Source organism: Elephas maximus, chromosome 11 (assembly GCF_024166365.1).
Source record: "Elephas maximus indicus isolate mEleMax1 chromosome 11, mEleMax1 primary haplotype, whole genome shotgun sequence".
In the NCBI taxonomy this organism is placed as follows: domain Eukaryota; kingdom Metazoa; phylum Chordata; class Mammalia; order Proboscidea; family Elephantidae; genus Elephas; species Elephas maximus.
Window position 1 is genome coordinate 107,875,070 of NC_064829.1, and position 72,089 is coordinate 107,947,158.

At 46.6% G+C, this 72,089-nt stretch overlaps 1 protein-coding gene across 1 annotated transcript; it reads left to right on the top strand.

The window, feature by feature from the left end:
- The first annotated feature begins 1,489 nt into the window (after positions 1-1,489).
- On the top strand, positions 1,490-58,958 carry LOC126086293 (carcinoembryonic antigen-related cell adhesion molecule 5-like). Its single transcript, XM_049902446.1, is given in 6 exon segments — positions 1,490-1,501; positions 5,947-6,223; positions 19,788-20,066; positions 20,464-20,632; positions 20,634-20,716; positions 58,735-58,958. Coding segments are annotated over 6 exon segments (1,044 nt in total).
- Positions 58,959-72,089: the final 13,131 nt, after the last annotated feature.

A 72,089-nucleotide genomic window follows, 5' to 3' on the forward strand; every position in this document is an offset into this window, starting at 1 on the left:
GCAGTCACCAGGGTTCTCACTGTCCTTTCCTTATACCCTATTGTCTCTGCCCTGGGACAGCTCTGGTCATCTCCCTCCTGGACATAGCAACAGCCTCCTGTGTGGTCCCTTTGTCTCCAGCTTTTGTCTTTCACCCATTCTCCAGAGTTTTCTTTTTAATGCACAAATATGACCACATCACTGTCCAGCATGGTATCTTAGGCTGGGTTCTCTAGAGGAGCAAAACCAGTAAAGCGCATAAATATATAGAGAGAGAGATTTATGTCAAGGAAACAGCTCATGAAATTTTAGAGGCTGGAATATCCCAAGTCTGTGGATCAGGATAGAGGCTTCTCCTGATTCATGTAGCAGCAGGGGCTGGCGAACCCAAGATCAGTAGGTTGAAGAGCAGGGCTCCAGCTTACAGGCTGTAAAGATCGACGAATCCCAAGATTGGCAGATAAGCTAATAGCTCAAGTCCCCCAAGAACCAGAGGTCTGAAAAACAGGAGGCAGCCGCAGGATCCACGGTAGGCAAAAGCCAGAAAGTCTGCTTATATGCGCATGCAGGCCACATGCCCAAGTAAACTCCTTTCAACTGATTGCCTACTCACAGCAGATCCCATCATGGAGGTGATCACATGTAAACACTGAGAATCATGGCCCAGCCAAGTTGACACATAATCTTAACCATCACAATGAGTTTCCCAAATTTTTCTCCATTACTGGTTTCTAATTTTATTCCATGTGGTTGGAGAACACACATCTTATTATTTTTATCCTGTCAAATTTATGGAGGTTTGTTTTATGGCCTAGCATATAATCCATCCTGGAGAATGCTCCATGTGCACTTGAGAAAAATATATAATTTGCTGTTGTGTGGAGTGTCCTATAGATGTCTGTTAGGTCTAGTAGGTTTACAGTGCTGTTCAAGTCTAATATTTCCTTGCTGATCTTCAGTCTTGTTTTTCTATTCATAATTGAAAATGGAGTACTGAAGGCTCCAACTATTATTGATGAATTATCTATTTCTCCCTTCAATATGTCAGATTTTGCTTCATGTATTACAGTGCTCTTTATTGGGTGCATATATGCTTATCATTGTTATATCTTCCTGATGTGTTGATTCTTTTATCACTATAAAAATCCTCTTCTATCTCTACTAATTTTTTTTGTTTTAAAGTTTATTTTTTCTGACATTAGAATAACCACCCCAGGTTTCCTATCATTCCTGTTTACATGATTTATCTTTTTCTATCCTTTTATTGTCAGCCTCCTCCCACATATCTGTCAGTTTGTCATACGGTAGGGGCTTGCGTATTCCTGTGATGCTGGAAGCTATGCCACCGGTATTCAGATACCAGCAGGGTCACCTATGGAGGATAGGTTTCAGCTGAGCTTCCAGACTAAGACAGACTAGGAAGAAGGACCCTGCAGTCTACTTCTGAAAAGAATTAGCCAGCGAAAGCCTTAGGAATAGCAGCTGAACATTGTTGATATAGTGTGGAAAGATGAACCCTCAGGTAGGTGGGCACTCAAAGATGACTCAGGAAGAGCTGCCTTCTCAAAGTAGAGTCGACCTTAATGACGTGGATGGAGTAAAGCTTTCGGGACCTTCATTTGCTGATGTGTCACTGCTCAAAATGAAAAGAAACAGCTACAAACATCCATTAATAATAGGAACCTGGAATGTATGAAGTATGAATCTAGGAAAATTGGAAATCATCAAAAATGAAATGGAACGCATAAACATCAATATCTTAGGCATTGGTGAGCTGAAATGGACTGGTATTGGCCATTTTGAATGAGACAATCATATAGTCTACTATGCCAGGAATGACAACTTAAAGAGGAATGGTGTTGCATTTATTGTCAAAAAGAACATTTCAAGATCTATCCTAAAGTACAACACTGTAAGTGATAGGATAATACCCATACTCCTATGAGGAAGACCAGTTAATATGACTATTATCCAAATTTATGCACCAACCACTAAGGCCAAAGGTGAAGAAACTGAAGATTTTTATCAGCTTCTGCAGTCTGAAATTGATCTAACATGCAAGCAGGATGCATGGATAATTCCTGGTGATTGGAACGTGAAAGTTGGAAGCAAAGAATAAGGATTGGTAGTTGGAAAATATGATCTTGGTGATAGAAACAATGCCAGAGATCGAATGATAGAATTTTGCAAGACCAAAGACTTCTTCATTGCAAATACCTTTTTTCACCAACATAAAAGGAGAATCTACCAGTCCATACACAGGGACCTCATCAGATGGAACACACAGGAATCAAATCTACTACGTCTGTGGAAAGAGAGGATGGAAAAGCTCAATATCATAAGTCAGAACAGACCATCAATTGATCATATGCAAGTTCAAGCTGAAACTGAAGAAAACCAGAGCAAGTCCACAAGAGCCAAAATACAACCTTGAGTATATCCCACCTGAATTTAGAGACCATCTCAAGAATAGATTTGCTGCATTAAATACTAATGACTGAAGACCAGAGGAGTTGTGAAATGACATCAAGGACATCATAAATGAAGAAAGCAAGAGGTCTTCGAAAAGACAGGAAAGAAATGAAAGACCAAGATGGATGTCAGAGGAGACTCTGAAACTTGTTCTGGAACATCGAGCAGCTAAAGCGAAAGAAAGAAATGATGAAATAAAAGAACTGAACGGAAGATTTCAAAGGGTGGCTTGAGAACACAAAGTAAAGTATTATAATGACATGCACAAAGAGCTGGAGATAGAAAACCAAAAGGGAAGAACACACTCAGCGTTTCTCAAGCCGAAAGAACTGAAGAAAAAAACTCAAGTTGCAATAGTGAAGGATTCTATGGGGAAAATATTAAACGGCACAGGGAGCATCAAAAGAAGATAGAAGGAATACACAGAGTTATTACACCAAAAAGAATTAGTCGATATTCAACCATTTCAAGAAGTAGCATACGATCAGGAACCAATGGTACTGAAGGAAGAAATCCAAGATGCACTAAAGGCATTGGTCAAAAACAAGGCTCCAGGAACTGGCGGAATATCAATCGAGATGTTTCAACAAACGAATGCAGCGCTGGAAGTGCTCACTAGTCTATGCCAAGAAATGTAGAGGACAGCTTCCTGGCCAACTGACTGGAAGAGATCCATATTTATGCCTATTCCCAAGAAATGTGATTCAACTGAATATGGAAATTATTGAACAATATCATTAATATCAAATGCAAGCAAAATTTTGCTGAAGATCATTCAAAAGCAGCTACAGCACTATACTTACAGGGAACTGCCAGAAATTTAGGCAGAATTCACAAGAGGACCCGGAACCAGGGATATTATTGCTGATGTCAGATGGATCCTGGCTGAAAGCAGAGAATACCAGAAGGATGTTTACTTGTGTTTTATTGTCTACGCAAAGGCATTTGACTGTGTGGATGATAACAAATTATGGATAACACTACGAAGAATGGGAATTCCAGAACACTTAATTGTACTCATGAGGAACCTTTACATGGATCAGGAGGCAGTTGTTCAGACAGAACAAGGGGATACTGAGTGCTTTAAAGTCAGGAAAGGTGTGCATCAGGGTTGTACCATTTCACCATTTTTATTCAATCTGTATGCTGCACAAATAATCCGAGAAGATGGGCTATATGAAGAAGAACAGGGCATCAGGATTGGAGGAAGACTCATTAACAACCTGCATTATGCAGCTGAGACAACCTTGCTTGCTGAAAGTGAAGAGGACTTGAAGCACTTACTGATGAAGATCAAAGACCACAGCCTCAGTATGGATTATACCTCAACATAAAGAAAACAAAAATTCTCACAACTGGACCAATAAGCAACATCATGATAAATGAAGATTGAAGTTGTCAAGGATTTCATTTTACTTGGATTCACAATCAACAGCCATGGAAGCAGCAGTCAAGAAATCAAACGATGAATTGCGTTGGGCAAATCTGCAGCAAAAGACCTCTTTAAAGTCTTGAAAAGCAAAGATGTCACCTTGAAGACTAAGGTGAGCCTGACCCAAGCCATGGTATTTTCAATTGCATCATTTTTATGCATGTGAAAGCTGGACAATGAATAAGGAAGGCAGAAGAAGAATTGATGCCTTTGAATTGTGTTGGCGAAGAATATTAAATACACCATGGACTGCCAAAAGAACGAACAAATTTGTCTCAGAGGAAGCACAACCACAATGCTCCTTAGGAAGCAAGGATGGCAAGACTGCATCTCATACTTCAGACATGTTGTCAGGAAGGATCAGTCCCTGGAGAAGGACATCATCCTTGGTAAAGTGCAGGGTTGGTGGAAAAGTGGAAGACCTTCAATGAGGTGGATTGACACAATGGCTGCAACAATGGGCTCAAGCATAGCAATGATTGGGAGGATGGTGCAGGACAGGACAGTGTTTCATTCTGTCGTGCATAGGGTCACTATGAGTCGGAATCGACTCGAGGGCACCTAACAACAACAACAGCATTGGCATTCTCCACCACACGTCTGTCAGTTTGTCATGCTGTAGTAGCTTGCTTGTTGCTGTGATACTGGAAGATTTGCCACCACTATCTCAAATACCAGCAGAGTCACCCTTGGTGGACAGGTTTCAGGGGCGTTTCCAGATTAAGACAGACTAGGAAGAAGGACCTGGCAGTCTACTTCTAAAAAAATTGGCCAGTGAAGCCCTATGAATAGCAGCAGAACATTGTCTGATATAGTGTCAGAAAAAGAGCCTCTCAAGTTTGAAGATGTTCAAAATACAGCTGGGGAAGATCTACCTTCTCAAAATAGAGTTGACCTTAATGACGTGGATGAAGTCAAGCTTTCGGAACCTTCATTTGTTGATGTGGCAAGACTCAAAATGAGAAGAAACAGCTGAAAACATCCATTAGTAATTAGAACATGGATGTACGAGATATGATTCTAGGAAAATTGGAAATTGTCAAAAACGAAATGAAACCCATAAAGATTGATATCTTTGGCATTACCTAGCTGAAATAGACTGGCCGTTTTAAATCAGACAATCATATAGCCTACTAGGCCAGGAAAGACAAATTGAAGATTAATGGTGTCACATTCATCGTCAAAAAGAACACTTCAAGATCTATCCTGAAGTACAACACTGTCAATTATAGAATATCCATAGGCCTACAAACAGCTTTATATACTGTGTGACACTGACGTAGATGATGCACAAAGGAGAACAGTGAATCATGAAGCATAGTTAGAAAACTAGACAGATTTGCCCATGAAATTCCTTCATGGTGGGAAGGACCAAAAGGGTATAGTTTATACAGAGGGTTAAGAGTACCAGCCTTTTGTTAAAACCATAATCACTTCTGTCTAGAGATTTCCGTCACCTGACAGTCAGTCCATAGACCAGGAAGTAAAAGTTTTTTTCAGCTTAACAAATCCTTTAGGTTGGAATCTCTGGAATACCTAAAGTTTTCTTGATTGGGCTTATCCATTCTCACACCCCTGTAAATTATTTAAAAATAAGGAAATCCTTTTCTTCTGCTTGGAAACCTACCCAGACCCAGAGATGGACTGGGCTGGCAGCCTGCCTTCCCCACAGAAAAAGAAGTGTCTACTAGAGAGGGGACTGATCTCATATAAAGTCACAGGAGGCACTAGGAAAGGGCCACACAAAGTTCCAAGGGTCAAAAATTCTACCTGATGATGAGGTTGCTGGAAATGTTGGCTGAGAAAAAATCTCAGCGCTGATACTCCAGAGAGGTTCACGTCCAGTCAGGGGGCTGCACCTATTTCCTAGTGATGGGCGGCTGCTTTGTCCTCAACAGATCAGCAACTGGACAAACACATGGCTGCTGCATAGGGTCAGGACCACCCTCTGGGTCACCCCTCAGAGCTCACTGTGGGGCATGTAAGCTGGCTGGGATCTTGTAGGAAGGAGAGTGCCCCAGCCCCAGGCTCCTCTCACAGTCACCTCCTCTGTTTCTCCACAGTCAGTGACAAAGCCCTCCATCCTAGCCAGCAACATCGCAGTCACAGAAAATGGGGGCCCCATGATCCTGACCTGCATTACCAACCACACTGTAATCACCATTAGGTGGGTCTTTGAAGGGCAGAGCCTACAGCTCATGGAGAAGAAGATGCTGTCCCTGAATAACAGCTGCATCACCATAGACCCTGTCAGAAGGGAGGATGTCGGGGAATATCAGTGTGAGGTCTCCAACATAGTCAGTGACAGTGAAAGTGACTTCCTCATCGAGACTGGGAAACGTGAGTGACTACTCATCCCCACCTATGAGTTATAAAATTATAAATCTCAATTTTCTTTTTTGTAGCATGCTGTAATGATGCACTTTATACAGTACTTGTAAATAGGAAATGGAAGGAAAATGGGAAAACCTTAGACAATTGTATTCTGACACTAAGTGTCCTAAAATGTTACCATTTTCACGTTGTTGGCACAAAATAGCATTCACCTCCTATCCCACCACTGTGATATCAAATGATTCCTCTTCGCGGTAGAAGCAACATGGCTCCCTCCCAGGACAGGCAGTGCACCTGTGCAGTGAGGGGAACTCTGAGCACCACCCAGCACAAGATCAGCTTTCAGAAAACACACCTCTATCACTCCTCCACCAGGAGGTGATGGAGGGAGCCTGGACTTCACCATGGCAAAGGACATAGATGAGGACATTCGTGTGATGATAATACACAGATGAACCGTATTTGACACATTGTAATCCACCCATGAGATCCCTGCTCAGAAGTGGGAAGAGAAGTTGGAAAGCCTAGCAGCTGAGAACCTGGGACAAGGCACAAACACTGAGGGAAAGGGACAGTCTTAGGGGAGATTCCCGTCCCAACCACAGACCCCACCCCACCTCAACTCTCCTGGTTGGCATCTCCCTAAGTGAAGAGTGTGATTCAGGGTTCAGGACCTTGACGTCTCTGCAGACAGATGGCCCCCCATTCCTGACACCCAGCATAGATGAGCATTGGAAAAGGTAAGATCTCTCCCCAAGAGATGTCACCATCACCTGGAAAAGATACACCCAGGGCCACCTGCACATAGGGCCACAGTCCAGGCTGAATCATGATGGGCTGAACCCCAAAGCCACAGATGATGAATCTTGGGCTCCTCTCCACCCTGTCTACTGTAGATGATTTGTCTGAAGGAGGATGGAGCATCTATGCTGGGGCCATCACCAGCGTTGTGACAGCTGTCCTGACTAAGGTGGCTACGATGACTGCTCTGGGGTGTTTCCTCCTCAAGAGGACTAGAGGCTAAGACCACACATCCCCCACCTCATCTCCTGCCCCAGGCTGGCCTCAGGCCAGGAGGAAGAAGGCCCCGTTCTCTGATACTGGACATGGTTCTCCATGCCCCCAACTCCTCTAAGGACCCACAAGCACCACATCCTCTGAGGGATTCTGAGCTTCTTTAACCCCTGAGTGCTAATGCTGTCTCTGATCCCCAGGTCACGGTTAATCTGACAGTTCTGCCTCCCCAGTAAGACCATCCCCTCCCCGCCCTTCTCTAGTGGGTCCCAGCTGTGCAGGCTCTGAGCAGAGGTCTGGTCAACCCCTCACACAGCACAGACCCACTGGTCCTTAAAGAAAAGCCAGGACAGAGTGAGCCCAACCCTGGCCAGGAGCAGGCGTCCATTCAGGAACAGGGACTACCCCACTCCCTGTCCTGAACCCCCCCACCCAGTGTCCACTCAGTTGTCTTCAGAGAGGAACTGGAGTCCAGCAAGGAACACAGAGCAGCTCTTGGGTGCAGCAGTCAATGTTCCTGGGATACCAAGTGTCTTAGTCATATAGTGCTGCTATAACAGAAATACCACAAGTGGATGGCTTTAACAAAGAGAAATTTATTCTCTTACAGTCTAGTAAGTTACAAGTCCAATTTCAGGGCATCAGGTCCAAAGGAAGTCCTTCTCTCTCATTCGACTCTGGAGGAAGGTCCTTATCATCCATTTTCCCCTGGTCTGAGAGCATCCTCAGGTCCGAAGGATGTGCTCTGCTCTGGGCTCTGCTTTCTTGGTGGTATGAGGTCTTCCTGCCTCTCTGCTCTCTCTTTTGTTTTATATCTCAAGAGATTGCCTCAAGACACAATCCAATCTTGTAGGTTGAGTCCTGCCTCACTAACACAATTGCCACCCATCTTCCCTCACTAACATTGTAAAGGCAGGATTTACAACATATAGGAAAATCGCACAATACCGGGAATCATGGCCCAGCCCAACTGACACACACATTTTGGGGGGGAAATAAGTCAATCCATGGTACCACCAGAAGGGGCAGGGTCTTCTGTTACAGGCTGATGGACTGATGCTCAGAAGGCAGAGGTGATCACTCCTGATGAAAAGTGACCTAAAGACCCAGAGGGTTGACCTTTGGGCTGTCAGGGACAATAACATTCCACAACGGGGCCCTGGCATCTGCTCACTTGGACCTCGAACACAACAAACCCTCCCATGCCTGTCCCTGATGTCTTCTCTCTCTATCTCCCACCCAGGCTCCCTGCATGACCCCTGGGCAGCTGTTCCCATCTATGAGGTGAGTGTGGGCCATGAATGTACTGGTCCCACAAGCCCATGGGAGACCAGGACTTGCCCCACCCCACGCCTGGCTGTTATGTGAATTCAGGAAACAGCAGCGAAGAGGGGAGCAGGGGCGATGAGCAGAGGGAGCGTCTGGGTGCACAGATCTTCCTGAGTAAAGCCAGGCCCAGCACAGAGAAGATCTGTGTGTGGCTCAGAGACAGGGAGAGGCTGGAACATGTTCTGAGAAGGTTACAAGAGGGTCAGAGCCCTCTTGTTCTCCTTCCCGGCTCCCCCCCCCCACCCCTTTACAGCAACTATTAAAGCCTGACACAAACATTTACTGCCAGATCTACCCAAAAGCAGAAGTGGCTGCTTAGTTATCTCCTGGAACTTCTCCTTACAGGCTGAGAAAAGGGGCCCACCTCACACCCCAGACCCTGGGGAGGGGGGCTGGAACTGAGCAAGATTATCAGCTCTGAGCCCTGAGGAGACCCAAGAGCTGGGGTGGAGGGGCGGTCCCTTCTAGATTCCAGGATACTCAGAAAGGCTGTCCTGGGCTCAGGCGGGACCAGGACAAAGGGCTCCCGTCCCTCTCCAGCCAGAAAGTGGAGGTTTCCAGGGAAAGCAAACATGTGACCCACCATGGATTATCTGGGAAAGATGTGGATAGAGAGAACCCTTCCCCCTCAATTTCTCTCCTTCTGCTTCTGGGAACTTTCTCTCAGCAAAAATTCACCTGAAACTCCAAATCAATTCACCCCCAAAACATACAGGAAAATATTATCTCTAAGTTACCCCAACCCCTGTTTCCATTTTCTGGCAGGGAAGATTTGGAAGCAGATGGGGTTGCGACCACACCACAAGAAAAGTTGATTTTTACAAGAGCCAGGCTCAGCCAGGAGAGTTCTGCACTGTCCTCACACTGTCCCAGGACAAGGGACCCTGGACAGTTCCTGGCATTTGCCCCTCTGGGAACTCAGGTAGCACAGAAAATGGAGCCATCTGAAGTCCACACAAAGGTGACGATGAAGGAGCAACCACAGACAGTGGACGCAGCAGGGCATGGCTCCTTCTCAGGCCCTGGTGTAATGAGCCCTCCTGCCCTATTCAGCCTAAGCCCTGGTGGCCCCCTTCAGACGCACTGCCCTTCACAAATGAACTCACCTGTCCCCAAACCCAGGATCCAGGATCCCCAGCCAGCAGCAGTGGCTTTCTCCTTTATCCCAAAGGCCAGCCTTCAGAGCATCTTTCTCTCTAGGGAATAGGGAAGACAGAGGTAAGGTCTGTAGGAGAAACCAGCTCAGGGAAGGGGCCACATTCAGGACCCAGCAAGGTCCTTACAGGCACTGCCATTAAGTCTAGACCACACTTCCTGTCAGTTCTGGAAACACACAAACTGGTCCATTTATTAAAGCACAAAGCCCACAGATCACAAGGCTGTTCTGCCATTGCCCAAGTGTTGTCTGTCACAACATGAAGCTGATAAAAACATAAAAAATAACCACATCTTGATTTAACCCTAAGTGACTCTTAACCAACATGCATACATCACTGGATTGGAAAAGTGACCCCTCTCAGGGTCTTTTTATCAGCACTTTCACCACAAATCTCACGCGGTCAGCATGGACTCGGCTGTTGTTACTGTGCTGTCACTGACAGCGCAGTCACTGATCTGAGAGATGGAGACAGAGGCCTGCCATGTTACCTCCTGCCCATTTCATCCTCTTCCTTGCTAATAAAGCTCAGCTGTGAAAAAGAAAGAGAACGCACAAAAATTCAGAAATCCACAATAATTTATGACTGTCAGCACCACGGACAGTGTGTCACTGATGCTCACTCCCAGGTGCTGAAGCAGGGAAGATACACCATGAGAAGTGACTGCTGGAAAGTTTCCCGTCTCTATTTCATGGGAAAAAGATGCAATGGGGGAGAATGTTGCTATAGGGGGACAACCTAATTCTTTCCTAATCTATAAATTAAAAACTCATTGCACATGTCTGGATCTTAGAGTTGTTGGTACATCCTTTGGAACACCCTGGATGGTCAATTGCTGCACTCAGAGTGTTGCCTTGGGGAGGCTGAGAGTCTGCTCTGGCCTCACCGTGAGCCTCCCTGCCCCCGAGGCTTGGGTCTCTCTGCCTGCGACACAGGGAGAACTTTCATGATTAACTTCTGAGCCCTGTGCCTGACCTTAGAACTACAGCCTGTCTCCCAGCCTGGAGCCCCTGAGCACAGAGTTCTGACCCTGCCCCAGGCCTGGCTGTGCCCCTGGGGCTGCTGGGCTGAAATGAGTCCTGGGCTACTTGCCCAGAACCTCCAGGCGGAGTCTCCTGCTGGTTTCTGAAGCCTTTCTACCATCCTTCCCAGAAGAGTAAACAACCCTCCCAAAGGAGGAGTGGAGCCTAAAGACTTATCTCCCAGAATAGAGCCTTGCCTGTGGTGTTCCATCATCCTGCCTGGGACCACAGGGGTAGAGGAGCTGACTGGGGTTGCTCACAGTCACCCCCATCTTCTCATTCCCATCACATCCTACCTACAGAAGCAAATCTAATCCCTAGAACCTCAGCTGAGCCCTTCTCAGGGGCTCAGATCCAGCCTGGCCTGCATCCCTGTGGTCCCCACAACTCACACCACTCAGGATGCCTGGTACAGCAGTCCACCTGCCTCCAACTGCCTTGGATGGGAAAAGATCCCTTCTCACTTCCCACATCTGAGTAGCCACCACGGTCCTCTCTGCCCTGTCCCTGCACCCACTGTCAGCCCTTGCCATCTTTCATGGACACAGCAACAATCTCTTAACAAGTGGGATTAACAACTGTCACCACAGTGTATGGACTTACTTCTGGCCAGTGATGGAAATCAGCACGTACAACATTTACGCAAATCAATTTGTACGTTTCCCTTGTGATAACATGCACACTGTCTGACCAGGATCCATTTCTAAGAAGCCTCCCTGACCTGTGAGCTCTTGGAAGGCAGGACTAAGCCTGTCCTGGTCTCTGCTGAGTCCAGTGACAAGCACACAGCCCAGCACAGGGAGCTTCACAGGTATGTGCTACACAAATGAGAACAACACCCCCACATGTAGTAAAGACACTTGTATGAGGAAGTTCACTGCAGAGCTGCTTGTTTATATGTAAAGTGGGAAACAGTCTCCAAACCACCACAGCGTGTGGGTAAAGCATCACAGTGTAGCCGTGCAATGAAATAATGAGGAACCACTTAAAAAACATGATTGAAACAAATCAACATGAACTAACATGTCACGTGCCCACCACACACACTTCACTCAGAGACAATGTTATAACACAAACAATCTCATTCAGTAATATCTTGGCTGTAAACAAATAAAGGAAACATTATTGAAAGATTTACACTAACTGTCAAAACTGGTTGTTGTTGTCAGATGCTGACTCACAGCAATACTATGTACAACAGAATGAAACACTGCTCGGTCCTGTACCATCCTCATGATCATTATTATGCTTGAGCCCATTGTTGCAGCCACTGTATAAATCCATCTCATTGAGGGTCTTCCTCTTTCTCACTTACCCTCTACTTTACCAAGCATGATTTCCTTTTCCAGGGACTGGGCCCTCCTGACAACACGTCCAGAGTACACGAGACAAAGTCTCACCATCCTTACTTCTAAGGAGCATTCCAGCTGTGCTTCTTCCAAGACAGGCTTGTTCTTTTCTGGCAGTCCATGGTATATTCAATATTCTTCGATAACACCATAGTTCAAAGGACTCCAGTGGACAACAGACAAGGACACAGATGACCTTGATGCAACACCCCAGTGCTGTGAGGGAGGGAAACACAAAGCAGTGGGGCACCAGCCTCCCAGACCACTGCCCTTTCCCACAAGCTCAGACTCCTCACCAGCCCCTTCCTTTTAAACCTTGGGATCACAGAGCTCCTTCTGGGTACCACATCCACCTGGGAGGACAGTCCTCCTGACACTGGAACCAGGGGTCCCCTGGACAACTCACATCCTCTCCCTGGGCTCAACTGCACTTGGGTGAGGTCAGGGCAGCCTGGGGACCCACAGTGAACAGGACCAGGGGCTGACCCTCAGCCAGGAGGTCAGATCCCAGCTCTGTCCAGGGTCACCGCCAGGTCATACCATTTGGAGCCTAGAGAGTATCCCTGGTGCACTAGACATTGGCCACAGGTCTACTTGAGCCCTCCAGAGGGTGACATAACATAGGAAACAGAAATTGTTTCCCCCGAGAAATGAACCTAGCTTTTGGCTGAGGTGAAGATGGAGACTCATTTCCAACCTTTGCTCTAACAGGCCTTTCTGGGTCCTTCTTAGGTGTCAACTCTGTCCTGCTCCTCCTACCTGGGGCTCTGGGGACCTACAGTGTGTAGGGCTCCTGTGCAGCAACCCACTTTCTGCTTGGGCACACTCATGGGGAAAGACAGGGTGTCCACAGGAAAGTCAACTAGGAAGAGGACAGAGGCCACCCAAGAGGGTCAAGGAGAACACAGACAGGCTTTAAGCCACTGCTCAGCCACACAGACCCCAGAGAGACAGGGTGTCCCTGAAACACTCCCCTGAGGACATGGAGCCCACAGCCCCCTGATCTCCCACCACCAGTCCTCTCTCCTCAGGACACCCAGGAAAGCTCCCCCTTCACTCCCCAGGAACTATAACTCCCTCCTGGACACCCACATCCTATGTCTCTGTCCCTGGAAGCAGAAGCCAGGTTGGTCACACCAGAAAGAGGTTGGTCCCCTCACTCAGCTTGACCTTTTCAGCCATCTCTGACCTTCCAGCAAGAAGTAAATCCAATCTTCCTAGTGCAGTTGAAGAACCTGGTGACACAGTAGTTAACAGCTGAGCTGGTAATCAAAAGGTCAGTAATTTGAATCCACCAGCCACTCCCTGGAAACCCTATGGAACAGTTCTACTCTGTCCTATAAGGTCCCTATGAGACAGAATCAACTCAATGGCAACAGGTTAGCACAGTCCAGAACAGGGGAAAGACCTGGGTGTCCAGTGGGTTTCTGTGTCACATGGGAAATCATCCCTGGGTTAGGGGATGCAGGGGTTCCTTGTCTGGTGCTCACAGACCCAAGGCCAGGAAACAGCACAGGCCGATGCAGATGTGAGTGGGTCATTCTCAGGAACAGAGGTCCCTGACGGCCTGGGTATTCCAAGTGTGGTCCACAGGCCAGAAGGATCAGCATCGCCTAAGAGCCTGGTAGATGCTCTCTCAGGCCCACCTCACACTCACTGAGTCAGAATCTGCATTTAACAGGATCTTCAGACTCTACAAATGGAGGGGAGAGGGTGAGAAGCCTACTCCACCACACAGATCACTGGTTCTCAGCCTGCATGGGCATCAGCATTACCTGGCCAGCTACTGAAGCAGCATTTCTAAGGCATCACCTGGACACCTGGCTGATTTATAAAATCCCACAGGTGATTCTGATGCACAGTCAGGTAACAACCCCAGTGACAAGAGTTCCCTTGGGCTCCTGCTGTAAAGGAAAAGCCAAGTGGGATTAAAGATAACTGCAGAGGAGAGCTGACTGTGCACCCTGACCCAGAACTCTCGGAAATGCCCAGCCTAGGAGGCTGAGGCCTCTAGCTTTGTGCTCACCCCAACAACCGGGGTGGGGTAGGGGAAAGGATAAAGGCTGAGCAGGCAAGAGGCAGCAGCAGTTTACAGGGAACCTAAATGTAGACAGAAAGGAAAAGGAAAGAAGGGAACTTAGGGACCAGGAATGAAAGTGGAGGGGAGGAGAGAGGCTATCTAGGGGAGAACCCACCCACACCCACATAATCTGGGGAAGCTCCACCCAGAAGGTGGCTCAGTGCAGAGGGAGGAAGGACAGCAGGGCAGGCACATCTGGGGCAGCAGCATTACTTGAGCCAAGGTTCTTCCACACAGAGGGAGTGCGGAGCAGGCAGCAAAGATCCATGGAGACTCCCTCAGCCTCTCCCCACAGAGGGCATGTCCACTGGCAGAGGTCCCTGCTCACAGGTGAGAGGGTAGGATTCCCTGGGAGGAAGGGGGGCAGAGACCGGCTGGGGTCTCCTGGGAGAACAAGGGTCTGGGGGGTGACAGGTAGCTCCCAGTGGACCTCCAGTGGAGAGAACACAGAAGTGGGAGGAAGGCACAGCAACAGGAAGTGTCCTTGAACTGGAATTGGTAAGGGGGAGTAAAACCACAATTGCTACATGTTTTCCAAATTTATTATCTCTTACCACAGTGGGTAAGAGCTCAGCCTCTGCAAAATGGTCGGGACAGCTGGAACCCACCACTTGCTCCTTAGAAAACCTATGGGGCAGTTCTATTCTGTCCTACAGGGTTGCTGTCAGTCAGAATCGACTCCAAAGCAACAGGCTTGGGGCAAACAATAAATTGTGAAATACCTACCAACCTCAGAAATGGGCAAATAAACGCCAGAGCCTGGAGGGGCCCTAGGAACCTTCACTGATTCATCTCCCAGGTATTTGCAGACCTGTCTAGGCATTTTTCTAGGCATTAGGGGTACAACACACAACAAGTGTCTGCACGCATGGAGCTCACGTCTAGGGGAGAAGGAAAAAGACAAGCAAATAGACCTGCATAGGGTGTCAGGGGTTGATAAGCACCATGGAAGACACAGAGCAGGGAAAAGTCAGAAAGTGAAGACAGAGGGTCTGTAGATGAGGTGTCAGGGAAGGCAGCCCCCAAGGACACCACCAAGTGTAAGTAGGTGCCTGAGGGCAGTGAGTGAGTGAGTGAACCATAAAGACACCTGGGGGAGAGTATTAGAAAAAGAGGAAGTAACAGGTTTCAAGGCATTGAAGTAATGCCGACTTAGGAAACACACACACTCCATGTCCAAGGGCTGAAAAAGAACTGCTCAGACTCACGGGCCCCAACCTTCCATCCCAATACAATTGTCTAAATGCTGATTGATTTCTCTCATTCCCTCCTAGTCTCACTTTTAATCTTCTGGAGCCCATCCGTCCCAGCCCAACCCACCATTGAATCCGTGCCATTCAGTGCTGCCGAAGGAAATGATGTTCTTTTACTTCTCCGAAAAAAATTTTTTTTTTTTTAATCCACCAGTAGGCACTTTTGCCTACATCTGGTACAAAGGGGAAAGTGCAGGAAACAACAACAATAGAATTGTATCATATATACCACAACTTCAAACAAATGCTTCAGGGCCTGCCTACACTGGTCGAGAGACAATATACCACAACGGGTTGCTGCTATTCCAGAATGTCACCCTGAAGCACACAGGAGTCTACACACTGCAAATATCAAGCATATTTGGTGTTGCGCAGATAGCCGGACAGATCCGCATATACCCTAAGTAATTCCTCTCTGACATCTGGATGTGGGGTGCGGTTAAATCTAATTTAAAGATCAAGATTGACAGGCCTGGACCCTTTGCAGGGCCCATACCCCCCTCTGCATTCCATACTTAGGTTTTTAGCATTTCGATCAGAATTCCCTTCCCGAATCCAGACCCTGCAGACATTCACAGCAGAGTGAAGGAGACTCAGGTGGGGAGTAACTCAGCAGGGGGAGATCACTCAGTCCATCCCCCTGGTCTCCTTCCTCTGAACATGGTTCTGAAAAACAGGTCCTGGCCTGAGGGGCCCTGGGATCCTCACAGAGCAGATCAGCACCAGGAAGTCCCTGCCCCAGGCCCTGTCCCAGGCCTCCAGACTCCAGGTGACCCTGAGGAGCCTGCAGCCAGGGTTGCATCTTGGCCTCCAAGACAGGTCTGATAGAGAGGAACAATTTACTGATTGTCAGAGTCCCAGAGCACTTGAAGCTTGTCACGATCGAGTGCTCAACCCTAAGAGCTATTCTGGACAGCTGAGTTCTTCATCTGAGACTCAATTTGGAGACCATAGATGGCCATGAGCCCCAGACCATTAGCTGACTGCCCTGGGGAATTTAGAAGACCCTACGATTTTTTTTTTTTTTTTTTTTTTTTTATAGGAGATCAGCAACCCCATGAAGAAGGAAAAGGGAAGAAGATCCTTCAGGCAGCTTCTTTTCAACCTGAGGGTGCTATCTACTTTAGACAATTACAGACGCTGTTTATCTGGTTATTTGGGCAGCTCATCTGTACCCTGCTTTAGGTCAGACAATTGTGAATATTTTCAGATTAATTCACAGACAACCTTGCAAGCTGGATACCCCTTATCCTTTCTCTGATTTTACTGAGGGAAAACTGGGGCATGGAGAAAAAAAGTCACTGAATCAGGGTCATAAGGACCATGACTAGCAGATTGGAATCACACCAAGGACTGTCTGCAGCCACAGCCCTGACCTTTCCTTCACCCCAAGTGGCCTCATGAGGGGTGTGGACACTAAGAGCAACCACTCGTTCAGATCTTTTCTTCATAGACTTCCCCAGTTCTAAGGGAGAGATTTTGTTGGGGAGAGGGGGTGTCAGAGCAAATAAATGATTAATCCAGTTTTACTCTAGAACCAAATTACTTACACCAACAATCAGTACTAGGCATGTCCCAGCTTCTACCCACAGAAAGCAAATCCACATGCTCCCTGCACTGGAGTGAAATGTTTGTGTTTGTTTATTGATGTGTTGTGTCTCTCTGCCACTGGAGCATAAAGGAAAGGACTTTACTGTCTCACTCCACACTGTACACCATGCAACTAGCACAGACCCAACATGTAACAAACTCCCAGTTACTCTTTGCTAAAGGAAGGAAGGAAGGAATGGTGAGGGAATGAATGAATGACCCATAATTTCTTCAGAGACTGGACCCTACTCCCTGATTCCCAGGATGTTCATCCACCCTGGGCCCCCAGCCCTCTAGGTTGCTGAGACTCGTGTTCTCTCCCTCTGGTTGCCTGCTCCTAAAGGAGCCTCAGGGGTCGGGTCTCATGATGGCTCTGGTGCTGCTCAGCAGAGACGGTTTCAGGATGGGCTGGTTCTGCTTCTGGGTCTTGGCTCTTCAGATCTGTGAACTCATGAACCCCCACTGCTCACTGCCAAGGTAATTTCTGGCTCTGGCTCTTCCTTCCATGTCCCTCAGCTTCCTCCTCCTTCAATTCTGCTGGGATTGCCCTGCTCTACACAGCTTCCTCCACCACTTAGCTCTCCCCCAGGTACTGACTGTCCTGTTCTAGTCTACCAATACTGTGGCCAGGCTTACCCTTCCCAGGAAACAGTAAAAGACAAAGAAATTAGTCTAAGCAGCAGCCCCTGGGAGGACTCCACCACCAGCCAATGTACCCAAGTCCCCAGGAGAACAAGCTTCCACTGCGCCCATGTCCAGGGTTCTTCCCCTTACTGATGTCAACACATGGGACAGGCCACACAGGATGGCCATGCACCTCCTTGATTCACTCTCTGCACTGATCCACCCTGGAGTGAAAGGCAAAGGGAACAGGTCTGCAATCACCAAAGCATAGAGGCACATATTACTCGTGACTCATATCTTTGTCTTTGTTGTGATGCTCACAGTCCCACAGTTGTTCTGAGAAATTTCCTCGAGGAGGAGCTTCCAGACCATGTGTTGTTGACTAAGTTTACTTTCTATTCCACAGGCACACGTCTTCCTCATCACAACACCATGGTCATGAAGTGGGGTCCTCAGATGGGAGATGCATGAGCCACTGTCACTTTAGTTACTGTCACTGTGACTGACAACCAGGGTTGTTCCTGGTCTTACTGAGTGTTATTCTGCTCATGATACCCTGTCCCCAGGCCAGGCTGCCCCATCTCCTAAGGTTTAAGGACAACGAGAAATCCCATCCTTAACCATCTCCAGAATATCCTTAAAAAGGAAGATCTCAGAGAAAATACAACTGAGCTGGGCAACATAGAACTGTGCAGCTTGAGGGACTTCAGCAAGTACAGGTTCCAGGTGAGGAAATTGAGGTTGGTCAGGCAGTCAGCTAGTTGGTTTGATCAAATTCTAGTTGTTTTTATTGTTGTTTTGCAGTTGTTTTTATGGCATCGCTCATGCAGTTTAAAGAAAACGAAGGAAGCATTTTACAAGCCTCTGTCAAGACTCCTTCCCAGTCCTCCATGAGGAATCAGTGACAGGGACCTCTTTTCTAAATTGACTAACATGACACATAATTCCTACTGTGTGATGTCTTTCCTCCTTTTGTACTGAGACTGCTCAGAATTCCCTCTGATCAATTCTGTCCCCTTAGCAGAATCACCTATCTCTCCCCACCCAGAAGTCTCTGGTTTCAAACAGACTTCAGCATCTTCCTTTGGTCATAATGTGATCCTTGCTGGACTTCATAGCTTGGCCTAAGATGTTCTAGTGTTCCCTAGAGAAATATTCCTTCAGACAACTGGTCTCAGACATTTGGCCATTAATACTATTTTTCACTTATGGAAGAAATTTAAATATTTAATCAAATTTATATCCAAATCCACTAAACTAAATGGTGCGTGAGGGTCAGATCCTCAGAAAGTTCACACTCCCCCTACTTTCCACCAGGGCCCCCTCTGCATTTGAAACCATCCACACGCATTTCAGGAAAATAAACATGGTCCTCACCTCCCTGAGCCATGGGAGGAGGGACACTGAAGACCAAGGAGAGCATGCTTGTGTGTCCAAACCCAACCGTCTCATGCCTGTTCCCTCACACTTTTCTAGATTATTCCTTGGACTTGGCTCTGCCATTTATGGGGCCATGGCTTCGCATTAGTCACCACCAAACACTGGAAAGAACAGCCCCCCATCTTGTGGCCCCATGACCTGAACACTGGGCTTGCTCCTGGTCTCCCTTAGTGTAATTTCTACTCGTGACACCCAGCCTTCAAGCCAGGCTGCCTCGTATCCTCAGGTTTAAGAGCAATTTGAAATCCCATCATTACCCACATCTAGGATATTTTTGAAAAAAAAGTTATGTTTCAAAGAAAACACACCTGATCATGACAATGTAGAACTGTACAGCTGGAGGGACCTCAGCAAGCACTAGTTCCAAGTGAGGAAACTGAGGTCGATCAGGCAGTGAGCTGGTCAGGGAAGAGCCCAGGAGAGGCCCTGGGTGATCTCTGATCCCCACTGTGACTTTCCATGAACAAACACTGCTACTTCATTGATATTAGAGAAAGTCCGGGCTTTTTCCAGAGATAGAATAAGGCAGGTGGACCTTACGTTCTCTAAGCACTCAGATTGGCAGGCATTTATCTTGCAATACAAAGACTTGCTTTATATTTTAAAGACTCCAGGCTGGCTGAGAGATATGCAATGCCAACTCTGATTGAAAGATGACTTTGCAGGAATCAAAGACACTAAATGGGGTAATCTTCTCTCTATTATCTGACAGCTGCGTTACCCAAACTCTTCATCACCAGCAATGGCTCCAACCCCATGGAGGACAAAGACTCTGTTACATTAGCTTGTGACCCTGAGACTCAGAACACAACCTCCCTGTGGTTGATAAACAATCAGAGCCTCCCAGACAGTGCCAGGCTGAAGCTGTCCTCAGACAACAGGGTTCTCACTGTACACAGTGTCATAAGGAAAGAAACAGGACTCTATGAATGTAGAACCCAGAACCCAGTGAATGTCCTCCATAGTGACCCATTCATTCTGAATGTTCTCTGTGAGTAACTTTCATTCCCACATGGCACAGATTGCCAACCCAAATCCACACTGTCAGAGCCAGGCCACATCAATCTTCTCTGGTCCAAGTACACTGACCCTCAGCCCCTGGACACCCAGGCTGGCCAAGACTTCCTTACCCAGGCAAACCTGGGCAGGGCCAGCCAAGCCACCAGACAAGGAGGGGAGGGGCTGCTTCTGTGTTGAGATGCTTGGGGTCAATGCCTGGGATGGGAGAAACTGGTTGATGGTCTCAGATCAGACTCCGAGAAGTCAGGGGGTTATTGTGCGGGACTTTTTAAAACAAGGCTCAGAGGGATGCTGTGGTCCTTATCAGACCAGGAGTTTCCTTTTCCCTCTGGTTACATCACAAAATGGCCTTCTTCTGTTTGCTCCAGATGGCCCGGATATCCCCACCATTTCCCCCTCATACTGGTATTACCCACCAGGGGCCAACCTCACTCTCTCCTGCAATGCGACCTCCAACCCATCTGCACAGTATTCTTGGCTTATCAATGGAAACTATTTGCAATCCACACAAGTGCTCTTTATCCCCAACATCACTGAGTGATAGTGGAAACTATACCTGCCATATCCATAACAATGCCACTGGCCTCAATAGAACCACGGTCAAGACTATCACAGTCTCTGGTAAGTGGCTCTCTAGAACTTCTGCACTGAGCTCTGGGGTGGAGATCGGTCTGGTTTTCTGAAAAAAAATTCTAAAAGAAGTTATTTTCCAATCTGTGTCTCCTGGAAACACACATATTCCAAAATCTGTCCCTGAGCCCTCCCACTACATCCCTAGAGACTGTTCCCTCCTCTTGCTGTTCTTATGTCTCAGAACAGATCTTGGGTCCAGCCTGGAATATGGGGAGGGGGCTCTCTCAGCCTCAGAAAGCCCCATGGAATGGGAAGGGACCTCAGAGTGGGGGAGGAAAGAAGTGTCCTCAAGATCAAGTGTAGTCTCTGTAACTAACTTTTCACTTTCTTTCATCTTTGTTTTCTTTCACTGATGCCACGTGATACGGGGAACACACAAGGCTTTGAACAGGCTTACATGTTTTCCCTAATGAGACAATGAAACAGCCTCCAATGGGGTGATGGCAGGATGGAGTGCTGCCTCTCTGCCCTGTTCCCTGCAACCCTGTGCACCAGCCCTGTTCTCATACCATCCGTGGTAGGACCAGGGAGTGTGGAGCAGGTTCAGGTGTGCTATGTCCTATTCTTGCTAAAACATGCAGCCCATCAATGCCAGAGCCATGCCAGATCAGGCTGCAGGGACATAGGGAAAGTGCCAGCTTCAAGGCAGAGGCTACTAAGCCAGTGACCTGGCTCTGAAGTCACAGCTGTATATGCTGTGTCACACTGGCACAGATGATATGCAGAGGAAAACAAAGCATCATGAATCCTACTTAGAAAACTAGGTAGATTCATCCGTGAAGTCTCCTTATGGGAGGGAAGGGACAAGGCCAGAAGTATGTTCAGTAAAATCTGCAAAAGCAGGAACCTGTGTAAGGCAGAAACTTGTCAGAGAAGGAAAACTCAAATATTTTCCACTAATAGAGACTGACAGAAAAGTGGTAAGACTGCACCCTGTCAAAGGTGGGAAGCTTGTAAGAAGCAAAAACCAAGGCAGTCCTGTTGAGTTCCATCTCTCACAGGTGTCACTGTAGTTTACAGAGAGGGCTAAGTGTACCTGACTTTGTAAAAACATAACCACTTCCCTCTAAGGTTCCCTTCACCTGATATTTGCATAATATTCTATTCATAAAAGCAAAAGCTTTTTCAGATTGAGAAATCCTTTAGATTGGAATATTTCCAGTGAAGACTAGGCCAGGCTGTGCTTACTCCCTAGTAAATTATTTAATAAAAAGGAAACACCTTCCCTTCCGTATGTGAAGCTGTCCTGCCCCAGAGATAGACAGGGCCAGCAGCCTGTCTTCCCACCACCCCCCCGCCCACACACACACAAAATTGTCTACTAGAGAGGGGCCTCATCTCTTACAAAGTCACAGGAGACCCTAGGAAAGAGTCGCATGAATGTCAATGTGTAGAGAAGAAAAATTCCACCTGATGACAAGGTGGGTGGGCACATGAGCTGGGAAGAAGTCCCTGTGCCAATGCTCCAGAGAGACAAAGGGCTGCACCTATTTCCTACTGAGGGAAGGGAACACTCTGTCCTTACAGATCAGAGCCTGGACAGACACACGACATCAGCAGAGAGTCAGGCCCACCCTCTGGGTGCCCCTTCAGAGCTCACTGTGGGGCCTATAAGCTGGTGGAGGTGTCATAGGAAGGAGAGTAGCCCAGAGATGGTGAGAGGGGTTGGCGAGCCCAGGAACTGAGAACCTAGGACAAGGTACAACCACTGAGGGAAAGGAAGAACCTTGGGGAAGATTCCCATCCCGCCCACAGACCCTACCCCACATCAACCCTTCTGGGTGGCATCACCCTAACTGCAGAATGTGATTCAGGGTTCACGACCTTGAGGTCTCTGCAGGGAGAGAGACCCGCATCACTGACACACAACATACACAGGCGTTGGCAAAGGGAAGTTCTCTCCCCATGAGGAGTCACCTCTGCCTCTGTCCTCTGCAGATGACCGGCCTGAAGGAACCTGGAGCCTCTCTGCTGGAGCCATCCCAGGCATTGTGAGTGCCGTCCTGGTTGGGGTGGCTGTGGTGACCGCTCTGGGGTGCTTTCTCCTCACCGGGATTGGAGGGTAAGATGGCAAATCCCCCACCTCATCTCCTGCCCCCGGGCTGACCCCAGGCCAGGAGGAAGGAGGTCTCATCCTCATAATCTGGGCCTGGCTCTCCACTCTGCCCCATCTCCCCCATGGACCCTGCTCTCTAGTTCTATCTGGGCTCCTCCAACACTGTGTGCTGACCTCACTCTGTGTCTTCACAGTCTCTTCATCTATAAACTAGGGAAAATTATGGCCTCACCCCTCAGTGTGGTCCTAGTTCATTCACACAGCAAACACACAGTGGTGTCTGGGAGGTAGTTAGTGCTCAGTGAACAGCACCTCCTATTTTTTATTCAAATCCACCCAACTCCATCAGTGGAAATCCTTTTCTTGTATTCTGGGTCCCTCCTGGTCAGCTTTCTCCTGGGCTGGCATCTGCCTGAGGATCCCTTCCCTCTGAGCCCAGGGCAGACATGCCTTTTTAAAGCTTCTCCGCAGCTCCCCCGTCTGGGGCTCCCTCCCACTCCCCCTCCACCGGGAATGGGGCCCCCTCTTTGTCCTTTGTTCTCACCCCAAACCCTATGACCTCTTCCTGCACCCTCACCAATAAGCTGACCTTTCCTAGGGCCAGCAGCCAGAGTGACCTTGGACATCAGCGGCCCCTAGCATCCGCCCCTGGTGAGTATATGTTCAGCCTGGACATCTAGGTACCCCAAGGCCTCCCCACAGCATCCATTCCTGCTCAGCACCCCGTGGGACCTCAGGCCTTTGCCTGTGGAAGCATAGAACTCACAGGGTAGAGGGATTCAGAGTGCCCATGTCAGCCCTGGCCTGTAAGGCTTGGGACCAGGGCCTATCCTCAGCCTCACTTGCTCCCTTTCGGCCCCTAAAATGCCCCCAAGAGCCTCTCTCCGGAAGATGTTCCTTCTTTCCTGGGTCTCTGGGGACTGAGGGACCACCAGCACCTCCTTCTCTGAGGGATCCCAAGCTCCTTTACACCCCTGAGTGTTAACCCCTGTCTCTGTTCCCCAGGTCACGGTCAGTCTGACAGCTCTGCCTCCACAGTAAGTCCATCCCCTCCCTACCCTTCACCAGGGGTTCCCAACTGTGCAGGTCCTGGGCAGGGGGACTGGCCAACCCCGCACACAGCACAGTCACACCACTCATTCCAGAAAAGCCAGGATAGAGTGAGTCCCACCCTAGCCAGGTACTGGGCCTCCCTTCACGGATAGGGACTACCCCATACCCTGACCAGAGCTCACCCTGTGTCCAATCAGATGCCCTAATTTGAGGACCTGGAGTCCAGCAAGGAACACATAGTAGCCCTGAGAGCAGCAGTCAGAGGCCCCGGGTTAACAACGCAGAAGGGCGGGGACACAGCAGAAGGAGTGGGGTGTTCTATTACATCTTGGGGTACTGATGCTCAGAAGATAGAGGTGTCATTCCTGATGAGAAGTGACCTAAAGACCCAGGGGGATGAGCTCTGGGGTGTCAGAACCAAGAACCTTCCATGCTGGGCCCAGCACCTGCTCACTTGGACTTCTGACCAAACAACCCCTTCCGTTCCTGTCATTGATATCCTCTCTCTTTCTCTCCTTCGCAGACTCTGCATGGCCCCCAAGCAGCTGTTCCCATCTATGAGGTGAGTATGTCATGGATATTCTGGGCCCACAGTCCTAAAGGAGACCAGGACCTGCTGCACCCAACCTGGCTGTGCTTTGAATTCAGGAAACAACAGCAAAGATGGGAGCAGTGGTGGTGAGCAGAGGGGAATCTTCCGCACAGGGACCTCCCTGAGTAAAGGCAAATCCAGCACAGAGAAGACCCATGTAGGACCCAAGCCAGGAAGGAGATGGAATAAGTTCCGAGACGGTTATAAGAGGGTCAGAGGCCTCTTCTCCTTTTTTTTTTACAGGAGTTATTGAAGCCTGATACAAACATTTACTGCCAGATCCACCCAAAAGCAGAAATGGCTCCTTAGTTCTGTCCAGGAACTGCTCCTTGAAATCTGAGAAGAGAGGTCACCTCTGACCCCAGACCCCAGTGGGGGCAGGAGCTGAGCAAGATTATCAGCCCTGAGCCCTGAAGAAACCTGAGAACTGGGGTGGAGGGGGGATGCCTCCTAGACTCCTGGAAAACCAGAATGGTTGCCATTGGTTCAGACAGGAACAGGACAAAGACGTACCATCCATCTCCCACCAGAAAGTGGGGGATTTCCAGGAAAAGTGACCCAAAGTGGATTTGCTGGAAAAGATATGAATAAAGAGGACCCTTCCCCCTGATTTTCACTCTTTCTGCTCATGGAAACTTTCTCTTTGAAAAAATTTACCTGAAACTCCCGGTTCATCCTCCTCTGGGACACGTAGGGAAATATCTCTGAATTATCCCAACCTCTGTTTCTATTCTCTGGCAGAAAGGGTGATTTTCACAGGAGCCATGCTCAGCCAGGGGAGAGCTGCACTGTCCTCACACTGCCCCTGGACAAGGGATCCTGGACAGCTCCTGGTGTTTACCCTCTGAGAAAGCAGGTAGCACAGGAAATGGGGACATCTGAAGTCCACGCAAAGATGACCATTAAGGGGCAACCATGGACAGTGGACACATCATGGGCATGGCCCCTTACCAGCTCCTGGTGTCCTGATCCCTCCTGCACTCTTCAGCCCAGGCCCTGGTGGTCCCCTTCTGACACACTCACCACCCTTCACAAATGAACTTAACCTTCCCCAATTCCAGGATCCTCAGCCAGCATCACTGGCTTTCTCATCTGTCCCAAAGACCAGCCCTCAGAGCATCTTTATGTCTTGGGGGTTGGCAGACACAGAGAGGGACTGTAGGAACAATCAACACAGGGGAGGATCCAGGGTCAGGACACGAGCAAGGTCCTTACAGCCATTGCCATGTACTCTATGTAGACCACACTTCCTGTCAGCTCCAGAAACACACAAATTTGGTCCATTTGCTAAAGCACAAAGCCCACAGATCACAAGGCTGTTCTGCCGTTGCCCAAGTGTTGTCCGTCATGAGGTGCAGGTGACAAAAATATAAAAATAACTACGTCATTATTTAGCCCTAAATGATTCCTTAGCCAACACGCATACATCATTGGATTGGAAAGTGACCCATATCAGGGTCTTTTTATCATCATTTTCACCACAAACCACACATGGTCAGGATGGACTTGGCTGTCATTACTGTGACTTCACTTACAGCTGTAATGTCCACAGCACATTCACTGATCTAAGAGATGGAGTTGGATGCCCATTCAGGCCCCCTCCAGCCCCTCTCATCTTCTTCCTTATTAATAATGCTCAGGTGTGAAGAAGAAAGAGTACACACAAAAATTCAGAAATCAATAATAATTCATGACCATCAGCACAAGAGAGAGTGTGTCTGTAATGCTCACTCTCAGATGCTGCAGCAGGGACAATACAGTGAGAAGTGATTGCTGGGAAGGTTTCCCATCTCTATTCTGTGGGAGAAAGATGCAATGAGTGAGAATGTTACTACATGGGAAAACCCCAACTATTTCCTAATTAATAGATTATGAACTCATTGCACAGGTCTGGACCTTAGGGTCATTGGTACATCCTTTGTGGCATCCAGTGTGGCTGATTGCACACCAAGTATTCCCTCAGGAAGGCTAAGAGCCTGCTCTGGCCTCACAGTTAATATTTCTGCCACTGAGCCTCAAGTCTCTCTGACTAAAACACAGTGAGAACTTTTCATCACTAAATTCTGACCCAAGTGCCTAACCTTGGAACCACAGCCCATAACCCAACCTGGAGCTCTCCGTGAGCAGAGTCCTCCTCTTGAGCCTTGACTGTGTCTCAAGGGCTGCTAGGCAGAACCAAGTCTGGGCTACTCTGCCCAGCTCCTCCAGGACAAGCCTTGCACTAGTTTCAGAGGCCTTTACAATCTTCCCATCCTTCCTAGTGCAGCAAACCATGGTCCCAATGGACAAATGGGGCCTGGGGATGCATTTCCCAGGGTTGAATTCTACCACTAAGGATTACTCCACTCTGACTGTGGCCCTATGGGAGGAGGCATAGACTAGGTCCCCTCACTGTTGCTGTTGTGGTTGTTAGTTGCTGTCAAGTCAACTCTAATTCATAGCTACCTGTTTACAACAGAACACAACATTCCCCAGTCCTGTGCCGCTCTCATGATTGTTGGTGCATTTGAGCACACTATTAGGCTTTTGTGTTAGTACATCTCATTGACCCTCACAGTCAGACCACAAATTTCCCTATGTCCCAACTCACAGAGGCAACACTGATCCTTACAGACTCAGCCCAGCCCTTCCCAGGGGCTCAAGTCCAGCCCATCCAGAATCCCTGCGGTTCCCAGTCTCAACACTCTCAACGTTCAGTGTAGGGATTGCTCAAGTGTGCCTGAGGGGACTTTCTCTGCCTTGGATGGGAACAAGCCCCTCCTCACATCATTGGATGGGAACAAGCCCCTCCTCACATCATGCACCTGAGCAGTCACTGTAGTCATCATTGCCCTTTCCTTGCACCCCACTGTCTCTGTCCTCAGTCAGTCCAGTCATCTCTCTCCTCAAGACAGAAACAGCTTCCTGAATGGCCCTTTTGTCCCCAGCCTCTGCCTTCCATCTACTCTCCAGAGTTTTCTTTCTAATGCCCAAATCTAACCACATCACTATCCAACATAAGTTTTTCAAAATTTTCCCCACTATTGATTTTAATTTTATTCAATGTAGTTGGAGAATATACTTTGAATTATTTTTATCCTCTTAAATTTGTGGATGTCTGTTTTATTGCCTAGCATATGGTCTATCCTAGAGAATACTCCATGTGCATTTGAAAAAATACATATATTCTGTTGTGTGTTCTACAGATGTCTGTTAGGTCTAGTTGGTTTATAACCCATTGCCATTGAGTCAATTCTGACTTATAGCAACCCTATAGGACAAAGTAAAACTGCCCCATAGGGTTTCCAAGGAGCAGCTGGCAGATTTGAACTGCCAACCTTTTGGTTAGCAGTCGAGCTCTTAACCACTGTGCCACCAGGGCTTCTGTGCATTTATACTGCTGTTGAAATCTAATATTTCGTTGTTGATCTTCAGTCTAGTTGTTCTATCCATTATTAAAAGTAGAGTATTGTACTCTCCAACTATTATCCCTGGATTGTCTATTTCTCCATTCAATTCTCTCTGATTTTGCTTCATTTATTTTGATGCTCTGTTATTTGGTGCATATATGTTTATAATTGCTATATCTTCCTGATGTATTCACTCTTTTATCATTGCAAAAAAGTCCCTCTCTATCTCTAGTAACATTTTTTGTTTTAAAGTTTATTTTCTCTGATATTAGTATAGCCACTTCAGCTTTCCTCTGGTTGCTATCTGCATGATATATTTTTCCATCCATTTACTTTCAATCTATTTGTGACTTTGAATCTAAAATATGTTTCCTGTAGGCAGCATATACGTGTATTGTGTTTGCTTGTGACAATCACTGCTCTTTGATTGGATTGTTAATCCATTCACATTTAATGTTATTATTGATACATTTGGATTTATATCTGTCATTTTACTTTTTCTTTTGTCTTGCATATGTCTTGCATATGTTTTGCCCTTTATTTCTCTTTTATTGCTGTCTTTTACATTAAATGAGTATCTTTAATGTAATATTTTAATTTCATTAATTATATTTTCACTATATATATGTGATTGCTCTAAGGTTTACTATGTACATCTTAACCTATCATCATCAATTCAGATTTGTACTAGCTTAATTTCCACAATATACAGAATTGTTATTCCTATACAGCTCTTAGAATTGTTATTGCTATTCAGCTCTATTCTCTTTTCCTTTTTGTGATACTATTGTTATACATATTACATTTATTAATATTAAAGCCTCACAATACATTGTTATAATTATTTTACCTTCATTTTCTCAGCTCATTATAGTTTTTCTCCCACTCATTTCCTTTCTGCTATTATTGCAAAATATATTACACATATATTACATTAACAACCTGCAATATGAAGATGATACAACCTTGTTTGCAGCAAAATGAAGACAACTTGAGGCACTTACTGTTGAAAGTCAAAGCCTTCAGTATGGATTGCACCTGACCATAAAGAAAACAAAATTCTCACAACTGAAAAGATAAATAGCATCAAGATGAGTAGTGAAGAAATTGAAGTTGTCAAGGATTTCATTCTACTTGGATCAACAATCAACATCCATGGAAGCAGCAGTCAAGACCAAACAATGTACTGCATTGTGCAAACCTGCATCAAAAGACCTCTTTAAAATTTTGAAAATCAAAGAATGTCACTTTGATGGCTAAGGTGTGCCTGACCCAAACCAAGGACTTTTTAAAAGCGTCATATGCATGTGAAAACTAAACAATGAGAAAGGAAGACAGAAGAAGAATTGATGCACTCAAATTGTGGTGTTGGTGAAGAATAGTGAATATACTGTGGACTGCCTGAAAAATGAAGTAATAAGTCTTAGAAAAAATGCCAGAATGTCCCTTAGAAGCAAGGATGGTGAGACTTTGGCTGACTTACTTTGGACTTGTCATCAGGAAAAACGAATCATGAATAAGGACATCGTATTTGGTAAAGGGTCAGTGAAAATGTGGAAAATCTTCAGTGAGATGGATTGACATAATACCCATAACAATGGGATCAAAATTACCAACAATCATGAGGATGGCATGGGACTAAGCAATATATTGTTCTGGAGAACATAAGGTTGAGATGATTTGGAACCAACTAGACAGCAACTACATCTCACATACTTTGGACATATTATTAGGAGGGATCAGCCCTTGGAGAAGGACATCATGCTTGGTAAAGTGGAGGGTCAGCAAAAAAGAGAAAGACCCTCAGTGAGGTGGATTGATTGACACAGTGGCTGCAACAATGTGCTCAAGCATATTGAGTGAGGATGGCACAGGACCAGGCAGTGTTTTGTTTTGTTGTGCACAGGATCACTATGAGTCGGAATTGACTCGACAGCACCATCAACAACAACAGACCGCAACTAACAACATTTTATAGATCCAAAAATACATTATACACATATTAATTTACATATATGCTTTCTAATCAGTTACAAAAAGGAGGAGGAAAATATGCATCTACAGTGTCTTTAACCATTGCATTACAGAATACCTTAACTGGTATTCTTTGTGTGGATTTGAATTACCATATAGGATCACTCGCTTTTTAATCTGAAGAATTTCCTTTAATATTTCTTGTAAGGTGGGTCTGTCAACAACTAATTTTCTGTTGTTTATAGTGGAAAGTCTTTGTCTCTTTCGCCTCTGTTTTGATTTTTTTATAAAATTTCTTTCTAGAGCAGTTTTACATTTACAGAAAAATTGTGCAGAAAATACTGCAAGTTCCCATGTTTCCCACTCCCCTGCACTTTGCTTCTCCTATTAACATCTTACATTCTTCTGGCACATGTGCTACAATTGATAAGCCAATATTGTTACATCATTATTAAATAAGTCCATAGATTATGTTGGGGTTCACTCTTTGTGTTGTACAGTGCTACGAGTTTTAAAAAAAACTTCTCCTTCATTTTTGAACAATAACTTTGCTGTAAAGAGGATATTTGGTTGACGGTTTTAGCATTGTTTTTTTGTTTTGTTTTTGTCTCTTTGTTTTTTAGTACTTTGAATGTTATTCCACTGACTCTGGCCAACACTGTTTCTACCGAGAAGTCAGTTTTTAATTATATTGGGGTTCCTTTGGAAGTAATGTGTCATTTTTCCCTTGCTGCTTTCAAGATTGTCTCCTTGTCTTTGACTTTCAGTATTTCTATCCTGATGTGTCTGTTTTGGGTTTCTTTGCATTTACTCTACTTGGAGTTATCTGAGCTCCCTGGATGTGTAGTGTTATGGATTCTATTGTGTCCCCAAAAAAATATACTTCGAATCCTAACCCTTGTACCTGTGAATGTGATCTGGTTCGGAAATAAGTTTTTGTTATGTTAATGAGGTAATACCAGTATATGGTGGGTCCAAAACCTAGTTCTTTCTGAGCAGTGTCTTAAAAGGGGGAGGACACAGACACAGATAGACAGACACACAGTGGGAAGACACCACGGGAAGATCACCTACAAGCCAAGGAACATCAAGAAACACACAGGGCTACAGAAGCTGAGAGAAACAAGGATTTTCCCTACAGCCAACAGAAAAGGAGCATAGCTCGGCTGACACCATGGTATGGACTTCTAACCTCTAAGACTGGGAAGCAATACATTCCTTTTCTTTAAAGCTACCCGCTTTATAATACCACCACTCAGCTGTCAGTTTTTCATACTGTGCTGACTTGAGTGTGGCTATGATGCTGGAAGCTATGCCACCAGTATTTCAAATACCACCTGGGTTACCTGTAGTGGACAAGTTTCAGTAGAGCTTCCAGACTAAGACAGACTAGGAAGAAAGATGCAGTGATCTACTTCTGAAAATCAGTCAATGAAAACCTTATGGATCACAATGGAATACCACAGATCATCACCTTTCTTTCACAGATATTCTTGAATACATGTTTCTTTATTAGCCATTTCCATTAGGACTATTTATAAAAAAAAAAAAAAAGTTGTTGCTGTTGTTTTAATACTTTTCTCCAGTTTCACTGAGGGCAAGTCAGAGAGAGGAGAGCTTCTCTGTCTTATTCCAGAAGCTGATCTCCACTGCCCACCATGAAAATGCCCAGTGGCTGCTCAATTCACAGGAGAAAGAACAAACCCCTAAACATGGTAAAAGCCTTCTTCTGAGACCACCAAAACTACCATTCCTCAAGTTTACATACTTTCCTTTCATCCACAGGTCAATATCTTCATCTCCACTTCTCTCCTGAGATGTAGATTCCTCTTTCTGTCTCCTCTGGTTTTGTCATCTGTTATCCCTGCTCGTGCCCCAGGCATGCCTGTTCATGGTGTTACAACCCAAGACAGGGCCCTGGGGCATCACTGAGTCTTTCTGATCTCCACTTCATACATGTCATTCATTAGCTCTACTAACACCCGTGCCCAGCAGCCTCCAACATTCCTTCCACACACCCCAGGGAGCTGCATTCACAGGTGTTATGCACAACCATGGCTGTGGCTGGACCTCAAGAAATTAAATTTGCAGTAAATAAAGCAAGTGGCAGAGCAGGTAGTCAGCCTAGTTTAAGTCATTGTTAAGTATGTTAACACTGTATGTTTTATGAGATAAGCATATAAAATAAGAGCTCACAGCTTCTGGTCATAATTTAATACTAAAATTTTCTTTACCCTGTAGGTAAGCACGATTACACAAGGACTCCTCACACACAAGGCTTGAACTTTTGGGTTTGGATAGATAAATGAGTGATTTATACCACCATTTGCATTTACAAAAACATACACTATCTTCATCTTCTTCACGGTCTTGGGTATTATGACACTGTTACTGAAAATCTTTCTGACACTATCCTTACTCAGGTGGATAGAAACGCATCCCATATGCCTTCAACTCTCAAAGGGTGAAAACAAACAAGAAATAGATCTAGTCATCCAATCAGAACTGAAAAGAGTCCCAATCATTCCAAATATTTAGGTTATCACTACCATTAATTGTACATTAGAGACGCTCACTATGCATAGAGACTATGGGCTTTGTAAATCCCAAATCTCTCGGTCCATATGAGGAAGCACAAGGGAGCACAAGAGTGAGTGAGTGACGATAACTCAGGGTAACCTTTATCTCCTCTAGGTGGCACAGAAACAAATCAGCTCACGCGTAAGGGCTTCAACATCCTTAAAAAAAAAAAAATTTTTTTTTTTTTTAGCAGACCTTAAAACCTCACCCAGGACAGCTGGCTGCTTCCATGGTGGGAAGCTGACCTGCACACTCAGGCTGAGGACACCTTGCCACTCCAGCTCCACATGCTGCCTCTGCTCCTGGGACAATTATCCTGTCTTCTCCACCCCCATGGAGGATGGAGTATGAGCCCGCTCATCCCCAGGCCAGGAGCTTGACTATGAATGACTGCAAGGAGGAGTTCCATATTGACTTGCCCTAACATCTGTTAAGAAGCCCTGGCGGTGTAACCCTTAAGTGTTTCGCTGTTAACCTAAAGGTTGGCATTTCGAATCCATCCAGTGGCTCTGCAGGAGGAACACCTGGTAATCAGTAAAAACAAAAATGTCTATTGTCTCAGGCAGGAGCTGGAGATCCAAATGACCCCAAACCTGAGCAAAACGCAGAAGGGCCCGCCCTCACTAAGGAGGGAGTAGGGAGATGTGAAGTGTGGTGTGATAGAAATACTGAGCTCAATGCCTCTGACGTTGCAACACTGAGGTCACTCTGCTAAAATAATTCTCCAGATGCGGGTGTGGAAGGATCCATTACCTTCCACAACACAAATGAAGCCCAGATCCCCTGAGGAAGCAGACAGTGGGGAATTTCCACAGAGAGCGGAAGAGGGGCCTCAGGCCCCAGCGCCACCTGCAGAGCTCTGATTTCATCTGATCTGCCCCGTTGTGTGATTTTATGTGGGGGTCAGGGAAGAGGAGGAATAAAGTTTTGACCACCTTAACACTCCAGCTCACCAGACTACAAATGGACACTGCGTTCCATTAGTTGCTCTTCTCTTCTTCTACCACTGATTCCCCCCACCCCCCACCCGCCCAGGCCTCAAGCCCTGCATATTGTGACAGGAATCCCATTGCTGTAGATATTACATCAGAGTTTGGTGGGATCTCTCTTTTTTTTTTTTCTTTCTTCCAGGTAGACCAGAGAAGAGCTCCGAGTGAGAGAGATTAAAAAGACAAAGAGATGTAACATGACACCACATTAAAATTATATGTAGGCACATGAAAAAATGCTTAAAGGGTGACACTGAGTAAACACTGCAGGGTATGGTAACTTTTCCTCCTACACTTTCCTTTTTGTCCACCAGGGGGTAGCAAAGTTACCCTGCAGCCTGGAGCCCACAGGAGGGCTGCTCACCCCTCTCAGCACCACTCACAGCTCAGCAGGATCTTAGGCTCACCAGCATCACCTCAGTCCACCGTCCTCCTTGCTTTCAAGCTCACCCACACTGGACTCTGTCAGCTTCTCCATCATTAACTCTGAGCCGAGTCTAAAGTTCCCCCTGAGTCCTGCTCTCCAATCTCTGAGACTTAACTCTGGCCCTGGGGCTGCTGGCAGGGCTTAGTCCTGAGACACTGTGCCCAGCTCCTCCAGATCAAGCCCTGACCCTGATTTCAGAGGCTTTTGCCATCTTCCTGTCCTTCCCAGCAAAGCACACAGTGGTCCCAAAGACAAGTGGGGCCTGAAGATGCATCTTCCAGGTTACTGCCTACCCCTGAGGGCTCCTCCACTGTGGTTTACAGTGTTGTTCAAGTCTAATATTTTCTTGCTGACCTTCAGCCTATTCATTATTGAAAGTGGAGTATTGAAGTCTCCAACTATTATTGATGAATTACCTATTTCCCCCTTCAATCTGTCAGATTTTGCTTCATGTATTTTAGTGCTCTTTATTGGGTGCATATATGCTTATCATTGTTATATCTTCCTGATGTGTTGATTCTTTTATCATTATGAAAATCCTCTTCTATCTCTACTAATTTTTTTTGTTTTAAAGTTTATTTTTCCCGATGATAGTATAACCACTACACCTCTCCTGTGGCTCCTGTTTACATGATTTATCTTTTTCCATCCTCTTATTTTTAATCTCCACCATGCATCTGTCAGTTTGTCATGCTGTAGTGGCTTGTATGTTGCTGTGATACTGGAAGCTTTGCCACCACTATCTCAAATACCAGCAGGGTTACCCTTGGTGGACAGGTTTCAGCAGAGCTTCCAGGTTAAGACAGACTAGGAAGAAGGACTTGGCAGTCTACTCCTGAAAAAAATGACCAGTGAAAACTCTATGAATAGCAGCAGAACATTATCCGATATAGTGTCAGAAAAAGAGCCCCTCAGGTCGGAATGCATTCAAAACACTACCAGGGAAGATATACCTTCTCAAAGCAGAGTTGAGCTTAATCACATGGTCAGAGTCAAGCTTTCAGGACCTTCATTTACTGCTGTAGCACGAATTAAAATGAGAAGAAACAGCTGCAAACATCCATTAAAAATAAGAATGGGGAATGTACGAAGTATGAATCTAGGAATATTGGAAATTGTTAAAAATGAAATGGAGAAGGTGGGGCCAAAATGGCGGAATAGCCACGTGCTTTCAGGGATTGCTCTTAGAACAAAGACCTGAAAAATCAAGTGAAACGATTATATTTATGACAAGCTAGGAGCCCTGAACATCAAAGGCAAAGTTAGAAAATGGACTGAGCAGCAGGGGGAGGGAGGGTCTGTTCAGAACTGGAGAGGAGTTACTGGACCTGAATCATTGGGATGCCTCAGACACCATTCCCAGGAACGGCTACAGTGGCCTGGTAGCAGCCTTCGGCCACAGTTTCCTCAGGGAGAATCAGTCAGCCGCACAGCCTACTCACACCTCCGAATGCAGAGAAAAACAGCACTGTTGGCAAAGGCTAAGCACTTGCATATATTTTACCATGCCCCTGTGCCCAAGTGGGTGTCAGTGGCTGTTGATTGCCCTGGGTCTGAGATGGGCCCATTTGAGTGCCCTGAACCATTCTCCCGAACTTGGAGAAGGAATAAATTCATGACAGGGGGAATAGATAATCTGCCAGCTCCACTACCCAGGGGAGCTCAAGACAGAAACATTTCCTCTCCAGGCATAAACAGTCCGTGCATTTTGAATACCTTTCCCCTCTGCATGGGCCTGTGTGGGCCTATTTCAGGAGAATAGGCCCTTGCAGGAAGACAGCAACTGTTTAAGCTGTGCAGTGGAGAGGTGGGTGTTTGATATTTGACACCACTTTGCCTATTAAACAGGAACCTCACCTACCCGCATTAGGGACATAAGGATTGGTGGCTACACTCAGGTCACCCAGCCATGGTCCGCCTGCAGAGCCCACCCACCTGTACACTCTAGGGAACTGGGATGCGAATTCCTCAGAGACACTCAGAGGATAGCTCTCAGGCTCCTGCTTTGTTCAGAGTGTGACCCCCTGCTGCAACCAGATACCGGTACCTACATCAAACACCCCTGCCCCTCTAAGACTGGAGGACAAAGCCTGTACTACACACTTGGTGACCAACTACATGGACACCTGAGCTGAATCCACACAAGAAAAGTGAATGGACTCATAAGCTCATATACCTGATAACAGCTCTAGCCATCTGGTGACAGGACGTCAGGGCTCCAAAGGTGAAAGTAATCAAGCTAGCTCACTCAAGCAACATATCTGGGCATATCAAAACAAAACAAAGCAAGAAAATAAGATACTGTAAGCAAACATAAAATAAGCTAATGTAATAACTTATAGATGGCTCGGAGACAACAGTCAATATCAAACTACAGAAAGAAACAGACCATGATCATTTCAACAAGCTCTCAAAACAGAGAATCAAAGGATCTTCTGGATGAAGGTGTCTTCCAGGAATTACCGGATGCAGAATTCAAAAGATTAACATACAGAACTCTTCAAGACATCAGTTCAAGCAATACGCAGAACAAGCCAAGGAACACACAGATAAAACAGTTGAAGAAATTAAAAAGGTTATTCAAGAACATAATAGAAAATTTAATAAGCTGCAAGAGTCCACAGAGAGACAGCAATCAGAAATTCAGAAGATTAACAATAAAATTACAGAATTAGACAACTCAATAGAAAGTCAGAGGAGGAGAATCAAGCAAGTGGAAGACAGAATTGGTGATCTTGATAAAGTGCTTGGCACCAATATATTTGAAGAAAAATCAGATATAAGAGCTTTGAAAAATGAAGAAACCTTAAGAATCATGTGGGACTCTATCAACAGAAATAACCTACGAGTGATTGGGCTACCAGAACAGGGAGGGATAACAGAATATACAGAGAGAATTGTTGAAGAATTGTTGGCAGAAAACTTCCCTGATATCATGAAAGATGAGAAGATACCAACCCAAGATGCCATCAAACTCCACATAAGGTAGATCTTCAAAGAAAGTCACCAACACGTAATCAAACTTGCCAAAACCAAAGATAAAGAGAGAATTTTAAGAGCAGCTAGGGACAAATGAAAAGTCAGCTACAAAGGACAGTCAATAAGAATAAGCTCACACTACTCGGCAGGAACCACGCAGGCAAGAAGGCAATGGGATGACTTATACAAAGCATTGAAGAAAAAAATTGCCAGCCAAAAATCATATATTCAGCAAAACTGTCTCTCAAATATGAAGGTGAAATTAGGACACTTTCAGATAAACAGAAGTTTAGGGAATTCATAAAAACCAAAACAAAACTAAATACCAAGGGGAGTTCTTTGGTTAGAAAATCAATACTATCAGGTATCGAACCAAGACTATAACACTGGACAGAGCAATCAGATGTTAACCTAGAAAAGGAAATCACAAAAATAAATCAAGATTAAAAAAAATGCTTAAAACAGGGAAATAGCAATATCATTATGTAAAAGAAGACAATGTTAAAATAATAAAGAGGGACAAAGAAATGTAGTCATATACCTTTCATATGGAGAGGAAGACAATGTGATAAAAAGAAATAAAAGTTAGGTTTAAACTTAGAAAAATAGGGGTAAATATTACCACAAAGGAGACTAACAATCCTGCTCATCAAAATAAAATATGAGAAAAAAATAGAGAATCAGTAGAAACAAAATCAACAATGATGAAGAAGAGGAAAAGACAATGGATAAACTACTCAGCACAAAAAACTAAGTGGGAAAAAGAAACTGCCAACAACTTACAAAAAAAGACATCAAAATGACAGCACTAAACTCATACCTATGCATAATTACACTGGATGTTAATGGACTAAACGCACCAGTAAAGAAACAGAGAGTGGCAGAATTGATTAAAAAAACAAGATCCGCCTATATGCTGCCTACAAGAGACACACCTTAGACTTAGAGACACAAACTAAAACTCAAAGGACAGAAAAAATGCATGTCAAGCAAACAACAATCAAAAAAGAGCAGGAGTGGCAATATTAATTTCTGACACAACAGGCTTTAAAATTAAATCTACCACAAAGGATAAGGAAGGACACTGTATAATGATTACAGAGACAATATACCAGGAGGATATAACCATATTAAATATTTAGGCACCCAATGACAGGACTGCAAGATACATAAAACCAACTCTAACAGCCTTGAAAAGTGAGATAGAAAGCTCCACAATTGTAGTAGGAGACTTCAACACACCACTTTCAGTGAAGGACAGGACATCCAGAAAGAAGCTCAATAAAAAAACAGAAGATCTAAATGCCACAATCAACCAACTCAACCTTATAGACATACAGAACACTCCACTCAACAGCAACCGAGTATACTTTATTTCTAGTGCAAATGGAACATTCTCTACAATAGATCACGTATTAGGTCATAAAGCAAGCATTAAAAGAATCCAAAACATCGAAACATTACAAAGCATCTTCTCTGACCATAAGGCCATAAATGTGGAAATCAGTGACAGAAAAAGCAGGGAAAAGAAATCAAACACTTGGAAACTGAACAATACTCTGCTCAAAAAAGACTGGGCTATAGAAGACATTAAGGAAGGAATAAAGAAATTCATATAATCCCATAAGAATGAAAACATTATCTATCAGAACCTTTGCGACACAGTGAAAGCAGTGCTCAGAGGTCAATTTATATCAATAAATACACACATGCGAAAAGAAGAAAGTACGAAATCAAAGAATTATCCCTTGAACAAATTGAAAGACAACTTGAACAAATAGAAAGAGAGCAACAAAAGAAAACTTCAGGCACTAGAAGAAAGGAAAAAATAAAAATTGGGGCAGAACTAAATGAAATAGAAAACAGAAAAACAATTGAAAGAGTTAACAAGACCAAAAGCTGGGTCTTTGAAAAGATTAACAAAATTGATAAACCACTGGTCAAACTGACAAAAGAAAAACAGGAGGAGAAGCAAGTAAACAGAATAAGAAATGAGACGGGCGATATTACAATAGACCCAACTGAAATTAAAAGAATCATATAAAAAAAAAAAAACATATCAGATTGCTATGAAAAATTGTACTCTAACAAATTTGAAAACCTAGAAGAAATGGGTGAATTCCTAGAAACACATTACCTACCTAAACTAACACAAACAGAGGTAGAACGACAACTAAACAGACCCGTAAAAAAACAAGAGATTGCAAAGGTAATCAAAAAACTCACACACACACACACACACACACACACACAAAAGCCCTGGCCCGGACGGCTTCACTGCAGAGTTCTACCAAACTTTCAGAAAAGAATTAACACCACTACTACTAAAGGTATTTGAGAACATAGAAAAAGACGGAATACTCCCAAACTCATTCTATGAAGCCAACATATCCCTGATCCAAAAGCAGGTAAAGATACCACAAAGAAAGAAAATTACAGACTTATATCCCTCATGAACTTAGATGCAAGAATCCTCAACAAAATTCTACCCAATACAATTCAACAACATATCAAAAACTAATTTACCGTGACCAAGTAGGATTCATATCAGTTATGCAGAGATGGCTCAACATTAGAAAAACAATTAATGTAACCCATCATATAAATAAAACAAAAGACAAGGATCACATGATTTTATCAATTGATGCAGAAAAGGCATTTGACAAAGTTCTACACCCATTCATGATAAAAACTCTCAGCGAAATAGGAATAGAAGGGAAATTCCTCAACATGATAAACGGCGCTTGTACAAAGCCAATAGCCAACATCATCCTAAATGGAGAGAGCCTGAAAGCATTTCCCCTGAGATTGGGAACCAGACAAGGATGCCCTTTATTGCCACTCTTATTCAACATTGTGCTGGAGGTACTAGCCAAAGCAATTAGGCAGATAAAGAAATAAAGTGCATCCAGATTGGTAAGGAAAAAGTAAAAGTATCCCTGTTTGCAGATGACATGATCTTATACACAGAAAACCCTAAAGAATCCTCAAGAAAACTACTGAAACTAATAGAAGAGTTCAGCAGAGGATCAGGATACAAGATAAATATACAAAAATCAGTTAGATTCCTCTGCACCAACAAAAACAACATCAAAAAGGAAATCACTGAATCAATACCATTTACAGTAGCCCCCAAGAAGATGAAATACTTAGGAATAAAACTTACCAGAGATGGAAAAGACCTATACATAGAAAATTACAAGACACTACTGCAAGAAACCAAAAGAGACCTCCATAAGTGGAAAAACATACCTTGCTCATGGATAGGAAGACTTAACATTGTAAAAATGTCTATTTTACCAAAAGCGATCTATAGATACAATGCAATTCCGATCCAAATTCCAACGACATTTTTTAATGACATGAAAAAACAAATCAACAAATTCATATGGAAGGGAAAGAGGCCCCAGATAAGTGAAGCATTACTGAAAAAGAAGAACAAAGTAGGAGACCTCACTCTACCTGATTTTAGAACCTATTATACTGCCACAGTAGTCAAAACAGCCTGGTACTGGTACAACAACAGATACATAGACCAATGAAACAGAATGGAGAATCCAGACATAAATCTATCCCCATATGAGCAGCTGATATTTGACAAAGGCCCCAAATCAGTAAAATGGGGAAAAGAAAGTCTTTTTAACAAATGGTGCTGGTATAACCGGATATCCATCTGCGAAAAAATGAAACAAGACCCATATGTCACACCATGCACAAAAACGAACTCAAAATGGATCAAAGACCTAAATATAAAATCTAAAACGATAAAGATCACGGAAGAAAAAACAGGCAGAATGTTAGGAGCCCTAATACATGGCACAAACAGTATACAAAACATTACTAATAATAAAAAAAAGAAAAGAAAAACTAGATAACTGAGAACTCCTTAAAAATCAAACACCTACGTTCATCCAAAGACTTGACCAAAAGAGTAAAAAGATTATCTACAGACTGGGAAAAAGTTTTTAGCTATGACATTTCCGATCAGTGCCTGATCTCTAAAATCGACTTGCTACTGCAAAAACTCAACTACAAAAAGACAAATAAGCCAGTTAAAAAACGGGTGAAAGATATGAACAGACACTTCACTAAAGAAGACATTCAGGTAGCTAACAGATACATCAGGAAATGCTCGCGATCATCAGCCATTAGTGAAATGCAAATCAAAACTACAATGAGATTCCATCTCACTCCAACAAGGCTGGCATTAATCCAAAAAATACAAAATAATAAATGTTGGAGAGGCTGTGGAGAGACTGGAACACATATACACTGCTGGTGGGAATGCAAAATGGTACAACCACTTTGGAAATCAATTTGGAGCTTCCTTAAAAAGCTAGAAATAGAACTACCATACAATCCAGCAATCCCATTCTTTGGAATATATCCTAGAGTAATAAGAGCCTTTACAGGAACAGATATATGCACACCCATATTGCTGCACAGTTTACAATAGCAAAAAGATAGAAGCAACCAAGGTGCCCATCGACAGATGAATGGATAAATAAATTATGGTATATTCACACAGTGGAATACTACGCATTGATAAAGAACAGTGATGAATCTGTGAAACATTTCATAACATGGAGGAATCTGGAAAGCATTGTGCTGAGTGCAATTAGTCAGTTGCAAAAGGACAAATATTGTATAAGACCACTATTATAAGAACTCGAGGAAGAGTTAAACAGAGAAGAAAATACTCTTTGATGGTTATGAGAGGGGGGAGGGAGGAAAGGAGGGAGAGGGGTACTCACTAATTAGATAGTAGATAAGAACTACTTTAGGTGAAGGGAAAGACAACACACAATACAGATGAAGCAGCACGACTGGACTAAACCAAAAGCAAAGAAGTTTCCTGAATAAACTGAATGCTTCAAAGGCCAACGTAGCAGGGCAGGGGTCTGGGGACCATGGTTTCAGGGGACATCTAAGTCAATTCGCATAATAAAATCTATTAAGAAAACATTCTGCATCCCACTTTGGAGCGTGGTGTTTGGGGTCTTAAATGCTAGCAAGCGGCCATCTAAGATGCACCAATTGGTCTCAACCCACCTGGATCAAAGGAGAATGAAGAACGCCAAGGACACAAGGCCAGTATGAGCCCAAGAGACAGAAAGGGCCACATGAACCAGAGACCATATCAACCTGAGACCAGAAGAACTAGATGGTGCCCGGCTACAACTGATGACTGCCCTGACCGGAACGCAACAGAGAACCCCTGAGGGAGCAGGAGAGCAGTGGGATGCAGACCCCAAATTCTTGTAAAAAGACCAGACTTAATGGTCTGACTGAGACTAGAATGACTCCAGAGGTTATGGTCCCCAGACCTTCTGTTACCCCAAGACAGGAAGCATTCCCAAAGCCAACTCTTCAGACAGGGATTGGACTGGACTATGGGATAGACAATGGTACTGGTCAAGAATGATCTTTTTGGATCAAGTAGACACATGAGACTACGTTGGCATCTCCTGTCTGAAGGGGACACGGGAGGGTAGGGGGGTCAGAAGCTGGCCAAATGGACAAGAAAAGAGAGACTGGAGGGAAGAGTGTGCTGTCTCATTAGGGGGAGAGCAATTAGGAGTACATAGCAAGGGGTTTATAAATTTTTGTATGAGTCTGACTTGATTTGTAAACTTTCACTTAGAGCACAATAAAAAAAATTTTTTTTTTTAATGAAATGGAATGCATAAAGATGGATATCCTAGGCATTAGTGAGCTGAAATGGACTGGTAATGGCCATTTTGAATCAGGCAATCATATAATCTACTATGCCAGGAATGACAAATCAAAGAGTAATGGCATTACATGCATCGTCAAAAAGAACATTTCCAGATCTATCCTGAAGTACAACACCGTCGGTAATAAAATAATAGCCATAGGTCTATAAGGGAGCCTAATCGGTCCTGGCTGCAAAGTCACAGCTTTATATGCTGTGTGATACTGGCCTAGATGATACACAAAAGAGAACAATGAATCACGAATCACAGCTAGAAAACTAGACAGATTCATCCATGAAATCTCTTCATGGGGGGAAGGACCAAAATATGTAGTTCATAGAGAGGACTAAAAGTGCCAGACTTTTTAAAAACCATAACCACTTCTGCCTAGAGATTTCCATCACTTGACAGTCAGTCCACAGACCAGGAAATAAAAGTCTTTTTCACCTTAGCAAATCCTTTAGATTGGAATCTCTGGAATTCCTAAAGTTTTGAAGACTGGGCTTGTCCGTTCTCACTACCCTGTAGATCATTTAACAATAAGCAAATTCTTTCCTTCCACATGTAAACATGCCCTGACCCAGAGATGGACAGGGTTGGCAGCCTGCCTTCCCCACATACACGGAAGTGTCTATTAGAGAGGGAACCTGATATCTTATAAAGTCACAGGATGCCCCAGGAAAGGGTCCAAGGGTCAAATATTCTACCTGTTGATGAGGTTGCTGGACACATGGGCTGAGAAAAAGTCTCAGTGCTGATAGTCCAGAGAGGTCCACATCCCAGTCAGGGGGCTGCACCTATTTCCTTGTGATGGGTGGCTGCCCTGTCCTCAACAGATCAGCATCTGGACAAACACATGATTGATGCAGAGGGTCAGAACCAACCTCTGGGTCACCTCTCAGAGCTCACCGTGGGGCCTGTAAGCTGGCTGGGATCTTGTAGGAAGGAAAGTGCCCCAGCCCCAGGCTCCTCTCACAGTCACCTCCTCTGTTTCTCCACAGCAACATTGCAGTCACAGAAGATGGGGGCCTCATGATCCTGACCTGCATTACCAACCACACTGTAATCACCATTAGGTGGGTCTTTGAAGGGCAGAGCCTACAGCTCATGGAGAAGACGATGCTGTCCCTGAATAACAGCTGCATCACCACAGACCCTGTCAGAAGAGAGGATGTCGGCGAGTATCAGTGTGAGGTCTTCAGCATAGTCAGTGACAGTGAAAGTGACTTCCTCATCGAGACTGGGAAACGTGAGTGACTACTCATCCTCACCTATGAGTTATAAAATTATAAATCTCAACTTTCTTTTCCATAGCATGGTGATTATGACACACTTTATAGAGTAGTTGTGAATAGGGAATGGAAGGAGGTTGGGAAAACCTTAGACAATTGTATTCTGACACTTTAAGTGTCCCAAAATGTTGCCATTATCATGTTGTTGGCGCAAAGCAGCATTCAACTCCTGTCCCACCACTGTGATCTCAGTTTATTCCTCTTCGCGGTAGAAGCAACATGGCTCCCACCCAGGATGAGCAGTGTGCATGTGCAGTGAGGGGAGCTCTGAGCACCACCCAGCACAAGATCAGCTTTCAGAAAACATAGCTCCATCACTCCTCCAGCGGGAGGTGAAGGAATGTGCCTGGACTTCACCATGGCAAAGGAAATAGACAAGAGGACATTCATGTGATGATAATACACAGACCAAATGTACTTGGCACATTGTAATCCACCCATGAGGTCCCTGCCCAGAAGTGGGAAAAGAGGTTGGAAAGCCTAGGAGCTGAGAACCTGGGACGAGGCACAAACGCTGAGGGAAAGGGACAGTCTTAGGGGAGATTCCCATCCACCCACAGACCCCATCTCACCTCATCTCTCCTGGTTGGCATCTCCCTAAGTGAAGAGTGTGATTCAGGGCTCAGGACCTCGAGATCCCTGCGGAGAGATGGCCCTCCACTCCTGACACCCAACATAGATGAGCATTGGCAAAGGGAAGATCTCTCTTGGAAAAGATGCATCCAGGACCACCTGCGCATAGGGGCACAACTCAGGCTGAATCACGATGGGACAAATCCCAAAGCCACAGAGGGTGAATCTCAGGCTTCTCTCCACCTCTGTCCACTGTAGATGATGGGTCTGAAGGAAAATGGAGCATCTCTGCTGTGGCCATCTCCAGCATTGTGACTCCTGTCCTGCTTGGGATGGCTGTGGTGGCCACTCTGTGGTGTTTCCTTCTCACCAGGACTGGAGAGTAAAAAGGCATATCCCCTACCTCATCTCCTGCCCCCAGGCTGACCTCTGGCCAGGGGAAGGAGGCCCCATTCTCTGAAACTGGGCATGGCTCTCCATGCCTGTCCCAACTCCCCCAAGGATGCACCAGCACCTCCTCCTCAGAGCGATCCTAAGCTCCTTTTTATCCCTGAGTGCTAATGCCTATTTCTGCTCTCCAAGTCATGGTTAATCTGACAGTTCTGCCTCCCCTGTAAGACCATCCCCTCCCCACCCTTCTCCAGGGGGTCCTAGCTGGACAGGCTCTGAGCAGAGGGTTTGCCAACCCCCCACACAGCACAGACCCACCACCCCTTGAAGAAAAACCAGGACACAGTGAGCCGAAACCTGCCCAGGAGCGGGGCCTCCATTCAGGGACAGGGACTACCCCACTCCCTGTCCTAAGCCCACTCAGTGTTCACTCGGTTGTCTTCAGAGAAGACCTGGAGTCCAGGAAAGAACACAGAAGAGCCCCTGGTATCAGCTGTCAAAGCTCCAGGCATAACAAGGGTGAGGGGTGGGGATGCAGCAGGAAGGGGCATGGTGTTCTGTTACAGGCTGATGGGCTGATACCAGAAGGCAGAAGTGGTCACTCCTGATTAGTGACCTAAAGACCCAGGGGGATGAGCTCTGGGCTATCAGGGACAAGAGCCTTCTACAACGGGGCCCTGGCATCTGCTCACTTAGACCTCTGACCTAACAAACACTTCCATGCCTGTGCCTGATGTCCTCTCTCTCTATCTCCCACACAGGCCCCCTGCATGGCGCCTGAGCAGCTGTTCCCATCTATGAGGTGAGTGGGGCCATGAATGTACTGGTCCCACAAGCCCATGGGAGATCAGGACTTGCCCTGCCCCACACCTGGATGTGATTTGAATTCAGGTAAAATCAGGAAAGAGGGGAGCAGGGGTGATGAACAGAGGAGGGGTCTGGGAGCAGGCATCTCCCTGAGTAAAGTCAGGCCCAGCACAGAGAAGATCCATGTGGGGACCAGAGCCAGGGAGAAGCTGGAACGTGTTTTGAGGTTACAAGAGGGTCAGGGGCCTCTTCATCTTTTTTTTTCTTTTTCTTTCCTTCTTTCTTTCTTTTCTTTTTCTTTTCTTTTTCTTTCTTTCTTTCTTTCTTTTCTTTCTCTCTCCCTCTCTTCCTTTCTTTTTTTTTTGTTATGGGAATTAACTAAAGCTTAATGAAAACATTTACTGCCAGGTCCACCCAAAAGCAGAAGGGGCTCCTTAGTTACCTCCAGGAATTTCTCCTTGAAGTTTGAGAAGAGGGCCCACCTCTGACCCCAGACTCTGGGGAGGGGGCAGGAGCTGAGCAAGATTCTCAGCTCTGAGCCCTGAAGAGACATGGGAGCTGGGGGGAGGGGGAGAGGTTCCTCCTAGATTCCTAGAGACTCAGAAAGGCTGTCATGGGATCACGCAGGACCAGGACAAAGGCCTCCCGTCCCTTCCCCATCAGAAAGTGGAAGACCTCCAGGAAAAGCGAACCTGTGACCCACCATGCATTATCGGGGAAAGATCTGAATAAATCTCTCCTTCTGCTCATGGGAACTTTCTTTTTTCAAAAATTCACCTGAATCTCTGTACCCATTCTCCTCTGGGGCACACAGGGAAATATTATCTCTAAGTTACCCCAACGGCTGTTTCTGTTCTCTGGCAGAGAAGATTTGAGGGTGAGTGGGGTTGGGACCATGCTCACAGGAAAGGCTGATTTTCACAAAAGCCAGGCTCAGCCAGGAAAGCAAAGCACTGTCCTCACACTGCCCTGGAACAAAGGACCCCAGAGGTTGCCCATCTGGGAAATCAGGTAGCACAGGAAATGGGGCCATCTGAAGTCCACACAAAGATGACCATGAAGGAGAAACTGTGGACAATGGACACATCATAGCACGGTTTCTTCTCAGCCCCTGGTGTACTGAGCCCTCCTGCCCTATTCAGCCTAGGCCCTGGTGGCCCTCTTCTGACACAGTTGTTGTTTGTTGTTGTTGTTAAGTGTCGTCGAGTCGGTTCCAGCTCATAGTGACCCTAAGCACAACAGAACGAAACACTGCCCGGTCCTGCGCCATCCTTATAATCATTGTTATGCTTGAGCTCATTGTTGCAGCCACTGTGTCAATCCACCTTGTTGAGGGTCTGATACACGACCCTTCACAAATGAACTCACCTGTCCCCAAACCCAGGATTCAGGATCCCCAACCAACATCACTGGCTTCCTCTGTTCCAAAGGCCAGCTCTCAGAGCATCTTTATTTTGGGGTGGGGGGTGGGGTGGAGAAGACACAGAGATGGACTGTAGAAGTAACCAAGGTAAGGAAGGACCCACATTCAGGACCAAGCAAAGTCCTTTCAGGCACTGCCATTAACTCTAGACCACATTTCCTGTAGCTGCAGAAACACACAAATTTGGTCCATTTATTAAAGCACGAAGCCCACAGATCGCAAGGCTGTTCTGCCATTGCCCAAGTGTTCTCTGTCACGACATGAAGCTGATAAACATATAAAAATAACCACATCTTGATTTAACCCTAAGTGACTCTTAACCAACATGCATACATGACTGGATTGGAAAAGTGACCCCTCTCAGGGTCTTTTTATCAGCACTTTCACCACAAATCTCACGCGGTCAGCATGGACTCGGCTGTTGTTACTGTGCTGTCACTGACAGCGCAGTCACTGATCTGAGAGATGGAGACAGAGGCCTGCCATGTTACCTCCTGCCCATTTCATCCTCTTCCTCGCTAATAAAGCTCAGCTGTGAAAAAGAAAGAGAACGCACAAAAATTCAGAAATCCACAATAATTTATGACTGTCAGCACCACGGACAGTGTGTCACTGATGCTCACTCCCAGGTGCTGAAGCAGGGAAGATACACCATGAGAAGTGACTGCTGGAAAGTTTCCCGTCTCTATTTCATGGGAAATAGATGCAATGGGGGAGAATGTTACTATAGGGGGACAACCTAATTCTTTCCTAATTTATAAATTATGAACTCATTGCACATGTCTGGAGTTTAGAGTTGTTGGTACATCCTTTGCAACACCCTGCATGGTCAATTGCTGCATGCAGAGTGTTGCCTCAGGGAGGCTGAGAGTTTGCTGTGGCCTCACAGTTGAGTATCTCTGCCCCTGAGACTTGGACCTCTCTGCCTGCAACACAGGGAGAACTTTCATGATTTAACTTCTGAGCCCAGTGCCTGACCTTAGAACCACAGCTATCACCTAGCCTGGAGATCCCTAAGCACAGAGTCCTGGCCCCTGCCCCAGGCCTGGATGTGCCCCTGGGCTGCTAAGCTGAAATGAGTCCTGGGCTACTTGCCCAGATCCTCCAGGTCGAGTCTCCTGCTGGTTTCAGAAGCCTTTCTTCCATCCTTCCCAGAACAGTAAACAACCTTCCCAAAGGAGTAGTGGAGCCTAAGGACTTATCTCCCAGTATAGGGCCCTGCTCTTGGGGCTCCATCACTCTGCCTGTGACCACAGGGGAAGGAGATCTGACTGGGGTCGCTCACAGTCACCCCCATCTTCCTCATTCTCATCACATCCTACCTACAGAGGCAAATCTAGTCCCTAGAACCTCAGCCCAGCCCTTCTCAGGGGCTCATGTCCAGCCTGGCCTGCCTCCCTATGGTTCCCACTCACACCACTTAGGATGCCTGGTACAGCAGTTTACCTGGGTGCTCATGGAGGGCCTCCAACTGCCTTGAATGGGAGAAGACCCCTCCTCACTTCCCATATCTTAGTATTCACCATGGTCTTCTCTGCCCTGTCCCTGCACCCACTCTCAGCCCTCACTGTCTCTCATGGACACAGCAACAATCTCCTAACTAGTGGGACTGACATCTGCCACCTCAGTGTATGACCCTGCTTCCGGAGGCTCCTCATGCCTGGCCAGTGATGGAAATTAGCACATACAACATTTATGCAAATTGGTTTGTATGTTTACCCCATGGTAACGTGCACACCCTCTGACCAGGATCCATTTCTAAGAACCGTCACTGACCTGTGGGCTCTTGGAAGGCAGACTGCGCCTGTCCTGCTCTCTGCTGAGTCCAGTGATGGCACACAGCCCAGCACAGGGAGCTTCGCAGATACATCGTGCACAAGTAAGATCAACACCCCCACATGTAGTAAAGGCACTTGTATGAGAAAGTTCACTGCAGAGTTGCTTGTGAATAAGAGAACTGAGAAACAGTCTCCAGGCCAGCACAGTGTGTGGATAAAGCACCACAGTGCAGCCGTGCAATGAAGTAATGAGGAATCACTTAAAAAACATGATTGAAACAAATCAACATGAACTAACATGGTACGTGCCCATCACACACACTTCACTCTGAGAGAATGCTATGAAACAAACAATCTCATTCAGTAATATCTTGGCTGTAAACAAATAAAAGAAACATTATTGAAAGATTTACACCAACTGGGAAAAGTGGTTGTTGTTGTTGTCAGGTGCTGACTCATAGCAACACTACGTACAACAGAATGAAACAGAGCCCAGTCTTGCGCCATCCTCATGATCATTGTTATGCTTGAGCCCATTGTTTTAGTCACTGTGTCAATCAATTTCACTGAGGGTCTTCCTCTTTTTTGCCGACCCTCTACTTTACCAAGCATGATGTCCTTTTCCAGAGACTGGGCCCTCCTGATAACATGTCCAAAGTTCATGAGACAAAGTCTTGCCATCCTTGCTTCTAAGGAGCATTCTGGCTGTACATCTTCCAAGACAGGCTTGTTCATTCTTCTGGAAGTCCATGGTATATTCAGTATTCTTCACCAATGCCATAATTCAAAGGTATCAATTTTTCTTTGGTCTTCTTTATTCATTGTGCAACTTTCACATGCATATGAGGCAACTGAAAACATCATGACTTGGGTCAGGCTCACCTTAGTCCTCAAGGTAACATCGTTGCTTTTTAATACTTTAAAGAGGTCTTTTGCAGATTTTCTCAGTGCAATATGTGTAATGCAAAAGTGGTTGTGTCCTGGAAATGGAATTGGAGCAGGACTTAACGCATATTATTTTATACAGGTTTGTAATGCTGGTCTTTTACAATTAATGCGTTTTCTTGTGTGACTTTAAACACAACAGGTAAAACCATCTTATAAGAACCAGAAGACCTCCCAGGCCCTTAGGACCCAGAGCCCAGGCCTCCCTCCAGTCCCTTCCCCTTCACTGAGTCTCCTCTGAGACAAGCCTTTGTGATTCTGTCTACATCCTTGTGGAAGGAAGGCACCAGCCCCCAGAGAGGGATGTATCTTCCTGAAGCTCCCACATCAGGTGGGGACAGAGTGATGCTCTGTCTGCCAGACACTTACAGAGTGAGCACCTACTGTATGCAGACCTGTGATTGACAGGGGACAGTCCTTGCTCTCCAGGAATGCACCATACAGAGGATATGGGGAGGAGGACAGAAGAGACCAAAATGATTGCAGGACGATATTGAACAAAAACTTCTCGAGTTGTTTGAAATGGTTAATTTTATGTTGTGTGAATTTCACGTCAATCAAAAAACAAAAACTACTTAGCACAGTTAACTTTTCCTTCTGCACTTTTCTAACTGTCCACCAGAGGGCGGAAAAGCTACTCCGCAGCCTGGAGTCCCGCACATCCCTCCCGCAAAAGAGGGCTGCTGACCCCTCAGCATTGTCCACAGCCCAGCAAGGTCTGAGCCTCACCAGCGTCACCTCAGTCCACAGTCCTCACTCTCGACCTTCCCACACACAGGACTCTGTCAGCAACACCATCCAGCCGCGTTCTCTCGCGTGAAGGCCATTCCCTCTGCACCAGGTTTCACCCCTTCCTTTGATAACCTCCATTCAAGCTCAGGGCTCAGCCAGAAGATCATTTCCCAGGGGAGCACTCTGTGACCCCCAGACCAGCTCAGATACTTGCCCTTCATAGCCTGTGACTCCATTTTAATTACCTTATTAGTTCCAAACACATCTGTCTTGTACACTGTGGAATCCCAGTGCCTAGCCCAGTGCTGACACATAACAGATTCTCAACAAATACTGGTTAAATGGAGGAAGACAAAGTACACATCACCTCACCTGCTGACTCCTGATGGTAGAGCACAATCTGTGTAGACCCAGGGCACTGGTGTCCAATGGGAGAAGCCAGCAAGTGCCCGCTGCTGTCCTAGGGACATGGGGCTTTTACCTCCCATAGTGTCATGGGGAGGACAGGGGCCTCCTAACTGTGAGAGATCAGACCGGATTAGCTACCATATAACTGACCACACACTCTGATCTCTAACTTGTGAGTGACGTCAAGTCACCCAGCAGGCCTGGGATGGGAGCCTCTGTGCTTCCTCTTCACCCAGGGAGACCTGACCTGGAACCAAACTCTAGACCCGAGATCCCAGAGAGTTACCACCAGGGAGGACTGAGCCCCAGCCTGACCACAAAACAGTCGGGGTGCCACTCCCCAACCCTGAGGTTCACTACTCTGTGGGGAGGCCTGTCTCTGGCCCCCGAACCATCTCACTAGCACCAAGGGGTCCTAGGGATGAGGAGGTCACCAAGCCAAATGGGGACAGGATAGCACAGGATCTGCCTTTGCTCCTACCTCAGAGGGGCTGAGGGCCCACGGGGGCCTCCCTCCCCTGCCAGTAGCCTCACAGATCCCTGAGTCCCAGGTGGAAGCTGCTCCAGTGCCTAGGCCCTGTGGGGAGGATTCCAGTGGACAACAGAGAAGGACACAGGTGACCTTAATGCAATACCCCAGCATTGTGAAGGAGGGAAAAACAGAGCAGTGAGGCACCAGCCTCCCAGGCCACTGCCTACTCTTTCAGTGTCAGATACCTCACCAGGCCCTTCCTTTTAAACCTTGGGGTCAGAGAGCTCCTCCCAGGGTGCACATCTGCCTAGGAGGACAGTCCTCCTGACACTGGAACCAGGGGTCCTCTGGACAACTCACATCCCTGGGCTCACCTGTGCTTGAGTGGATTCAGGGTAGCCTGCGGACCCACAGTGAACAGGACCCCAGGCTGACCCTCAGCCAGGTGGTCAGAGCCCAGCTCTGTCTAGGGTCAGGCCCAGGTCATACACTTTGGACAGCATCCCCGGTGCACCAGACAATGGCCACAGGTCATCTTGAACCCTACAGGGGGCGAAGTAACACAGGAAACAGAAATTATTTCCCCTGAGAAATGAAACTGGCTTTTGGTTAAGGAGGTGATGATGAAGCCTGGTTTCCACCCTTGGCTCCAACAGACCTTCTGGGTCCCTCCTAAGTGTCAGCTCTGTCCTAATCCTCATCCTGGAGCTCTGGAGCCCTGTGCTGTAGGGGTTTCCTGTGCAGTTCCCCACTCCCTACTTGGGCACATCCATGGGGAAAGCAGGGTGGCCACAGGAAAGTCAGCTGGGCAGAGGACAGAGGTCACCTAGGACAGTCAGGGAGAACACGGACAGGCTTTGAGCCACCACTCAGCCACACAGGCCCCAGAGAGACAAGGTCTCCCTGAAACATCTCTCTGAGGAGATGGAGCCCACTGCCTCCCAACCTCCCAGGACCAATCCTCTCTCCTCAGGGCACCCATGAAACCTCCCCCTTCAGTCCCCCGGAGCTGTAACTCCCTCCTGGACTCCCACATCCTATGTCTCTGTCCCTGGAAGCAGAGGCCAGGTTGGTCACACCAGAGGGAGAAGGCTGGTCCCTCTCACCCATTATCACCCAGCTTGACCCTTTCAGCCATGTCTACGACCTTTTGCAGGAAGTAAATCCAATCTTCCTAGTGCGGTTGAGGAGCCTGGTAGCTCAGTGGTTAAAAACTTGGCTGATAACTAAAAGGTCAGCAATTCGAATCCACCAGCCAACCCTCAGAAACCCTATGGGGCAGTTCTACTCTGTCCTACAGGGTCACTATGAGTAAGATTCAACTCAACAGCAACAGGTTAGTGCAGTTGAGAACACTGAAAAACCTGGACAACCAGTGGGTTTCTGTGTCACATGAGAAATCATCCCTGGGTTAGGGGACCCCAGGGGCTCCTTTCCTGGTGTTCACAGACCCAAGACCAGGAAATAGCAGAGGCCAATGCTGATGTGGGCAGGTCACTGTTAGGAACAGAAGTCCCAGACAGCCTGGGTATTCCAAGAGTGGTCCATAGGCAGAATGATCAGCACCACCTAAGAGCCTGGTAGATGCACTCTCAGGCCCACCTCGCACCCACTGAGTCAGAAACCGCATTTAACAGGATCCTCAGACTCTACATATACATGCGAGAGGGTGAGAAGCCCGCCCCACCACACGGATCGCTGGCTCTCATCCTGCATGGGCATCATCAACATTACTTCAGCTGCTGAAGCAGAATTTCTAAGGCATCACCTGAATACCAGGCTTCTTTGACAATTTCCACAGATGATCCTGATGCACAACCAGGTGACATCCCCTGTGACAAGAGTACCTGATATAGCTCCTAGGCTCCTGCTGTAAAGGGAAAAGCCAAATGGGGTTAAAGAGAACTGCAGGGGAGAGCTGACTATGCACCCTGACACAGAGCTCTGGAAAATGCCCAACCCAGGAGGCTGATGCCCCTAGCTTTGTGTCCACCCCAACAATAGGCGTGGGTGGGGTAGGAGAAGGATCAAGGCTGAGAAGGCCAGGGGCAGCAACAGTTTCCAGTGAACCTAAATGCAGACAGAAATGAAAAGGAAAGAATGGAACTTAGGGACCAGAAATGAAAGAGGAGGGGAGGAGAGAGGCTATCTAGGGGAAACCCCACTGTCCCCCCCCCACACACATGACCTGCAGAAGCTCTACCCCAGGAGGAGGCTCACTGCAGAGGGAGGAAGGACAGCAGAGCAGACGTGCCTGGGACACCAGCCTTTGTATTTCTGGAGCCAGAGTTCTTCCCCACAGAGGGAGCACAGAGGAGGCAGCAGAAACCCATGGAGCCTCCCTCAGCCTCTCCCCACAGAGGGCGTGTCCACTGGCAGGGGTCCCTACTCACAGACTAGAGGGGAGGATTCCTTGGGAGGATAGGGGGAGCAGAGGCTGGCTTGGGTCTCCTAGGAGAAGAAGCCTCTGGGGGGTGACAGGCAGAAAGCTCCCTGTGGAGCGCCAGTGGAGAGAACACAGAAGAGAGAAGAGGGCACATCAACAGAAAGTGTCATTGAACCGGAATTGGTAAGAGGGAGTAAAACCGCAATTGCTGCATGTCTTCCAGATTAATTATCTCTCAGCACAATGGTTAAGAGCTCAGCTGCTAACAAAATGGTCGGGCAGTTGGAATCCACCAGTTGCTCCTTGGAAACCCTATGGGGCAGTTCTACTCTGTCCTATGGGGTCGCTATGAGGCAGAATCCTCTCCAAGGCAGCAGACTTAGGGCAAACGATAAATTGTGAAATGCCTACCAATCTCAGAAATGGGCAAATAAACACCAGGACTTGGAGGGGCCCTAGGAACGTTCACTGATTCCTCCCCCAGGTATTTGCAGACCTGTCTAAGCACTAGGTTTACAACACACAACGAAACAAGTGCCTGCCTTCATGGAGCACACATCCAGGGTAGAGGGAAGAAAGACAAGCAAATTTAGACCTGCCTGGGATGTCAGGGGTTGATAAGCACCATGGAGGACACAGAGGTCAGAAGGTGAAGACAGAGGGTCTGTAGATGAGGCGTCCCTGAAGGCAGCTCCCAAGGACACCACCTAGTGTGAGCAGGTGCCTGAGGGGAGTGAGTGAGTAAGTGAACCATGCAGACACCTGGGAGAGAGTATTAGAGAAAGAGGTAATAACAGGGTCCAAGGCACAGAAGTAATGTTGACTTGGGAAGCACACACACCCCAGATCCAAGGGCTGAAAGAGACCTGCTCAGACTCAAGGGCCCCAACTTTCCACCCCAATACAATTGTCCAAATGCTGATTGATTTCTCTCTCTTCCCTACTAGTCTCACTTTTAATCTTCTGGAAGACATCCATCACAGCTCAACTCACTGTTGAATCCATGCCATCCAATGCTGCCAAAAGAAAGGATGTTCTACTTCTCCACAATCCACCAGCAGATCCTTTAATCTATATCTGCTACAAATGGGAAAGTACAGACAACAACAATAAAATTGTATCATGCCTACCACTAGATCAATCATATACTCCAGGGCCTGCACACAGAGATTGAGAGACAATGTACCCCAATGAGTCCCAGCTGTTCCAGAATGTCACCCTGGAGGACACACGAATGTACAAATTAAAAATGACAAATGATAACAATGAGATATTATCTGGACAGATCCACATATACCGCAATTCCTCTCTGACATCTGGGCATGGGGTGGGGTTAATTCTACTTTAAAGATAAGGGTTGACAGGCCTGGACTCTTTGCAGTGCCTATACCCCCCTCTGCATTCCATACTTGTGTTTTGAGCATTTAGATCAGAATTCCCTTCCCGAATCCAGACCCTGCAGATTTCCACAGCAGAGTGAAGGAGACTCAGATGGAGAGTAACTCAGCAGGGGAAGATCACTTGGTCCATCCTCCCTGGGCTTCTTCCTGTGAACATGGTTCTGAAAAACAGCCTAGAGGTCAGGTCCTGGCCTGAGGGGCCCTGGGATCCTCACAGAGCAGATCAGCACCAGGAAGTCCCTTCCCCAGGCCCTGTCCCAGGCCTCCAGACTCCAGGTGATCCTGAGGAGCCTGCAGCCAGGGTTGCATCTTGGCCTCCACGACAGGTCTGATAGAGAGGAACAATTTACTGATTGCCCGAGTCCCAGAGCACTTGGAGCTGGTGACAAGCCAGGGCTCAGCCCCAAGAGCTATTCTGGATAGCTGAGTCCTTCCCCTGAGACTCAATTTGGAGACCACAGATGGCCATGGGCCCCTGGCCATTAGCTGACTACCATGGGGAAGTTAAAAGACCCTATAGGAAGGCCAGGGAAGAAGATGCCACAGGCAGCTCCTTTTCAACCTGAGAGTGCCCTCTCCTTGAGGCAAAAGATAATAGACTCCATTTATTTGGTTATTTGGGCCCCTTCTCTGTACCCAGCTTTAGGTCAGATAATTGTGAATATTTTCAGGTTAATTCACAGACAACCTTGCAAGCCAGATACCCCTAATCCTTTCTCTGGAGAGATTTTGTTGGGCGGTGGGGAGGAAATGGGGGTGTCAGAGCAAATGAATGCTTAATCTGGTTTTACTCTAGAACTAAATTACTTCCACAATCATTCAATGCCAGGCATGTCCAGGCCTCCATCCCCAGAGAGCAGATCCACACGCTCCCTGCACTGGAGTGAAAATATTTATGTTTGTTTATTGATGTGTTGTGTGTCCCTCCCACTGGAGCATAAAGGAAAGGACTTTAATGTCTCACTCCCCACTGCACACCCTGCAGCTAGCACAGACCCTACATGTAACAAACTCTCAATTACTCTTCGATAAAAGAAGGAAGGAGGGAATGGTGAGAGAATTAATGGTCCATAATCTCTTCAGAGACTGGACCCTTCTTGCAGGTTCCTTGGACGTTCAGCCACCCTGGCTCCCCGGCCTCTAGCTGACTTGAGACCCATGTTCCTTCCTTCTAACTGCCTGTTCCTAAAGCTACCCCAGGAGTCGGGTCTCATGATGACTCTGGTGCTGCTCAGTGGAGAGGGTTTCAAGATGTGCTGGACCTGCTTCTGGGTCACCTGGGAGCCCTTGGATCTTTGGGTCTGTGAATTCATGAACCCCAACTGCTCACTGCCACAGACATTTCTGACTCTGCCTGTTCCTTCCATGTCCCTCATCTTCCTCCTCCTTCATTCCAGTTGGCACTGCCCTGCTCTACACAGTTCCCTCCACCACTTAACCCTCCCCCAGATACTGACTGTCCTGTTGTCTTCCACCAATACTGTGGCCAGGCTCACCCTTCCCAGGAAACAGTAAAAGACCAAGAAATCAGTCTAAGCATCAGCCCCTGAGAGGGCTCCACAACCAACCAATGTACCCAAGACCCCAGGAGAAAAAGCTTCCACTGTGCCCATGTCCAGGGTTCTTCCCCTTAGTGGTACCAACACATGGGACAGGCCAAGCAAGGTGGATGTGCACCTCCTTGATTCACTTTCTGCACTGAACTAACCAGGAGTGAAAGGCAAGGGAATAGGTCTGCAGTCCCCAAAGCACAGAGACACATTTTATGCGTTTTACTCATGATTCACATCCTTGTCCTTGGTGTGAGGCTCACAGTTCCATTCTGAGAACTTCCTCCAGGGAGGAGCTTCCAGACCACGTACTGTTGACTACATTTACTCTCTATTCCACAGGCACAAGTGTCCCTCATCACAACACCTTGGTCATGAGGTTGGAGTCCTCTCAGAAGGGAGATGCATGAGCCACTGTTGATTCAGTCAATATATCTCTGTGGCTGACAGCCAGGCTTCTCCTGGTCTCCCCGAGTGTTATTCTGCTCATCACACCCTGTCCGCAGGCCAGGCTGCCCTGTCTCCTTAGGTATAAGGACAATGAGAAGTCCCATCCTTAACCATCTCCAGGATATCCTTGAAAAGGGAGGCCTCAGAGAAAATACAACTGGGCTGCAGAAGGCAGAATTGTGCAGCTGAAGGGACCTCAGCCAGCACAGGTTCCAGGTGAGGAAACAGAGGTTGATCAGGCAGTCAGCTAGTCAGTTTGGACCAATATGATCAAACTCTAGTTATTATTGTTGCTTTTGTGTTATTTTGTAGTAGTTTCATAACATCACTCGTGAGATCTGAAGGGAAGAAGGGAAGCATTCTACAGTCCTCTGTGGAGACTCCTCCCCATTGTGCCCAACTCTCCATGAGGAATCACTGACAGGGATCGCTTTTCTAAACTAACATAATACATAATTCCTACTAATATGATCTCTTTCCTCCTTTTATATTGTGACACCTCAAAATTCCCTCTGATCAATTCTGTCCCCTTAGCAGGACCGCCTCTCTCTCCCCACCCAGGAAATCTCTGATCTCAAAGACTTCAGCATCTTCCTTTGATCATAATGTGATCCTTGCTGGACTTCCAGCTTGGCCTAAGATCTTCTAGTGTTCACTAGAAATTTATTCTTCAGACAATTGGCCTCAGATCTTTGAACCATTAATAACAATTTTCACATTTGGAAGATATTTAATCAAGTTTATACCCATATTCACTAAACACAAATGGTCCATGAGGGCCAGATTCTCCTCAAGTTCATGCTCCCCACTTTCCTCCAGGGCCCGCTCTGCATTTGGAACCATCCACATGTATTTCAGGAAAGACAAACATGCTCCTCAGGTGCCCTCAGCCATGGGAGAAGGGACGCTAAAGACCAAGGAGAGAGCAGGGTTCTGTTTCCAAACCAACCACCTCCTGTCTCCTCATGCTATTCTAGATCATTCCTTGGACTTGGCTCTGTCCTTTATGGAGCCATGGCATCTTGTCAGTCACCATCAAACGCTGTAAAGAACTGCCCCCCAGGGCCTGACCACTGGTCTTGCTACAGGTCTTCCTCGCTGTAATTTCTGCTCATGACACCCAGTCTCCAGGACAGGCTGCCTCATATCCTCAGGTTTAATGACAATTAGGAGTCCTGTCATTGCCCACATCTAGGGTGTCTTTGAACAAAAAGTTGTATTTCAGAGAAAAAACACCTGATGTGGGCAATGTAGAATTGTGCAGCTGGAGGGACCTCAGCAAGCACACGTTCCAGCTGAGGAAGCTGAGGTCGGTCAGGTAGTCAGCTGGTCAGGGAAGAGCCCAGGAGAGGCCCTGGGTAATCTCTGATCCCCAGACCTGTGACTTTCCATGAACAAACACTGCTACTTCATTAACATTTGAGAAAGTCTGTGCTTTTTCCCAGAGATAGAATAAGGCAGGTAGGTCTGACAATCTCTGAGCACTCAAATTGTCAGGCATTTATCTTGTAATACAGAGATCTGCTATGTATTTTAAAGACACCAGGTTAGCTGAGAGAGATGCATTGCCAACCCTGAATGAAAGGTGCCTTTAGTGGAATCAAAGATACTAAATGGGGTAATATTCTCTCTGTTATCTGACAGCGGAATTAACCACACCCTTCATCACCAACAGCAGCTCCAACTCCATGGAGGACCAGGACTCTGTTATATTAACGTGTGACCCTGAGACTCAGAATACAACCTACCTGTGGTTGATAAACAATCAGAGCCTCCCAGACAGTGACAGACTGGAGCTGTCCTCGGACAACAGGACTCTCACTATATACAATGTCACAAGGAATGACACAGGACCCTATGAGTGTTGAACCTGGAACCCAGTGTATGTCCTCCATAGTGACCCATTCATCCTGAATGTTCTCTGTGAGTAAGCTCTGTTCCCATATGGTACAGGCTGCTGGCCCAAACCCACACTGTCAGAGCCAGGCCACGTCAGTCTTCTCAGGTCCGAGTACACTGACCCTCAGCCCCTGGACACCCAAGCTGGCCATGAAGTCCTTTCCCTGGCAAATCTGAGCAGGCCCAGCCATGCCACCAGACGAGGAGGGGAGGGGTTGCTCCTGTGTTGAGATGCTTGGGGTCAATACCTGGGATAGGGGAAACTGGTTGATGGTCTTAGATCAGGATCAGAGAAGTCAGAGGGTTAGTGTGTGGGACTTTTTAAAACAAGGCTCAGAGGGATGCTGTGGCCCTTATCAGGCCAGGAGCTTCCCCTTCCCTCTGGTTACATCACAACATGCCTTTATTTTGTTTGCTCCGGATGGTGCAGACACCCCCACCATTTCCCCCTCAGGCTGGCATTACCCTCCAGGGACCATTGTTACCCTCTCCTGCCAAACAGCCTCCAGCCCAACAGCACAGTGTTCTTGATTTATCAGTGGGAGTCTCCATCAACCCACACAAGAGATCTTTATCCCCAACATAGCACTGAATGATAGTGGATGCTAGGACTGCCTCATCCATAACTCTGCCACTGGCCTCAGTAGAACCATGACAAGACTGTAACAGTCTCTGGAAAGTAGCTCCCTGGAACTCTCGCAATGAGCTCAGGGGTGGATGTCTGTCTGGTTCTCAGAAAAAATCCTGGAAGAAGCTATTTCCCAGCCTATGTCCCCTGGGCACACAAAAATCCCAAATTCTATCCCTGAGCATTCAACTATTTCTGTGCAGAATATTCCTTCCCTTGCTCTTCTTATTTCTCAGGGCAGACCTTGGGTCCAGCCTAGAATGCAGGAAGGTGGTTCTCTTAGCCCCAGATAGTTATTTGGAATGGGAGGGGACTCCACAAAGGGTAGGGAAGAATGTTTCCAGAGTCAAGTTGCTCCTCTCCATCACTAACTGTCATCTCAGTTTTTGTTCACAGATTCCATGTGCTACGAGGAACATACAAGGCTGTGGAAAAAACTCATGCTTTTCCCCCGAAGAAGAGGACAGAATAGCCACCAGTGGGGTGACAGGCAGGACAGGACTCTGCCTTCCTGCTCTGCTACCTGCCTTCCCCTGGTGCACTGACCCTGTTCTGACACCACTGGCGATTAGACCAGTGAGTACAGAGGGGTGCACATGAGCCTTGTCCTAATCTTGCTAAAAAGTATAGCCCATTGACACCACAGCAGACCAGGATTATACTGCAGGGAAATGGGGAAAAGTACAAGCTTCAGGGCAGATATGTCTGAGCCTGTCCCAGCTCTGAAGTTACAGCTGTATGAGTTGTGTGATACCAGCACAGATGATACAAAAAGGAGAACAATGAATCATGAATCATAGTTGGAAAACTAGATAGATGCACCCATGAAATCCCTTCATGGTGGGAAGGGCCAAAAGTATGCAGTTTATAGAGAGAGTTAACAGTACCAGCCTTTGGTTAGAACCATTACCGCTCCTGTCTAGAGATTCCCATCACCTGAAAGTCAGTCCACAGACCAGGAAGCAAAAGTCTTTTTCAGGTTAACAAATCCTTCAGATTTAAATCTCTTCAGTTCCTAAAGTTTTAAAGACTGGGCTTCATTCCCCTGTAAATTATTTAACAATAAGAAAACCCTTTCCTTCTGCATGTAAAGCTGCCCTGACCCAGAGATGGACAGAGCTGGCAGCCTGCCTTCCCCACATACACCAAAGTGTTTACTAGAGAGGTGGCCTGATCTCTTATAAAGTCCCAGGATGCCCTACGAAAGGGCCACACAAAGTTCCAAGAGTGTCGTGAGGAGGGTGTCGCAACAACTACTCCAAATGATTTGTGTCTTTCCACAATGTCTTTATTAGTTATTAGGCACACAGATTCTTGGCTACCCTGGACGCCAGAGATCTGAATTCACCAAGGGAAAGGAGAGGGAAAGCAAGCAAGCTTACAGAAAATGAGGATGGTGTTCGGGCATTTTGTTTTCCGGTCCAGGCCAACTCTTGACCATGTCGTTGTCGATGGCTGGGATGTCAAATCAGCCTTAATCCCCGAGAATCTCTCATGGATCTCTGTCACGTCTCTTGAGCACAACAGCTTATTACCCCTTAGCTCTCAACGTATGACCAAAGCAATGTGTATTGGGTCGGGAGTGAACTAAGAGTAAGCCTGGGAGAGCTGCCACAGCCCACGGCTTCCTAGCTCACTGAGTCTCGACCCCCAACGTATGACCGAGTTAGCAACGTCTCTAGGACTTGGCAGTAAGCCCAGGCATGCTGCCGCAGCCCACTGCTTCCCAGTCCACAGCGTATGACTGAGTTGGCTCTGGTTATAACTCTGAGCCAAGTTGAGTCTTAGTGTCCCTTCTTTTATACATGTTGGAGCTCTTTGAGCCCATTTGGTTGGTATTGATAAGTCCTTGTTTGTGACTTAGTTGGTCCTGGTGTCTTCTGTTGATAAGGTTGTTTTTTCTCCTCTAGGTTGCATCATCTTCTTTATCTTCTTTCTTCACATGTTGTTTGCTTCTACGTTTGCCTTCAGCTAGCCTGCTCTCCACACAAGGGTCAAATATTCTACCCGTTGATGAGGTTGTTGGACACGTGGGCTGAGAAGAGATCCCAGTGCTGATACTCCAGAGATGTCCACATCCCAGTCAGGGGGCTGCACCTATTTCCTAGTGATGGGCAGCTGTCCTGTCCTCGACAGATCAACATCTGTATAAACAAACAGCCACTGCAGAAAGTCAGGATCACAATTTGGGTCACCTTTCAGAGCTCACTGTGGGATCTGTAAGTTGGCTGGGATCTCATAGGAAAGAGAGTGGCCCAGCCCCATGGTCCTCTCACAGTCACCTCCTCTCTTTCTCACAGTCAGTGACAAAACCCTCCATCCAAGCCATCAACATCACAGTCATAGAAAAGCAGGGCCCCGTGACCCTGACCTGCCTCATCAACCACAATGGAATCATCATCAGGTAGGCCTTTGAAGGGTAGAGCCTACAGCTCATGGAGAAAATGATGCTTTCCCTGGACAGCAGCTGCCTCACCACAGACCCTGTCAGTAGGGAGGGGGATGTCAGGGAGTATCAGTGCGAGGCCTTCAACCCGGTCGGTTCCTGCAAAAGTGGCCTCCTCAGCCTAACTGTGAAAAGTGAATGACTCCTCATCCCCTCCTACGAGTTATAAAATTATAAATCTCAATGTTCTTTTCAGGAACATGGTGGTTATAATGCACTTTATAGAGTAGTTGTGAATAGGCAATGGAAGAAGGATGAGAAAACCTTAGACAATTATATTCTGAATCCAGGTGTCCCAAAATGTTAACATTATCATGTTGTTGGCACAAAATCACATTCACCTCCTGTCCCACCACTGTGCTCTCAACTGCACCCTCTTTAACCATAGAAGTAACACGGCTCCCTCCCAGGACCGGTAGTGCCCATGCGTGATGAGGGGGCTCTGAGCACCACCCAGCAGAAGATCAGCTCTCAGGAACCACACCTCCATCACTCCTGCAGCGGAGGTGAGGGAGGTGCCTGGACTTCACCATGGCAAAGGAAATAGACAAGAGGACATTCATGTGATGATAATACACAAATGAAATGTACGTGACACATTGTAATCCACCCATGAGGTCCCAGCCCAGATATGGGGAGAGAGGTTGGAGAGCCCAGAAGCTGAGAACCTGGGACAAGGCACAACCACTGAGCGAAAGGGACAGTCTTGGGGGAAATTCCCATCCCACTCACAGACCCCACACCACCTCAGCTGTCCTGGTTGGCGTCTCCGTAAGTGTAGAGTGATTCAGGGCTCAGGACCTCAAGCTCTCTGCAGGGAAAGGGTCCCTCATTACTGACACCCAACATAGAAGGGGATTGGAAAAGGGAAGATCTCTCCCCATGAGGTGTCAGCATCGCCTGGGAAAGATGCACCCAGGATCACCTGTTCGTGGGGACGCAGCCCAGGCTGAATCACAATGGAGCGAACCCAGAAGCAACAGAGGATGAGTCTCAGGCTAGTCTCCTCTTCTGTCCATTGCAGATGACAGATCTGAAGGAGCCTGAGGACTCTCTGCTGAGGCCATCGCAGGCATCATGAGTGCTGTCCTATTTGGGGTGGCTGTGGTGGCTGCTCTGAGGTGTTGCCTCCTCATCAGAACTGAATGGTAATATGGCACATCCTCCACCTCATCTCCTATCCCCAGGTTGACCCCAGGCCAGGATGAAGGAGGCCCCATCCTTGGAATATGGGCCTGTCTCTGCACACCTCCCCAATTCCCCCAAGGACCCTTTCCTCCAATTCTATCTGGGCTCTACCCTTGCTGTGCACTGACCTCACACTGTGTCCTCACAGTCTCTTCATCTATAAATTAGAGACAATTATGTCCCCACCCCTCAGTGGAGTCCTAGTTCATTCAGGCAGCAAACTGACAGTGGTGTCTGGGAGGTAGTTAGTGCTCAGTGAACGGCACTTCCTATTGTTTATTCAAATCCACCCAACCCCAGTGGAAATTCCTTTCTTGTGGTCTGAGTCTCTTCTGGTCAGCTTTCTCCTGGGCTGGTGTCATGGAATGAATTGTGTCCCCCCAAAATATCTGTTAACTTGGCTAGGTCATGATTCCCAGTATGGTATGACTGTCTACCGTTTTGTCATCTGATGTGATTTCTGTATATGTTTTAAATCCTATCTCTATGATGGATTACCCATTGCCATCGAGTCGATTCTGACTTATTGCAACCCTATAGGACAGAGTAGAACTGCCTCATATGGTTTCCAAGCAGTACCTGGTGGATTCGAACTGCCAACCTTTTGGTGAGCAGCCATAGCTCTTAAACACTACTCCACCAGGGTTTCCAATGAGATGGATCAGTGACTGTTATATCGATAAGGTCTACAAGATTAGTGTCTTAAGCCAATCTCTTCTGAACAGATAGTGAACAGATAGACATGGGGATCTCATACCACCAAGAAAGCAGTGCTGGCGGCAGAGCACAACCTTTGGACCCATGGTCCCTGTGCGGAGAAGCTCTTAGTCCGGGGAAGATTGATGAGAAGGCCTACGGAGAGAGAAAGCCTTCCCCTGGAGCTGTTGCCCTGAATTTGGACTTTTTAGCCTACTTTACCGTGAGAAAATCAATTTCTCGTTGTTAAAGCAATCCACTTGTGGTATTTCTGTTATAGCACTGGATGCCTAAGACAGCTGACATCTGCCTGACAATCTGATGATATCTTCCCTCTGGGCCCAGGGTAGATGTGGCTTCCTAAGGCTTCTCCTCAGCTCCCCCCTCTAGAGCTCCTCCTTTCATCCCCACAGTAATGGAGAAAAGAGGTCTCACCCCCTGCTGGAAATGGAGTTCCCTCCTTGTCCTCTGCTCTGACCACAAACCCTACAACCTCTCCCTGCACCCTCACCAATAACCTGACCTTTCCTAGGGTCAGCAGCCAGAGCGACCTTGGACATCAGTGGCCCCTAACATACACCCTCAGTGAGTGCACATTCATCCTGGAGAGGCCTCCCCACAGCATCCATTCCTGCCCACCACCTCCTCAGCCTCTGATCTTTGCCTGTGGTCTCAGGGAAGGAATCACAGAACCCTCAGGAGAGAGGGCTTCACTGTGGCCATGTCAGACCTGAACTGTGGAATGTGGAGCAAGAGCCACCCCTCAGCCTCTCTTGATCCCTTCTGGCCCCTAAAATGCCCCAAGAGCCTCTCTCCAGGAGATGCTCCCACTTTTCTGGGTCTACAGGGGCTGAGGGACAATAAGCACCTCCTTCAAGGGAACCCAAGCTCCTTTATACCCTTGAGAGCTAACACCTGTCTCTGCTCCCCCAGTCATGGTGAATCTGACATCTCTGCCTCCCCTGTAAGCCCATCCCCTCCTCACCTTTCCCTAGGGGATCCCAGCTCACAGCTCTGGACAGGGGGACTGGCCAACACTTCACAAAGAATAGACACACCACTGTTTCCAGAAAAGCCAGGACAGTGTTAGCCCTAATCGGCCAGGAGCTGAGCTTCCCTTCAGGGATAGGGACTCCTCCACACTCTGTCCTGAGCCCACCCTGTGTCCACTCAGTTGTCTTAAGAGAGGGTCTGGAGTCCAGCAAGGAACACAGAAGGGCCCCTGGAAGCAGCAGTCAGGGGTTCCAGGTTAACAAGGGTGAGGGATGGGGACTCAGCAAGAATATGTGTGGTGTTCTGTTAGGCAGGCTGGAGGACTGACGCTGAGGAGTCAGAGGTGGTCACCCCTGTTGAGAAATGAGCAAAATCAGACCCAAGAGGATGAGCTCTAGGCTGTAAGGTTAAGAACCTTCTAAGCTGGGGCCCTGGCACCTGCTCACTTGGCCTCTACCGTAACCCCTTCCCTGCCTGTCCCATGATTTCTTCTCTCTCTCCCTTGCCCAGCCCCTCTCCCCCATGTGTCAATCAGGCAGCTGTTCCCATCTGTGAGGTGAGTTTGAGCCATGAATGTTCTGGCCCACAGTCCCAAGGGATACTCAAGACGTACCCCACCTCACACTTGGCTGTGTGTTGAGATTCAGGGAACAGCAGTGAAGAGGGGCACAGATGTGGTGTGCAGAGGAGGGCTGGGCTGAGAAGCAGGGACCTCCTTGAGCACAGCCAGGCCCAACGCAGAGCAGCTCTGAGCTGGCACTATAGCCAGGGAGAAGCTGTGACATTCTGAGGTTACAAGGGTTTCAGAGACCATTTCTTCTCCTCCCTTGCTCTTTTTTTTTTTTTTTATATATATATAGGAATTACTAATCCCTGATGCAAACATTTATAATCAGATCAACCCAGAAGCACAAGTGGCTCCTTAGTTACATCCAGGAACTGTTACTGGTTATAGTGTTGTTCAACTATAATATTTCCTTGTTGATCTTCAGTCTCATTGGTCTATTCTTTATTGAAGTGGAGTGTTGCAGTCTCCAACTATTACTGCTGAATTGTCTATTTCGACCTTTAATTTTGTCAGTTTTTGCTTCATGTATTTTGATGCTCTGTTATTTGGCGCATATATTTTTATACCTGTGATATATTCCTGATGGATTTTATCATTAGAAAATGTCCCTCTATATCTGTAGTATTGCTTTCAAAGTCTATTTTGTCTTACATGAGTATAGCCACTCCACCTTTCTTGTGGGTGCTGTTCACATGATATACCTTTTCCCATCCTTTTACTTTCAATCTATTTGTGCCTTTGAATTTGTCTGCTGTAGACAATAAATAGTTGTGTCATTATTTTTAATTCAGTCTCACAACCTCTGCCTTTTGGTTAGATTGTTTAATCCATTCATGTATTACTATTGACATAGTTGGATTTATATCTGCCATTTTACTTTTTGTTTTCTATACATCTCATGTATTATTGTCCTCTATTCCTCATTTACTTTTTCTTTTCAATTAAGTGAATATTTTAAATAATGTCACTTTAATTTCATTGACGGTTTTTTTACTATGCCTTTTGCATTTTATATTTTTTGCCGTGTATATCTTAAATTGATTTCCTTCAGTTCTCTGTCCTTAAATTCCTTTAGCTCTTTGATCATACTGAAGACAGTTATTTTAAAGACTTTAACTAGTAAATCCAGTGGTTCGGCTTCCTCAGGGTTGATTTCTGTCACAGTATTTTCTTCCTTTGAATGGATTCTCTTCCTGTTTCTCTGTATGCCTTGTGATTTTTTCATTGAAAATGAGACATTTGAATAATATAATGTGGTAACTCTGGACATCACATTCTCCTCCTTCCTCAGAGTTTGCTGGGGGACTTTCCTCCTTTCTTTCACCTTTCCTTTTATTGTAGAAGGCTGTAGTAGTCCATAGGTTTAGTGGCTTTTTGAAACCACTTTTACAAAGACTGGATTCCTTCATGTGTGTTGATTGGAATCTCTGTTCCCTTCGCTTGTGTTCAGCAAAGCTCCTCACACTGTCATGCCAGAAGTAGGTCTCAGTGACCAGCATGAGATGTTCGATCAGCTCAATGCACAGGGAGGAAAAACAAACCGTTAATCCATGCAAAAACCAAAAACCTTCTGAGGCTTCAAAACCTCAGCATTCCGCAAGTTTACATATTCTCCTCTCATCCATAGGTCGGTGGTTCTCAAGTCAGTCTCAGTCTCTCCTGAGACCCCATTCTAATTATTGTCTGCTCTTTCCTTGTGAATCTGTTATCCCGGCTCCTGACCCAGGTATGTCTGCTCATGGGGTAGCCACACAACCTCCCCTGAGACAGAACCCTGGAGCATCTCTAGATCCTCCTGGCCTTTATCCCATGTGTAACCTGTCCCCAACCCCAGCCCCCTTCTTGACCTCACCTCCTCCCTCCTGTGGACACAACACAGTTATAGGGTTCATTATCTCTGGTCCCATTTATGTAAGGAGCCTCCTTACAGATTCCTAGACCAGCCATGCCCTCCCTGACTCACACTTCATTCTACTCTTCAGCAGGATTCTTCTATAGCCCATGTGTGAACATTCTCTGCTAAAACACTCCCTGGCTCCCATGGGAAATGGACTAAAGTCAAACATCTAAGGTCCTTTTCATTCTCAACACATGAACTCACTCTCCCACATCTCCAGAACTCCCTACATCAGAGGCCTGTGGTCTGGATCCTTGCATGCCTGGGACCACTTCATTTAAATTCACAATAGTGAGAAACACTCCAACCCTAAGATCCTCACCCAAACCACGTGTCTGACAAGAATCACGGATGTGACAACTGCTGGTTCCACAGAACTAAGGCTTCAGTGGCAAGGGTATCTTTATCTCTGTCCTCCCTTTCTGGAGCCAATGAACACTACAGGCTGCTTCAGAACATCAGCTGTCTCCACTCAGAACACAGCCCTCAGGTGTATATTAACTTCTACAAGGAGAGGTAACATGGGAACAGAAGGTGCTTAGAACTTCACCCTACCCAGGTACCATCCCAGATCCCAACCCTTCCTCATATCTAAATTGGAAAAAGACACACACAACAACCTGAACTCATCAATCAAGTCCCCAAGATCAATCGCAGCTGACTTTTTCCTTCCTGCTTTCACTTTCCACTTCTTTTCACCCAAACTTGGGACAGGAAGACCTTGGTGTTCTTGGTCTGTTAAGGCAGGTTCCATCTGCTGTGTTTTTTTCCTGGGATGCCCTCTCTTTCAGTTCCTAGATGCCCAAACTTAGCATTCCCCATTCCTTAATGACCAAACTCACTAGCCACCTGCTGGCCTAATCTTCCCTGGCCCTGCACGTGGACATGGTAGCCCCTCCTTAAAACACCCATTGCCCACTATTCTTCCTTGGATGGTAACAATAAGTTCTGTGGGAGTTATTTGTGCTCATGTCACATCAACTGTGGAACCTGGAACTCTTGAAGAGACCAGCACAGGGATCTCATTATACATCTCAGGGCCCCCTGCCTCCAGGGTGGGAGTATCACAGTGGTTTCAGCCATAAGTGTATGTATGAATGAATGGACAGTTATGAGGATAAGTTTACAGATGAATGTGTGGGCAGAGTGATGGACATATAGGTACGTGTGCATTCTACCACAGAATTATTCTAAGAAAGGTGAGGAAATGGACATTCTAATTAATGTTGTTGTTAGTTGCCATCAAGCTGGTCCCAGTTCATAGCAACCCTATGTACAACAGAATGAAACACTGCCCAGTCCTCTGCCATCCTAACAATCACTGTTGTGTTTGAGCCCATTGTTGCATCAACTGTGTCAATCCATCTCATTGAGGGTCTTCCTCTTTTTCACTGACCCTCTACTTTACCAAGAATGATATCCTTCTCCAGGGATTGATCCCTTTTGACAACAGGTCCAAAGTACATGAGACAAAGTCTCCCCAGCCTTGCTTCTGTGGAGCATTCTGGCTGTACTTCTTCCAGGACAGATTTGTTTGTTCTTCTGGCAACCCATGGTATATTCAAGATTCCTCACCAACACCGTAAGTCAAAGGCATCAGTTCTTCTACAGTTTTCCTTATTCACTGTCCACCTTTCGCATGCATTCGAGGTGATTGAAAATACCAGGGCTTGGGTCAGGCACACCTTAGTTCTCAAAGTGACTTGTTTGCTTTTTAACACTTTAAAGAGGTCTTTTGCAACAGATTTGGCCGTGATTTGAGAAAGCTGAGGAAATGGACATTCTAATTACTACATATATCATTATGCAAATAAATTTGCACCTTTTATCTCATAATATTTAATGCTCACACACTCTGTCCAGAATCCCATTTCTAAGGATGCTCTTGACCTATGAGCTCTTAGAAGGCAGGAAGGCACCTGTTCTGGTCTCTGTGGTTGGTGCGACAGAGGTGACAGGGACACTGACTTTGGTCCTTCTGACACTGGGACCCTGATGTCCCTCTGCTAAAATATCTCTGGAAGGGGGGGGTCCAACAGGGTATACTCTTGGTGTTAACACAAATGAGACCCAGATCCCCTAAAGAGGGCAGAGGATGGAGAATTCTCACAAAGGGAAGGAAGAGGAGATTTAGAAAGCAGCACCACCCCCTGAAGCTCTGAATCCCTCTAATCTGCCCTGTTGTCTTGATCTCATGTGTGGGGTCAGGGAAGGAAAGGGAAGGGAATAAAGTTTTGTTCACCTCGGCACTCTGGCCCTCTTGAGGACACATGGATATTGTGTTCCAATATGCTGCTACTCACTTTTCTACCTGTAGACCTACCATCTCAGCATTCAACCTGGACATATTGTAACTGGAACACAATTACTATAGAAAGAAAGTGACCTTACATCAGACCGTGAAAACATTAACCTGATGAGATCTTCTTGGGTACATGAGAGAGGAGCCTGAAGTAAGAGACACTGGGATTTCAAAGAGGTAGACCATTACACTACATTAAAACTGTATATACATGGGAAATTCTTAAAGGATGACATTGAATAAAAACTGCTCAGCACAGTAACTTTTCCCTCTACACTTTCCTCAATGTCCACCAGAGGGTGGCAAAGTTACTCCACAGCCTGGAACCCGCCAGAAGGGCTGCTGACCCCCTCAGCATCACCCACAGCCCAGCAGGGCCTGAGCCTCACCAGCATCACCTCACTCCACAGTCCTTCTCACTCTAGAACTCTCCTGACACTGGACTCTGTCAGCTCCTCCATCCAGCCACGTTGTGCCCACCTGGTGGCCATTTCCTCTTGCACCAGGCTCCTCCCCTCCACACCCTCCAATAATTCTCAAGTCTCAGCCAAAAGATTGCTACTACGAAATCTTTCTCTGATCCCCAGACAAGCTCAGGCCCCACTCACTCATTAGTTTCCTAATTTTCACTGAACATATGTCTTCTTGGAAACCCTGTTGGAGTAGTTGTTAAGTGCTACAGCTGCTAACCAAGAGGCTGGCAGTTTAAATCCACCAGGCACTCCTTGGAAACTCTATTGGGCAGTTCTACTCTGTCCTATAGGGTCGCTATGAGTCGGAATCGACTCAACGGCATTGGGTTTGGTTTGGTTTTATATATGTCTTCTTGCTACACCGTAAACACCATGAACACAGAGACTACATCTGTCTTGTTGTCTGTGGAATCCCAGGGTCTAGTCCAGTACCTGACACATAACAGGTGCCCAACAAATACTCGTTAAATAGAGGAGAAGAAATTATATAATACAACATATCCCCTCATATTCTGACCCATGGTGCTCAGAGCACAGTCTGTCTAGACACAGAAGCACTGGCATTCACATGGGAGGAAACAGCCAGGGCCCACTGCTGTGCCAGGAACGTGAGGCCTTTGTCTTTATGCTGTCAGAAGGGAGTACAGGGACCTCCTAACAGTGAGAAGATATAACCCGTTCACTCCCAGATAACTGACCTACCCACCCCAATCTCTAATTTGTGAGGGATCTCAAGTCTTCAGGAGGGACTGGGATGGGATGCTCTGTCCTTTCTCTTCTCACAGAGAGACCTGACCTGGAACAAATATCTAGACCCAAGATTCCAGAGAATGTTACCACCAGGGAGGACTGAGGGTAAAGCTCCCCAGCACTGTGGATCCTTGGTCTGTGGAAACACCTGGCTGTGATCCCCTGAACCATCTCAAAAGTCCCGTGGAGCTTTGGGCACATGGGGAACTCACTGTGCAGGATGGGGAGAGGACTACACAGGATCTGCCTTTGCTTCCATCTCAGGTTAAGGACCCACGGGGGCCTTTCATCCCTAACAGAAATCTCACTGAATCCCTGAGTCCAAGTGGGAGCTGCTGCAGTGCCTGGGCCATGTGGAGAGGACAACTCCCACTTCCCCCTTTTTACAACCCTTGGGGTCGGGTCTTAGGACTGCGCTGTTGCCACCCTCTTCTTTGTGTAGCTCCCTGGAGGGACTGTAACCCCCCTCAGGGGGGACTTTAACACTCCCTCCCTTGGATGTCCAGTGAAACAACCTGGTCCCACAGTGCTTGCCTTAATTCAGAGGCCTTTCCCACCCAGTTTCCAGTTTCTGTTTCTGAGCTGAGGTGGAGACCCAGTGGACCTCATCCTGGGGCAGGGATCACAGTGGCCACCTGAAACTCCTTACTGACCAAACGGGTGGGTGAGTGCCTTAAGGGTTGTGGCGGTCTGGACACTCACTGCCCAGGTTTCGGAGTCTGTAAGTTCCAGCTAGAGTCTCCAAAACTTGTAGCCCAACAAGGGTTCTTGTCCTGTCTTATTAACAGATTGAAATAAGATGGATGCCACACCACCAGTTGCAAGTGAAACAAAATGGAAATTTATTTTTTGTGCAAACTAGGAGCAACATGGGGCTTAGCTGCTGAAAGACCACGTCCTTACTGTCTGGGGTGGTTGGGGAGTATTTTATTTCCAATGGTGGCCTGGGGGTTGGGTTTGGTGCCCAGAACTCTCCGCCCTTTACCTTCCTATGTCCACATTTGGAGGTCTGGAAGTTGAGTCATGTCGGTGATGTTCAGGTCCCAGGACAGATTGAGGACACAACTCTTCAGGTCCTGCGCATTCGCCAAAATCTTGGTTCATGCATGCGCGGGATTCTGGCACCACGTTCAAAGTGCGTTAGGGCCACAGCATGGTC